Consider the following 72,089-nt stretch of genomic DNA (forward strand, 5'->3'; position numbering starts at 1 on the left):
TACGTCCTATTGAAATCCTGAAAACTCATGAAAGTCTTCACGCACAGTTCATGTACAGACCGAAGCCTGAACATGAATACACTTCGACAAAAGATAGCGGCGTTAAGATAAATGACATGAAATCCAATTTTCTTGAATGCTTTGGCCTAGTTCCACGTCAACAAACTGCTTCACCAGTCAGTGAGAATAAACCATACGCTGCTCTCGATCCTATAACGAGCATGAAAGTGTTGATGGCCTTGCAGCAGAAGAAGAAGGAAAAGCGAAGTCGACCTAAGTCCATTAAAAGAAAAAAGACCACCACCAGCGTCACCAATTGCAGCAGTAGCAACAGCCAGAATTCGGACATCAAGAGGATGGACTGCACGGAAGCAGGAGGCTGCGTGGAGCAGAGCATCCCCAAGGTGGATGAACCCAACCTGGCACCTTTAGGTACGTCCTAGTAATGCACACACTACATTTAATTTGGATGTAATTCATAATTTCACAAATTAGTTAATGTACGCATTGTTGACCATATTTGTATGCCTGCGCTGAGGAGTCTAGAGATCTGATGTGGTGCTGTTCGGATGTTGGGTTAAACCGTGAAACTCTGGGTTTCAGTCACCGAGCCATGATTAAACTGGCTTCTCATTGATGGTCTTATCCAGTTACCAAACACTTCTTCCAGCAAACACTTCTGATGTCGCGTGATGTGTAAGGAATTGCAATAACCTCCTAGTGGATAAAAAACGGTCACGAAGGGATGTCATGAGTAGTGCAATGATATCTCCTTCCACGAGCTCTTCTCTTACATGAGGTGGTTCTGTGGGGGCTACCGCCCCCCGCCATCGCTGAATTGTCGGGGCCGTTGTCCACCGACTCCCCCGGTCCATTCATACCGCTACCCCCCCGGTTGCTCTGTCAGGTCCAGACTACCGACCCCTAATGCCTCGCCCCCCTGTACCTCTGCCTGGGATGTCGACCGCGTTTGCGTAGCTTAATTAGCGGCTCGTATGCTTTGCGCTTGCGATGCGTTACCCTGTTCAACGGCGGCGTGTCGCGGTGAGCGCGCTCGCAAAGTAAAACCCCGTCCTGCACGGGAATAAACAGGTGCGGCGCGCCGCCATGGGATTCCCTCCCACCCACGCTCCACGCGGTTAAGCAAAAACAAACACGCCGCGATTACATTGCTCCGATTTAACGGGCTGTTTACACAGCTGCGTATTCGTGCACGCTAGTTGCTTAATTCGCTATCTCGCTATTAGACAATCGCGGGGGGCGCGACCGCCACCCCGCCACCCCATCACACTGGTGCGCGTGCGTTAAGCCCTACTGTAAACAATCGTACAGGTACACGAGCGCTAAACGCCACCGAAAGCAGACGCGTAGGCACGCGCACACTGAGCACTCCGCCTCGTTGTAAACAACCGCGCACGCACGCGAGCGCAAAGCTCTACTGTAGGCGATTGCGCAGGTACGAGAGCGTTGGGCACCACCGAAAATAGTCGTGTAGGCATGCGCGCGCTGAACAATACTGTAAACGATCGTACAGGTACGGACACCAAGCACGCTCTACTCCCTTATTCGCCGCAAACAGCCGCGTGTGCGCACGAACACAAAACACTCTCCACCCTCCTCTTCACCCTCCAAAGACCACACAAAACAGTTTATTCCCCTCCCAGTTATTTTATTAACCGCGAGCAACCCGTTAAGCTACGCATAATTGTGTGGGTCAGTGGATGTCAGCCTATTCCCCTTGGGATCCTAGACTGTATTTCATCTGCCTATCGCTCTGCTTTCTACCCTCGATCAAATAGCCCAAACTTACCTCTCTCTCTTACTCACGTGTACTTCCACTCTGCTGCGCTGGAAGCTGTAGGAAAGCGATCAGTAGAGGGTTGAGCCTGGCTGCGCTGAAGTTCATCACGCGGACGTCTCGAACGGCTGACTCCCCTCCTGCGTGGACCGCGATTATTTTTGAAGAAGACTGTCTTGCTACCTGAATCCCCCTCCCTTTATCCCACCTACAACAAAGGAATTTCGCCATTTCGCTCTCTTGGCCTCCCGTCCAATCAGGGGCTCGGATTTTCCCGCCCTTTCGATACCCGGATCCCAGCTCGGGTGATGTCGCCGCAGTGATCTCTCCGACGTCCGCTCTCTGTTCTCCCGCTACCAGTCCACTGACCCGTGCTTGTGCGTGCGTGGTTCCACTCGAGGTGGCACGATGGCCCTTGCCGTGACCATGCAACTTTAATATTAGGTCATGGCGCCGCAGTGCATGTCAGCTACAGGGGGAAGATCGCCCAATTTCCTGGCCGCAGGAAACCATGAAGTTCGATCCCATTAGGGACTTCTGGAAAAAAACCTATCGGCCGGGTGACCTCCCCTCCCGGCTCTACGTGGGGCGTGTGTGCGTTCGTGCGGGGGGGGGGGGGGCGAGGGTGCACCGCGTCGGCGTCGGCATCCCCCGGTGGCAGCTTCACGGTGGTGGGCACGGCCTCGGCAGAGCGGCTCTGCTGCGGCGGCCTCACGACTGTGCAGTGGGCAAAACGCGGACGTCTGAGAAGGCACCGGCCCCGGGAGAGTGGCGGGAAATCCGAGGCATCGGTGACGGCGTCGCGGCGGTGGGCACGGCTCCGCTGGAGTGGCTCCGCTGCGGCGGCACCACACCCTGCTGACTCAGACTGATTCGGGTAATAGTGGCTCGCAGACACGCCGGGAATAAATCGTTAGTGATCGATAACAGCCTCGTGTGGTTTCTACGAGTGTGGGGAAAGTGCATGGTGGTGTGTTTGCGCTCGCCGGAACGCGTGTGGTCGGTGCGCGGTGTCACGGTAGAAGAAAGGCCGTGCCCGAAGGACTCGGCGAGTGAGCGCTTGGTCCTGTGACCCCGGACTCCCGCCCTGCTGCGTGCGGGCTAACACCAATCCCGAATATCCGCCCCTCCAGCCCTTCAAATAAACTCCAATATAACCCCCCAATCGGCTACGCGTGTACGAGTGGCGTCCCTGCCCTCTGACCCCCGACCCCCCCGTCCCGCGCGTGCGATTGGTGTGTCGCTCTAAAAAAATCCCCGCCCCGCAGCCCTTTAAACAATCTCCATTGCCCGCCCTCGGCGGCAACGCGTGTGCGAAGGACGTCATTCCCTCTGACCCCTGACCCCCCGTTCAGTTCGTGTGAGTGGTGCGTGGGGTTGTGTGAGTGGAGACGTCGCGTTTGAGTGGCTGAGAAGCGACGGATTGATTCCAGGCAGCCACGTGCCAGCCCCGAGCTATGCCCCACAAACAGGACCCACGGACCCGAGGGGCTGCGGCGCGAGGAGAGGAGCTGGAGAGCGGCAGCCCTCTCACCGCGAGCGAGGAGTCGAGTAGCGGCTGCTCTCACTCGAGCGAGGAGTCCGGAGCCCGCAGCCCTCTCAAGATCAGCCCTCCCTCGGGGGGGGAGCCGGGGGCCCGCATCCCCCACAACTGACAACCTGTGTACCAACTGGCCGAGCGAGAGTTTGTGTGTATTTGAGCGCAATCGTGCCAGTGTTTAGCTGTACCAGGGAGTTTGATGCAGCAGAGTGTTTCGGTGTAGCAGGGTGTCCGGATTGTGCCGGCACACTATCCTTCTATCCATAATGTCATAGGGTGAGCTCCATTAAAATCTTCTTTGGTTCTTTCGGTAAAGTCACGTAGAATGAGAATAAAATAATAAATTGATAAAATAAAATAACACAATAATATTCTCACGACGTTTCGGCCACAACACAAGCGGCCTTCATCAGGTGAAGGGGGCGAGACTGTCTGGTAGGACAGCGCTGGAGTGAAAGAGCCACGTTCAGATCACGGCCTTTAAGCTGTGTGAGAGGAACAAAGCGCCTTGACAAAGGAATTAGCATATAATTTAGCATTGAAATGGCTGAATGATTAGCTTGTGACTGGTCACAGAAATAGCTATGTTAAAAGTTAAAGCATACACATCCGCAGAGGCACCCATTGTTAAACGAATTAGCATAGAATTTAGCATTGAAATAGCTAAGTTAAGGCATACACATCCGCAGAGGCACCCCTTGACAATGGAATTAGCATAGAATTTAGCATTGAAATAGCTGAATGATTAGCTTGTACCTGCTACAGAAATAGCTACGTTAAAGTCAGAGCATACACATTCACCGAGGCACTTAGTACAAATCAAACAGGAGAATTTAGCATTGAAATAACTAGGCGAATTTAGCATTGAAATAACTGAGTGATTAGCTAGTGACTGGTCACAGAAATGACTACACATCTGAGCTATTCACAGTACTATATAGTGAACCAATAAAAACTAAAATATAAATTACCTTCATGTTATCAATAAACTCTATATTCTCCAACCAGCTAAGCTACCAACAATAAGTCGTTATATATCACAATGCTATATGGCGAAAGAATGGGTGGATTCTTACCCTCAAATTTGCTAATCACTCAGTTATTTCAATGCTAAATTCGCCTAGTTATTTCAATGCTAAATTCTCCTGTTTGATTTGTACTAAGTGCCTCGGTGAATGTGTATGCTCTGACTTTAACGTAGCTATTTCTGTAGCAGGTACAAGCTAATCACTCAGCTATTTCAATGCTAAATTCTATGCTAATTCCATTGTCAAGGGGTGCCTCTGCGGATGTGTATGCCTTAACTTAGCTATTTCAATGCTAAATTCTATGCTAATTCGTTTAACAATGGGTGCCTCTGCGGATGTGTATGCTTTAACTTTTAACATAGCTATTTCTGTGACCAGTCACAAGCTAATCATTCAGCCATTTCAATGCTAAATTATATGCTAATTCCTTTGTCAAGGCGCTTTGTTCCTCTCACACAGCTTAAAGGCCGTGATCTGAACGTGGGTCTTTTACTCCAGCGCTGTCTTACCAGACAGTCTCGCCCCCTTCACCTGATGAAGGCCGCTTGTGTTGTGGCCGAAACGTCGTGAGAATATCATTGTGTTATTTTATTTTATCAATTTATTATTTTATTCTCATTCTACGTGACTTTACCGAAAGAACCAAAGAAGATGAATCATTGCAGTCACGAAAGCTTTAAATCGAAAGCTCCATTAAAAGTTTACTCGGACCCCAACCTGTCAAAGTGCCTCATCTCGGAACGTGGTACTCAACATCGTCCGTCACCCATGCTATGTACCTTTGAGACGTCCTGCTTTTACAAAGGTTGATGAACTGGAGGGCAAAGGTCTGGAGGACCCCACATGGAGTTTGGTTTCTCACATCCGAGCCTCCTGTGACATTTCTGGAGACTTCTCTGGGATCTTTGTCCCATTTATTGAGTGCAGATTTGGCTTACTTCTGGCTTCATCCCAAGACGTCATCCAGTTGGGAAATACCCGAAGGTTGTGGGAGTCGCCCCGTGCTTCAGTTTATTTCCAACCCTCGCAATGGCCGGATGCTCACCAGCCGGAAGTCTTTTGCTGCATACACCACGACCGAGGTGTTGAGAGCAGCCATCTCGTGGTTGGTCGGCAATGGAGATGGTATTATCGATTAGGGGAGCGTGAGTTTGTGGAGTTGGTGGTGCTGCTGTCACGGAGGCGACACGAGTTTAGGAAATTCAGTTTTGTGGGTTTCCTGTAGGGAGCACTGAAAGATCCTCCCTTCCTCTTTCTCCACCCTTTGTCTGTTGTCTCCATGTCCCCGTTCAACTCTTTCTACGCCACTTTCCTTGAATGTGCAGCCGCCTTTACGGCCTCGCCTCTCCCCTTCTCTCCACCTCCAACCCATCTCCGTCGTAATCTCCTCCCCTTTTTTCAGGCTCTTCCCTTTCTTCCTCAGTCTATGGATGGGGTTATTGTTTATCGGGCTCTTATACAAAAAATGGAGCTTATTTTAGCCTTTGAATAGGATTTTCTGTTTTCCTTCGGTAGCGTGTTGCGCACATAGGGAAAATCAAGCCACGCCACCGGTTCCCATTATCAAAATCTTTGTCAACTTGTCTCCCTCGGTAGGAATGCCTTTCCTTCTCCAGCAGGCAATTGTCTTCTCTCTCTCACCTCCGTTATTTCTTCCGATGCGCTTTCTTAATCTCGCTTGCTGTGTGTCTCGACTCTATCATTCAACAAGGGCAAATTAAAAAATTTGCTTTTTTTTCCTCCACTGCTTTACCACTATACCTCCTGAGTGGGTACTCGGAGTTTCATCTAATGTACTATTTGATGGGTCGCTTCCACACAGCACAAAGGCGGTAACTATCCGAACGGTAAATTTTTCTTTCAATTTCGATAGATTCTCGAATTATTCTTGGCCAGCAGTAGCTAGTTTTGCACATAACTTCAACATTAAAATCAACTGAGTGTCCTTGTTGGCACGTGTGCTCTGCTACTGCTGAACACGGGTGCCAACAAATAATACATTATTTAAATGCATGCCTATAAAGGGCACCATACTTCAATAGGGATTACCATTGGTACGGCTATTTTAATACACAATAGACAGGAAGGACAAGATCAAAATGCTCTCATTATGCACATGCATAATGTACGTTGACTCGGTAATCTCCCCCCCCCCCACTTTGCGCGAGAGTGTCACAAATCTGGCTGTCGCCTGATGAAGCTAGTTGTAATTACTGGCAAAACGTCGTACTCCGATTATAGATGTTGTGGCTTGGCTCTCCAAAGTACCAGTGACGAATTGGCTTGTTCTGTTTCCGTGACAACCCTTACTAGTTGGCTGTATCGAGTGGTGGTGGGTTTTAACGACACGTTTATATATGTATGCGATCTAACCCCAAAAACACCTTTATGGATAATATTGGGCCCGAAAGCCTACGTGTTAAACCAAAATAAAAAATATTTACAAAATAACAATCTTTTCTAGTTTTCCTCATTCACATCGTGATTCGTATGAAAAGACATGAGATGATTGAGACATGTTAAATCATAAACTATTTATTAATATATATACAGATAGTCCTCGACTGCAATGTCCTTGTCCACGTGCAAACAGCGTTAGGATAGCAGCCTCCTTTAAAAGTCTGAGTAGATTTATATACTGTAGAAGACAGTTGACGAATCCTCGCTGCTTGATTCCTCCTCGGATCCCTTCAGCAGTGAGTCGTCACCAGTCTTCTCTGCCTGCTCATTCTCCATGTGGCACCGCTGGGGTGGGTGCAATACGCCAGGAGACTCCTTATGCAGTGAGCAGCGAAGCAGGCCCATCTCTGCCTGCTCATCCTCAACGTGGAATTGAGGCGATGGCGGTGAGCTGGGGGCATCGGTGAGGAGGGTGTTATGGAGACGGCCCAGCTCTGCCTGCTGCAGAATCGTCTGTACGACGAAGCGCTCGCGGCGCATGCAGGCGCGCACATGGGATGGCGTGTCCGGGATGATGTATGCAATGCAGGCCTTCGTGAGTAACACCACGTGCTGCACACGTGCACACACAGGTAAAGGATTTTCAGTTTCAGGATATGCATGTAAAGGGTGCTTACTAAATATAATATGGCAGCATCTCAAAGTGCTTTACATCTCAGATCAACTATTTCGGGGACCTGCAGCCTAGGCATATTATATTGTTACGTCGTTTTTCCCAAATTAAATTAAGTCATTTGAGTAATTTTTGAACATTTGGCAAATTATACCGAGGCACTTTTTTTTAATTACTTAATGGGTTTTTTACGTTCACTATGCAGCAGGCAACATTTATGATGTGCAGTTAATGCACCCACCGTATTCACCTGGGCAGCCGCAAATTACCGCAACAATCAGCAAACACACTCGGCCATGTCACCACTACAAAGATTCCCTGTGTAGCCTTTCACAGACTGAGACAAGTGCATCTATGAAGGGTGGCACAGTGCCTGTGGGGGTGGTGTGCACCTTTATCTCGCCAGTGATGATTTTCACACACTTCATCAAGTACTCATTTTAAGACAGAATCAACTTAATGGAAGCTCAACACTGGTTCTAATATTTTCCACTGTTGTTGGCTGTGGCCAGAAATAGTACTCCGGTCACACAGGATTGGTAGCGCAGTTCACAAACAACAACGCAGCCGCTCCCCTTCCCACCCACACGCACACATGCTAATGTGTGACAAATTGCATCAACAACATGAATCGTCTGCTGCATGATGAAAGTGAGTATTGTATTACCACTATTATTTGTGATCTCAGAAATACTGTGCAATTGTGAGGTGTAATAGCATTACTGACATTATCTGTAATGACCCATTGACAATGATCACGGTTTGCTCTGCTGACCTTAACAACTGCTCACAGATGAGTCTATACGATGGTGCAGTAGTGTAAGGCTTTGCACACTAGACTTGCAATCCAGAGGTCACGGGTGTGAATTGATCTTTGGTCGTGGCAGTGTAAACAATGGTGAAAGTTTTTTTTACATTCCACTGCCTCTATCCACCTAGCAGTGTAAATGGAATACATCCAGTCAATTGGTCGGCTGAGTTTGGTGCTGTCCAGTGTGGGAACTCCCACATCTTCCCAAGACGTCTGACAAGTGTGGAAGAGCAGTTAAAATACATCTTAAGGGTCTCTCTTGAGCTCACTATAGCAGGAGCCCTTTTGCCATCAGTGACATGAGCAAGTAATTGGAGGGCTGTACCTTTATCTTTCAATGGGTTTATGAATGTGTGTGTGTGTGCATGTTGATGTGTACCTGCATGGCAATGACAAAGGCCAGCTTTGCCGTCAGTACTTGCCAGTACTGCTTGGTGACGGAGTAGGCTTGGGGATGATCCGGTGGGTAGCGATAACCAGGATACCTACACACGTACAACCACAAGCACGCATGGACTATATTGAGCAAAGTGCCTCGAAAGTAGAGTTGGCGCTAAATTGAACAAGTATGGTTGTGCACAAACGGTATATGCGTTCACAGCCCTTTAAAAAATCCGCTTCTGAAAGAGGGCCTTCCCACAACGTGCAGCTTGTGGGGGCTCTTTTGACCATGGTTCACGCTGGTCCGTGCCAGGTTGGTGAAGGCAGGGATTAAAGATAATGGGAGAGCAATATAGCACAACTGTTAATTTTGCTGAACTACCCACTGCTGACAACCTAGCTCCACAGTCGCCTACTGCACCTGCATTGTGCATGGTGATCATAAATCTAAGCACGAACAAGGCTCAAGCCTGCTTGACTTCCGGAATCTAAGATCAGCTGCATTCGTGGTGATTTGGTCATAGTCAAGGAAGGTTATATTAAATATCGATCAATATGGTTATATTGATTATAGTTGTGTATGTCAGCAATTCAAAAACGTTAGAGAAAAGGGTTGGTAGATCGCATCAATTTCTTAACTAACTGTGCTGTGAGGTGACCAGAAGATGGCTGTAGAGCAAGTGGTTTCATGTCTGTGTGGACCTTTAAGCTTCATTTCATTATCATGGGTTCTCCAGCACCTCTTATTGCATCCCACATGCATAAAACCAACTTAAACTGGAATCCCAATGCGCAGTCTTCCTGCAAAGGGATCTTGAGACTCAATTAAGCAGTCGTGGATTGATAGATAAATAAATAACATTACTCTTTAGCAAGGTAAGAATGAGCTAGAATTCATATCAATCTATTATTATACTTCTCTGAGTGGGACTTTGGTTGTGAAGCCATCCCACCCGTACCCACTGCTCCCCCCCTCCAATTCCCCCTCCCCCACCCCCTTTACTGTCCCCGCCCACCACGCACACTCCTCCCCCAACCCTTCCACAACCCCTTACTACCCAACTAAGCCAAACCCTGTGTCCAGGGTAAGGGGCAGGGCCTAAACAGAGGTGGGGCCTAGGGGAAGTGTGGGTCTTAAAAGGAAAGTCACAGAGTGAAAAGAGGAAGAGAACGAGACTAATCAGGAAGGGGCAGAGCCAGAAGGACGCCACACCCAGAAGGATGTCGCATCTACCTGGACAACACACCCAGAGATCAGTGCATCACATTCGCAGGACGGCACCCCCGATAGCTGGGCATGACACTGAATAGCACAAACCTGCAGGTTGTGTGGATTGCCGGATCAAACCAGGCTGGCAGGATGTTGGGATGATTTTGCTCCTTGAAGTCGCTGATCTTGAAAATTGAAAGGCTGTCCTCCGTGTACCCATGCATTGTAGGCGAACCTGTTCCATACTCTGCTGAGTATCCATAATAATACACCAGGCGTGGGATGATGTCCGTTGTGAACGCCAAGATGCATGACTGTGGAATAAGCATACGGAGGCACAGCGATAGCAGTCACTTAGCATGCAATGATTTTACCAAGGCTTCTGAACATCTCACCTTGACAATTACATTCATTTTCACAAATACAATTTGGGGGGTTGCTGCCAGAGTGTAATGGTTAGCATATAAGGACTTGCAATCTGGCAGTCGTCAGTTCAGTCTCCTGACACAACAGTTGAAGCAATGGATCATTTTCTTAAATCTCCCCCACCTCTGTCCAATTAGCAATATAAATGGGTTCATCACTGTTTTAGCACAGATAATTCCACATCTTACAACATGTCTGGTCATCATGGAAGAGTAGGCCAAATACCGTGTAGAGGGGTTCTCAAGAGCTACCTTTAGTTGAGACCCTTCTGCCAGCAGTGACATGAGCAAGCAATTGCAAGGCTTTAACTTTTGCGATTTTGGGAGAGAGTGGATAGGAGCGGTGGTGCAGTGATTCGTGCACTGCACTTTGAATTCAGCACACATGCAATTGACTTCCAGCTACGACTAACATCAGTGACGAGTGATACCCGAACCGCTCCTAGTTCCCCACTACAACTCTTCTCAAACCTGCCATGACCAGAATGGTGAAGTATGGTAAAAAGAACCCACACGGCTAACATGACATGTTATGTCACTCATAAGATGGGATATTGAGCGAGAAAGCGAGCGGACAATCTGGCGACTTACATTGGTGATTACGGAGAGGGTGGCAACGATACTCAGAATGTCGGCCCAGGCTCCAATTCCTCTTGCTCGCGAAACCACAGGCCTCCTCATCTTTGTTACGAGCTTCCACGCGTCGACCCGCACTTCAATGATGTTGTTGAGCAGTGCGAGCAATGGCGCAAGTGGAAATGATGCCACAAAGAGAGTGACAAACCCGAATTGGATAACTGGGGTATATTTTGAGAATGGGTAGGGGGGCAAGGATAGAATAATGAGTGAAACAGGATATAGACATAGACTCTTAATGCTGTTATGCTGTGATTACTTTAAGCAAATAAAACATGTTTTCAATGCATTGAATGTGTTTTAGTCAAAGGAGACCCCAAAATATGATCACATTTTCGTATAATTTGTTCACAAAATTATCGTGTCCATTACATTGGCCACTGAGATGCGACCAGCCACTACCATCTTTAATGCTCAGCTCTGGTTCACCTGGGTTTCTTTTGCAGCATTTTCCACCACTAGGTGGCTATAATGACAAGATCACACCCTGTATTGAGGACTCCATTAACCGTACCACACATTTTTAGGCATATGCACTGTGATTGAAATGCCAACAAATCACAGCAGTTAACCACAGTGGACATGATGCACCAGAGTTTTAAATATATATTATGGGGAGAAACGTCAACCCAAGCTGACCAATGTAGCTGCATTGGTTAGCAGACAAGAGGAGTAAATATGTGCTCCTATTGTTTCTAAAACTTAACTCCGTACATATGCACATACGCGCATGCTCAAAGACAATTGTGTTACAGTATATCCATAGATTGGTGCCTATGGCCAAATCACCCAGTATGCGTCAGATTTAATCAGATCCCAGAAGTTAAGGAGAGCTGAGCCTGGAAATTGGTTGGATGGGTGACCATGCAACAGTTGTTGTGGGGTTGTGAGCAGCAGAGGACAGTGCAGCAAATTACATTGTTGTATTGTACATCTAAGCTCTTACATCTGTGCTCCCTGCCTTCAACAACCCGAAGTGTGGGTAATTTCCCTCCCGCAACAATGTCCGACAGATACACAGGGGCCGTACACACGTGCCTATATAGTCAAATGATACCCAATTGTGTGTTTTTTTTATAATAAAGTAAAACGCGTTGACTCCGTAGTGTGATCCTCTGAGCTCATTGTACCCATCTCGAGGTATTCATCAAAGAGTCCAAGTGGGCTCTGGGGCTGTAGGTCCATGTCTTGCTCCCAGCGCGTGTAGACAGCCTCAGGCCTTAGCTTGGCCCGACGCTGGGCCCACCAATTGCTGAACCATCTGGGGAATTGTGGAGGGAGGTACGAATGTGCAGACACAGAGACACCCTTACACATGTGCATATCCATTTGTTCATCAACACTAGGTTTGCTATTTCATAGCTTTCCACTGCGTTTTCAGGTTGTATCATTTGAATATCCCAAGCACGTGGAGCGAAACGTCAAGACATGCCAAACAATATGCGGTATGACACAAAACATGTCAGAGAGCTGTACAAAACAACTGCTAAAACCTAAGTAGTAGCTGTTTTTCATTTAGCCCGTTGTCAATCCACTACACTCTTTCAGTCATGGGAGTTGCTTGTCTAATATTATGAAACTATGTACGAAGCGTCTGATCGGAATATCGCATGATACTAACGAGGTGAACTTTGTCCACTTGACTGGTGTTCACTGCTTAACCAGTGCACACTGCTAACAAGCTGTCGACCCGACTTTTCGCTGAATGCGTTTTCACACAACACATTTTCATTGTAACATGGTTCTTATATTTGGGAAAACTTTTCACACAACGTGGAACGTGTCCATTATAATGTGGAATGCACACTGTTAAAACGCCGAACGCGGCCATTATGATGCGTTCCTGAGCAGTCGACGATGAACGACTGTCTTGAGTTGCGCGGCTGAGCAGTTTGATAAAGGATGCCGAATGATACAGTAACACGGCAGCCTAGCCTGAGTTATTTATCCCACCATGGGATGACTGCAGGTTGAATTTACTGTGAAAATGTGATTAACTCAGTAATTCCTTGCTTTGCGCGTTTTTACTTCACGCGGAAATTTTCAGGAACGCATCTACCGCGTTACACGAGGAAACGCCGTAATCAGACTTCACAGCTTTCATGTGTTCATGCGATACTTACGGGATGATGACCTCCTGAAAATTGCCAACCATCTGCTTCACTACCATGATGACAGTGAGTTGAGAAGTCAGTTCAAAGAGACAGCCGTTTGGGGGACACTGGAGGGGGGATGGGGTGGAGAATAGATTCAGGTTAAACACTGAAGATATGAAATATTGGGTAATACATATATGGATACCACACATCATTTCTAATGATCCTCTCACATTCTTCTCTTCAGTCAATTGCACACTGCAAAAGTGACGGCTCCATATGTTAGAGGGGACAGTGATTAAGAATATCAATATTCTCCAGATTATAAGAAACACTTTCCCCCTCCCCCTCATGTATTTTAAATAAAGAAAATGGTGGCGCATCTGATAATGTTTTGTTTGTTGTCCTTCCCCCACACATCCGATGCAGGCTGTGTACGGTGCAAAATAAGTTCAACACACAACATGCATACTGCAGTTGGTGTTTAGTATCAGGTGAGTTTAATTCAAGAGCATCGTCTAGTAAATATAATAATCGTAAAACATTAAATTAAGTTGGTAGAAAACACAGAGGCACTTAAATAATAAGCTGTATTCTTTATCCTTTATGTGTATTGTTTTTGAGAGGATATCAATCAATGAATCGCCCTCGTAACGATTTTCTACAAATCTGCAACAGGACAAAGTAGGCACCTTAATATAACACCAAATATACTCATAATAATCATCTCATGTGTCAACAAGTCTGCCTTCAAACAGAAACATGAGCAACAGGTGCACATTTTGGGCAATGGACTTTCTTCCGAGCATAGAGTGACTGCAAATACTCAGGGTGACTCTGAATGGCAATTATGTAAATGTTAAACTACGTGTCATTAACACTGTCTTAATGACATTGATTTAACGTGTGCACAACGCAATGCTGCTTAATTCCTTACTCCAGAATTCGTTCTTGATATCATATTACGGGGCCGTTCTCTAACACAACGTGCTCCACTGCGCCACAGTGAGTCATAGGTAGTGGCTAAACATATCCTTGAGGGGGGCTGAAATACTGTACATTTTTAAGGATGATCAAATATATAATTTTAAATAAATGGCGTTTGATAAATACGGTATATAATTGAAAATGTCCAATGAGAGACCACAAGGGTACTACTTGCAAAGTATGTGATAAACTAACACCCTCAAGGTAACTGGGTTACCAATTGCATCAGTCTAACACGTGTTCTGCTCGTGGTGACCTCGTGCTCTCTCAAGTCTGGTTTCGAAAACTGTTTTACTCCGGAGACTGTGTTAATGCTAGAGCTGGTGACCAGGTGTGAAGACAATGAGGCCTTTTAGAGTTCCAAAAGAAAGAGTCCTTATTTCGACATTTCACCAACAGCACGGTGTGAAGACAATTGTTGGGAAAAATATCAACTACAAAAGTAAAACATAAAAATGTTGTACAAACAGCATAGAAAACACAGGGCCAACCTCTCAGATCTACACACCTCCTCGATTCTCCATTTTCCAAAGTAAGTGTAGCTTCCGGGGAAGCCGATGAATTTCCCCTTGAAAAATGCAATGTAGAAAGACGCCGAGTAGAAGTTGACGAACTGAAATAAGAATTTCTTGAACGTCAGCCGATACTCATATTCTCCTTGCGTCTTGGGCATCTCTGTGGGTGTGATACAAAGGCACACATGGACACAAACATCAAACAGGGCAATCAGTTTTGATGTTACTTTCATAGTTTCTGGCACACAGGCTACGAGAAGCCACTGATAATGATGCCGCATTGAGGAATAGCAACATTTCACAATGTAACGTGCTTTGATATCCATTAAAATGAATTTGAAGATCAAAAGTTAATTTCAAAGATATTGCTGGGGAATGAGTGACAGTGCACAAGTTGTTTACCAGGTGTTGTTCACCACATTCGCCCTGTGGAGTGTCCTTCAGTCTCCATTTGCAATTAAGCCATTTACACTGTCCGTATGATGTCTGAAAGCCAGTGCACTTGATTCTCAAATATCTATAAGGTGTATCTTAGTAATTATCATGGGTCACCTTTCAGAGGGGGTGCAGGCTTCAGCAGGATAAATTACTAATAAAGGGCTCAGTAGCTGGCAACATGAGCAACACAAGCAGATAGCTGACAGCTGACTAGAAGGTAGCAATGCAGCAGTGAGGGTCAGCCCACAATTACATTCAGTGATTCAATGGATCGAGAGGTGAAATCAGAGTGCTAAGTTGGCACCATTGAGATCCTGGGTTTAAATCCAGGCAGCGGCCTCTGGTAACATGTGTTCTCAAGTGCAGTGAATTGATGGCTTCAGGACGGTTACTAATGATGGCATATACATTTGTAACATACACCATTTGGTTCATCACTTAATTTGGTGAAATTCTAGTTGTGAGAATGAGCAATTTGACTGTTACGAGATTAACATTATATTCCGTAGTAGTGTGGATTGAAAAGTGCTTCCCCCTAATGTGTGAACCAGAGTTCACTTGAATGAAGGGTCTCAGAGGTAGCTCACTTCTAGGGCCATTTCATGACATTAAGGGTTGCACTGGTCTACAAGAGATCCCATTGGATACTTAATCTCAAGACACGATTCTGATAGCCCAATCGGAATGAAACTGGAGGAAAAATTTAAGAGAGTTCTGACAAAAACAGGCAGTAGTTGAACAAGTGACTGGATGATGCACTGATGCTGCTATTCATGGCCCCATGGTGCAAGGTTAAAATCATGATGACATTTTTACAGCGACATTATTTACCATGCACAACATTTATCCAAGCTTCAAATTTACATGTGTTCTCTTGTGGCGTATAATAAAATAAACATATGCAAACCGTGATGGTGATGACACCTACCCAGATCAGTGAGGACGAGGGCCAGCTTGTCATAACCTTTGTTGAGTAGTAATATGATTACGATGTTGAGGATGGAGGCCGTGATGGTGGTAACCATATCAGGTGTGAGTAGGGCACCGATCACCTTGATCTTGGTCACATGATTGGGGATACTCGAGGAGAGTATGCCAAAGATGGACAGGCGGTAAACAACCACACCCAAAATTGCAGCAAGAATCAGGAGGATCTGCCAGTAACACAATAAACACACAGGTGGGTGAGATTGACAGTCTTGTAGCTCTTTTCCACTATATAACCAGCCGTGAGTTAGCTGTGCCGAGCTAGCCTGGTGTGGCTCAGGAGGTGCCAGTTCGTTTGTCTACAGCAGAACCAAATGACTGGCAAAACGTCGTACTCAGATTGTAGATATTGTGAATTTGCTATACTAGTAACGAATTGGCATGTTCTGTTTACGTGAACAACTTTACTAATTGGCTTTGTCGGGTGGTGGTGGGTTTAATGACACATATTTACGCGATCTAATCCAAAAAAAATATTATGGATGATATTGGTCGCGAAAAGCCTACATGTTAAACAAAACCTGAGCTGTTTCGCTAACATCACACACAATGAACGTGTAATGGTAACGTCACTTGGTCAATTGTAGAAAATGATGCAAGGTTATGAAAGGAATTACTATCCCTGGCCCTGCTTGACCTCGAGCCACGTTCAGATGTGAAGTTGAGACCAAAAGCAACAGGGCCAAGGTGAGGCCAAGGCGGCAGCTTTTTAGGCCACAATCAGTGTCAAGGTCACTCAAGGTTGGGTGCGCTAGTATGAGGCCAGTGTCAAGGTCGGTACCTCTAGTAAAACTCCTCGGACTGAGGCCACACACTCAAGGCCAAGGAGCTGAGGAAATCTTTTCCATCTGGCCTTAAGGCCGAGGACTAGTCTCGAGAAACCCAAATCGAGGTTGACAGGAGCAGGTGGATAACATGATACGGCTCATGATGTATTCATTTCCTTGGGCCACCTGTAGATATTTCAGGTGATTGGATTGACAAAGGGCTGTAAGTTATATAATTATGCATGTATCTATACCCCCACTTGTAATCACTCAATGGATCACACAGGAGGAACAACATAGTTTGAGAGCGATTCTGACTGGTGGAGCAGAGTGTGGAGGTTAGGATTGGGTCAAGTAAAATATATATATGTGTATAACCCGTATATGAATCCACTGCTGGATGATGGCCTTCCCAACCCTGCGCAGATTGTCAGGGTTATTTTCCCATACTTCACCATGCACACCAGTACAGGTTGGTAAAGGATGGAAGCATGAGAATGCAGTTCTCTGTTGGCCACAAGGTAGCTCTGCAGCAGCCTGCAGTCCATTTTGTGCATGATGGTTACCCATTCGTGCAGTACCCAGGCTCAAAACCTGCTTCGCCTCCAAGATGAGGCACATAGCAGGTGACTTGGCCATAGCTCACTGGATAAGGAGAAGGGGTTCAATGTTGCTGTTGAGTTGGCGGACTCACCCAGAACAACACCATGATCCCGGAGAGGCAGTATCGGAACCTCAGTATCCTCTTAGGCATATGAGGCTCCTCCTTCTGCACTCACAATGCACGGACACAGACGGAAAAGCATTTGTATATAGATTAGTCTGTCGGAGTGACCAATGTTAGTGTGAGCCGTTAAGGTTGACTGATTAACTATTATTTGTTTTCCCCACTACTAGTTAAGCATGCGATGATATAAAGGAATGGATTTGATGGTCCTGATGTCTGAGAGTTGAGCTGGCAGCGCTGAGATTTCTTGGTTTTAATCCAGGCAGCTGCCTCCAATAAAACCAAGTAGTAAGCCGATCAGCCTGGTCACCAATATTACATTTGTTTCTTTTCTTAATTTGGACAAATTTCACCTTTCAGAATTAAAAAAGATGAGTTTGACCATCATGAACATTTCTTTGTAGCAGGGCTGATGCAAAAGGGCCACCCTCTAGTGTGTGTTCACTTAAAGGGATCTTATAAGTAATTATGTAACATCTGCTTCAGCAAACCTTTCCATAACATAGAGTTCCAAATGGACATTGTTTCATAACGATTCCGATAGTACAATCGGGATAATATTGGGAGGAAAACAAAATTGAGCAAAGGCCAACAAATATGTTAGAAGAAAAACTAGGAAAACAGTGAACAGTTACACATGCAACATTACAAAACAGAGGTGTGTGTGTGCAATGAGGTAGTCGCCGTGGTGACAGCAAAAAGCATTACCATGGTGATGATGTTACATTTCGTGGTCGTGCAGCGAGCCAGGTACTCGGGCCGGATGGGGTCTCCCTCCTGCGCCGCTGCCGTCAGGTCCCAGCGGTATGCGAGCGATGCCTGGCGACGCTTCCAAAATTCCAGGAACACCGTGGCTGTTGCGACACACCACACGGGGAGGATTTACTTTGAAAAGTAATTTGACTATCGATTGCTCAAGGGTTCAAAGGTTACCTAATGTAGTCTGTTAAATGTAATGTTCAAAGTAACTTCATTAGTATTTTTTTTGTCTTTCATAAATACCTTTATTGGCTTTTTTTGGTACATTGCCACAATTTTATCCCACTTGCACCATGAGTGGCATGGCATGAGATTGAGATTTCTTTTGGATCTATAACAGAGCAGTGCTGCTCTTCGTGTTACAAAACGTTACACAAAAGCGAATGTCACAGAGCTACCTCTGTGATCTCTGATCCACATAGTAGGGGTAGCTCTTTCCCAACTGCTTTGCCACGGAGAGGAGCGTTTGTTACGTGATAGTCAAGCTAACATTTTTATTCTCAGAGCTGGAATGTAGCCAAATTAAGTACAGAAGCAACTTCAACATTATGGATTTTTTCTATTTGTTGTGCAGATATCGGTGATTGAGTTGAGACCATCATCTCGCTATAATTGAAAAACTTGTTTAATCGCAGGTGGCCACTTTCATTTCAACACAGAATCTCAGCGGCGGCAACGCAGCACTCTGAACTCTGAGCCACCTGGCCACTTTGTATTTTTCATGGAATCGCCTTGGGGTAGCGCATTCGTTGCTTGTTGCAGAGGTTCGTGGTTCAAATTATGTGGCTGCCCTGATTAATATTGCCGGTGTATTAATTACACAAAAATACACACCATCTGCTTCACAGTGGACATTAAAGATTATCGGTTATCATTCGTAAGAGTAGGACAATGTGTACAAGTCATGGTCCAAATGTGCCCTCATTGAGCAGTGGGTTCATAATAGGACTGTCAGGATCACTGCATACGAACATTGCAAGACATGATGGTACTGTATATGGTTGTACGTATGTATGTTGAACTTCTTTAACACTGTACGTGGCCAAATGTGCTCATCATCATTGCAAACATGTTGATACTTGTCACTGTGTCTGGACAATGTGTGCCAATGCTTAGAATCACTTACCCCAAAGTCCCATGAAAACTGCGAAGAATATGGTGACCGGATTTTCATACATGTGTGAAGTCTGCAACGGCACAATCAGAGGTGTTAGTCACAATTAAACCTTAAATCTTAGCATCCACGTCTTTTCAATATCAACAGCAGGAAAGTAACGATGCATCGATTGATTTTTAAGTTAAAATAGATTAATCACTCATGAAACATCCATTAAATTGTGGAGATGACAATGCTCTACAATGTCTGATATTATAGTGCTATTCATGTATCAAACAAATCTGTATAAATGTGACAGAAAGAGCAAAATAAGCAATGGGCAGTTCCATGATTGTGGACATACATTTCTGACACTTTAAAGTGAATAATCATTATTTCGGCATGACATGTCAACTAATTAGCACTGAAATTCAGATTTCAAAATACTTTGTCCACTTGTATTGATCGTGGAGAAATACTCATGAAATACATCGTGTCGGATTTACTCAAAGTAACTTTTGCACTCCCGCTGGGATGTGACGATGCATTCATTTTCATGTATTTGTCTAACCATCGACTTAGTCCATTAAAATGCCCTATTTGCTAAAACTATAACTAACTACCTTAAAAATGATCACACGTGTATTATTAGTATAATATTTTTTTAACACCCACACGAATGGCAGCATAGTGTTTAGCATGATGTGCTGCAATCTAGTGATCATGGTTAATGTTAATGATACAATCTCAGCAACGTGAGTTGGCTTTGTGATAATGATGCACATCACCAATAACCAATAAGTATCCTTATTTAGAGGGAACATCGATGGTGTATTTGTGTGATACCTTCGCAGTCTCGCAGGTATCATTTAGCCTCCAAAAGGTGCATTTTTGGTCACACTGGGGACACATGACCAAGGATCCTCCGATGGTGTTGTTGCATATTTCTCCACTGCACACATAGACACGCACGAACATAAACACACTAATGGGCATAATACACTTGGATGAGAAATATAATTTGCCTAAAGGTCATGCCACCTTTGAATGTGTCATACCCTCCCTTTAAACAAAGTCAGACTAAATTATGGGTTCCAACGTCGAGCATTTTCCAAAGTAAAATGTATTTCCTGATGTTTAATTATAATTTTCGTTGATATCAGTGGTGTAACATCTCTATGTATTGATTTCCAGGGGTGTTTACAGCCCTTTTATCAATCCACTTCTGGCTGAGGGCCTCCCCACACCTCGTGGGTCATGAGGGCTATTTAATTCTAGTCATCCCACACTGGTCAGTACGGGTTGAATATGGGAAGCGAAGACTCCAGACACAGAGTACAGCAATGTATTTCCTGCACTTGCTCCCCGCTGTCCGTCATGCAGCTCCACAGAGTCTATGTGTGTAAGTCGTATTATAAGGATACGTTTCACATTTAAACATTTTGGATTTGAATATGTTTTGCTTTTGATTTTCGGATTATTTACAATTCGTAAGAATGTACAATATATTCATGTGAACAAGAGTGACGAAACCCGATGCCACGTGATACGTGTCGTCGTGAGTGACGTCACAATGGGCGATGTCATGTTTTCTGAGCAATCCAAAACAATGTTTAATTTTCCCTGGATTGTCCGAAATATTGTAGCTAGGCTTGATTTTTTTGATTTACTTTTAGAAACAGAGACATTTGGAACATATATACATATACAATATATTGAATGTACTATATTTGTACTGTATATGTATATAAACTGTATGAGATTGTATATATGTGCATATGTACTTTAATAGTGAAATGTTAAAGATGTGGCCCTGAAATTGCTTGCTCATGCCACTGCTGGTGGAAGGTCCTCCACTAAAGAATGCTCTAGATTGCCCATCGAGATGATATTTGGCCTACTCGTCCATGATGGCCAGACGTCTTGGACACGGTGGGAGTACCCACATTTTACCCCATCACATCTGAACTGCCAATCATCTAACTGCGGTGTCTCCGTTTATACTGCTGAGCATATGTGGGATAATTGAAGAAACCTAGCCATTATTTCAGCTGCCATGCCAGGCGATCGCACTGGAAATCTATAAACTGCAATTCTAGAAATGTAACTATTACACCATGGCAGCATCCCATGGGATTGTATATAAGTGTATATGTATGTCTATATGTACTTTACGTGTATATGTACTTGTGTATAGCCTTAGTAGGTGCTTGCTGATACTCATTGTTCAGTCTGTATTGCTATACAGGAGATCTGTGTGAGTTCTACATCTGACACATGAGTGTATGTGTGTGTGTGTTTGTATGCATTTGTCTGAATGCATGTGTTGGGCCAGTACCTAGTGATGTCACGGTCCTTGCTGAATACTCCAAAGAAAAAGGAGATCAGGCCGACGATTGCAGCGAAGATCAGCATCTTTGTGTAGAAGCCGAGCCATGCAAAATAGAGCCCCACTTGCTCCCCGAAGTATGACCTGTGCCGACAACATCACTCGCACACACAGCGCAAACATCACCAACCGCACATGGCACCAGTGGTGTAGCTATCGAATATGTAAGCAAGGACCATGGGCTGGAGGGAAATGTGAAGAGCAGGGAAGGCATGGGCAAATGCTATTCTGGAACTCCATTTCCCCAGCCATCTGTGCTATCAACTCCCAGCTAGCATTCAAGTCCAGCCTTAGGACCTTTCTGGACAGAGCACGTCCCTAAGAGGTACGATGGCCTGTGGTCGAGACTAAGAATGATGTGGCAGTCAAGAGAAGGAATGCGTCTGAGAGGATGTGCACCACAGAGATTTAAGTAATGAAATCAGCATGTGTGCAGGAGCCACATGGATCGTTGCATCAGGAGACTGGGAGAGATGGCGAAGGCTTGGGGAAGTCTTCATCCAGCAGTGGATAGGGCATGAACTTACCGCACAAGGTCAAGAGGCTGCTCCTTGAAAGAGCGCCCGGCTCTCGCCCACTCCCGTCGCAGCGTGTTGCGGTCGCCCAGCGTGTTCGGGTTTTTGGTGGGATGAACAGACTCACTCTGACATGGGGAAAGCAATTGTTAGTCACAAACACTGCATGGACATTCACAAATTACCAGCTCCACCCCCCCAAAACTCTGCCGTGGCGCTGCTGTGGTGTAATGGTGTTGCACACTTGCACACTGCACTGGACATGGGAACGACAGTTAAAACAATGACCACGTTTCTTAATCACGCTGCTTCTTCCCAGCAAGCAGTGTAAATGGGTGCACCCACAGTTAATCTATTGGTTGTTCACGTGTTGTGGGATGAAGTGTGGGTACTTCTAATTCTTCCAAAGACTTCTGTCCCACGTGAAATAGTCGGCCAAATACCCTTGAGAATGGCTCTCTAGAGTGCTCGTGGAGTCCTTTCCAATGCATGGATATTGAACTTCTTTTGCACCGTATGTAGCCAACCATGCAAATCAGAGGTGTGTTTAGTGAGCTGGGGAACCTGGACACCTATGCGGCGCATCTCTGTGGGACACTAATGTTAAGTATGTGGTAAGCTTTAGACTATGCAATAGCGTCCTAAACAGGTGTGCAATTCAGGTGTTGTACATAGGCCTCCCGTAAGGTGTCAGTGTGCCCTCCACCCCCTACCCCCCCAACAACTTACGTCATGCAGTGGATAGGCTGCAGTATAGCAGCCATTTTCAATCATTTGGTTGATATTTAATATGTTCGTGCTGTCTTGTGGCATGGGGTTTTGCAGCATGTAGTGGACCTGTGTGAGCACACATGACACACATGACAAACATTACATGCATGAAACATAGGGCTGGGTGGGTAAGCTATTATTGACTCACTCCACTCTGAAATGTTTCCCCCTCTCCAACCACCACCAGCCTACACAGTTATAATGGGCCCACAACTCTTATTGAGTCCCGACTCGGAAAGGTCCATAGAACACTCCAAAAACTGAAGCAGATATGTACCGATTTCAGCAAGTACAATATCCAGATTTCAAGGAGACATTTTATGCATGCTTCCCATGCACAAAGGCAATTTATTCAGAATACAATACTATCAAAACCCCAAATGCCCATAATATTGGCTCGACAGGATACCTGCTCACCAAGAACCATATCAACAGTAGTCTTTCATTCTTTTGTTGTGCAGGGGAGAGTGATTGAGGGGACGTGGTTATATAATGTGGGCAGGACTTACAAAGGGTGGGGCTGCTAGCTCACCATGTCTCCTGGTTAAGCATCCCAAAAATTTGGTAGCTTTCTCTACAGGGACACATATTACCACAACCCCTAAATCATAAATCCAGGCATTCTTAATAAACCATAATGATTTACACTTCTAACCACATGTCACTCAGAGATCGCAAGTTGCGATACAGAGCTGAAAACTTTAATTAAAATGATAAAAACACGACAAAACCCTATTAAATTAACTTGTTTTTGCAAAAAAACCACCTCATTCTGGCATTATTTATACAGCATTATTGATACAAACGTACGATTTGGCTGCGTACGGCCGGTGGGATGAGGACGTCATGATCCTTTATAGGATAGATGTCCTGCTGCGAACGCCGGTAGGGTGCCGTGAAATAGTCCGGTTGTTTGGGCACGGCTCCCGGCTTCAGGTGGTGAATATTTCCCAGGTAGTGAAGAGGCCCACTGTCTGAGCCTGACACCTGGGGGAGGTCGCTCTCCTTGAGTGGCACCTGTTTGATTTTAAATGTATTAAACCCTTTGCCTCGAGCACATGGAATCATCATCAGCCAAAATCAGTCCACGAATGGATGAAGGTCTCCCCAAGTTGTTGCAATCTATACAAGTCCTATAATACAACAAGTCCTTTAATACAACAAGTCCTATAATACAACAAATCCTATAATACAACAAGTCCTATAATACAACGTTCTATACAAGTCCTATAATACAACAAGTCCTATAATACAACAAGTCCTTTAATACAAGTCCTATAATACAACAATTCCTATAATACAACAAGTCCTATAATACAACAAGTCCTATAATACAAGTCCAATAATACAACAAGTCCTATAATACAACAAGTCCTATAATACAAGTCCTATAATACAACAAGTCCTATAATACAACAAGTCCTATAATACAACAAGTCCTATAATACAACATTCTATACAAGTCCAATAATACAACAAGTCCTATAATAATACAAGTCCTATAATACAACAAGTCCTATAATACAACAAGTCCTATAATACAACAAGTCCTATAATAATACAAGTCCTATAATACAACAAGTCCTATAATACAACAAGTCCTATAATACAACAAGTCCTATAATACAACAAGTCCTATAATACAACATTCTATACAAGTCCTATAATACAAGTCCTATAATACAACAAGTCCTATAATACAACAAGTCCTATAATGCAACAATTAATATGCCAAAAGCCTCCACTGCATATCCCACCCACTCTTCAAGTTGTCCCACCAATATCCCCAGTCATGAGCACACGCACATGAGCCAATCTTATCTCGCCATCTCTATGATATACATCATCTTGGGCACGTTCTCTCCTTCTGCTGCCACTCCAATGTCATTTTCGGCCAGCAGACATCATCCCTTCAAGCAACGTGCCCTTCCCGAGCCCATTCACTTTTCTAAAAAGAGTCAATATGTTGCTAATATGCATATTTTTCCAAATGTACGTTTTTCTAATCCGTTTGTATATTTACGTCTCTCGATATCTCGTAATGTCAGTGCTACGATTATTATCGTTGAACGTCATAAATTATAATCATCACAATCATCACCCTCACCATCATACCCTGTATCACATGCATGATCATCGCAATTATCATCACAACCATGATGAATCTTCACAAACATTATTGTCATCACATTCATTATCACCATCATAATCACAATCATCACCACAATCATCATCACAATCATCGGCATCATCATGATCATCATTACAATGACCATCAGAATCTTGCCTGGATGTGTAGAATCTCGGCATAGGTGGTGAGTGGGTTCCATGGCGCGTGTACTTTCACAAAGGTGGTGCGTCCGCTCACCGACTCCTAGTGGATGGCACGAAGTTCATCGTCAGACTCTAGATGAGTGCATTTAGTTGTATTTATTAGACTTTGTTTGACCAGGTGAGAGTTCAAGGGAACCGGATGGTCTCATTTGGAAGAGTGTCCACGGCCGCGTGGATTTTCGTGCTTGTGTCACGTGTTGTTAGCACCTCGTGCCGATCAACGTGTGGCACAACCCAAAAGCAAATTGCATAATGTACGTGCAGTTATCGAACACTTATTACTACAGTATAAATAGCTGGCATGCCACATTAAGGTGGAGACTGTTATACCCTCCAGTATAAATGGGTAAGCCACAATTAATCCATCTTAAGATTGTGCATGGTGGGGTAAAGTATGGGTATTCGCTATCTCTTTCAAGACGTCTGGCAAGCATAGAAGAGTAGGCCATATACCCTCCAGCGGGGATCTTTAGCGCTCCTACTCAAGGAATGTATGCCAGCAGTGATATTATGAAGCAATCACAGTCTAACACCTTTTTATTTGTATACAGTGTCTGTCATCTATAGCAGAGAGACACGCAGGAAACTTACCTCCTTGGGTCCAATCTCGAGATCTAGCCCCATCTTCATCAGGCTTGCCTGATATTCGGTCCTCTTCTTCTGTCAAACAAAATTGACCATCTGTGTTATACATTGTTCTCAGTTGTGTCACTGTGGGAGTCAAGTCAAGAGGTGAGGAAACTTCTTGAACTCTTACAGTGAGTAGAGCCTCACATGGGAATCAATCAGAAAACGGCTCTGCAAAGTAGCATCACTGAACTGCTTCAGTCGGTGTCACTTCAGCAGACCTTAATAAAATAAAAATTTGCACAGCTCTTTGTCAATCAACTGTTTGAGTTCACCTTATTTGTTACAGGGATGGTCTCACTTAGCTAGTTGCTTTGCTATTTTACAAGGGAGATAGATCCATTGTGCGTGGGTACAATAGCAACAAAATAAACAAAAACATCAATATTGCAGAGAATGCATACTGGGTACTTCAGCACTGTTGTAATAGTTTTCCATTTGGCAGTTAGAATGTGGATATTACATGTATCCTGTAAGTTATGTCTGGGTGTCGGTGTTTGCAATATGAAAGTGGTGTATTTATTTAGGAGTTGTGGATGGAGTGTGATACGTAACGATAATTGATTGTTGTTCGCCAAAGCAGTGAGGCGTATGGTTCAGGGTATGGATGTGCGAGTTGAGTGATGGGAGTCTAGCGTTCATTGACTAGCGTGGTCTGCAGTTGACGATACAGTTTGATAAAGGATGTATACTGTGGATTTAAAGACTCGTATGGAGGTGGCAGGGTGACTCAGCAGTCAGAGAGCTGAGCTGGCACCACTGCGTCAAACCTAGGTTTAGAGGCGTGTGGTGTTGCACGTGGGGAGGGGTGATAATGCTGGGTGCAGGAAGGTGGAGCATTATTTGTAGGTTCCTCGTTCTCACCTGATTGTTGATGGCGTCCTGAGAATGGACCTCATCATCGAACGCGAGGATGAAATCGATTCGACGGACTCCATCGCAAAAGTAGACAGTGTCCTACACGCAAAGGCAAGCACACACACGAATATGAGAGATGTAATAGCTTATGCATGAAATGTATATTTATTCATAAGCTCATGATACATGTATCAGGACATAAGTTAATCTGCTATTTGTATGCAAGTTGTTTATTGCTATGATGATGTACTAGTTTACCCAGGAAAACCTCAATGAGTTTACATTTTTATTTTCAAGGAGGGTCCTACCAAGTTCTGTTTTTTTGCAGTCGAGAACGAAGTTGCTTAGTTTAATTCCAATTGAATAATTTGCATGTATTTTTTCAGCATTGGTACGTTTGGCCAATACCAGTTACACTGTGTCATTTAGCTATGGGAGGAAACCAGAGACCTGGAGAAATGTGTACACAAAGCATCTAGCCCCTGTGCATTATACAAAAAACATCAGTATTTTCTAAAGTGCATTGTGGTAATGCTATCTTAAACCACCATCAAAATAAAGTTGAGCAAATGTGACAGACTAACAGCAGCAGTGATGCAGTGATATGCAACTGTGGACCGGTGTAATCCTCATTCGGACTCATCAGCACAGTATAGTCACCAAAACGCACTGCTGCAAAGGCTGCAAATCTATAAATGAGGAGCAGCCATGTCTACACTTTGGGGCCCATTAGTTGGCGAATGCAAACAACTAAATCTGTAAATACCAGGAATCTCCCATCTTTGACATTAGCCAAGTTAATTTATAGGCTGTGCAAATCCACGTTGTGCCGCATCGTACCTGGGCCAGGGTAGATTGAAATGATGACGTCGAAAAGTCTTGTGGCACCGTTGAAGGCTGAGCCTCATGCCCCTCCGCTCCCTCCTCCTCATTCATTCTCTCCACGAGCTCTGCATAGGTAATGTGGGGGTAGAGGGTTCATTGCATTAGGGACAGGGGAGGCAGGTGCAGGGATGGGAATGTCGGTAAAGAACCGCACATGGTACTCATGTGTAAAGCTTTCTCATAAATGTCGACGCTGCTCCAGTGTGAGTACACCTGTGGTATAAAGTTGTATTACCATTAGGGGACTTTTACCCCATTGAATATCGTACACTTTAACAAAGCCGTGCCCAGCATGGTCAGACACAAACCAGGGCAAAAAATATTAGTTGAAATATGCAAAGTCATTTTTGCCCTGACAGCTTGTCAGCTATACTCTTTGGTTCTTTCGGTAAAGTCACGTAGGTGGAAAAAAAAATAGAAATAGAAATAAATCACGACGTTTCGAATGCAACATAAGCACTCATCATCAGGTGTGACAACCACAGCAAGGAAACTGTTTTACTGAAGTGGGAGAGAAACCAGGGTTAGGGCAGTTAAATAAGTCAGAGAGGGGGAGAGTGGGGGGTGAATGGGGCGAGGAGTGCGAGCGCTGCAAGCGCTGCAGAGACGCTGAGAGTAAAAAAAGAGGCAACATAATTACTGCCAAGATGGAAGCTTGTCAGCTTCTGCGAGAGCTTCCCCGTGACCACACAGATCATGGTGGTTACTTGACCACATTTCAATTGAAGTGCTGTCGTCCCGACAGTTCTGTTCCTTCATCTGAAGAAGGCCACTTGTGTTGTGGCCAAAACGTCGTGATTTTTGTTGTTTTATTTTTTACCTACGTGACTTTACCCAATAGAACCAAAGAGTATGGATCCTTGCAGTCACGAAAGCTTCAAATCCACATTTCACCACTCTGGTTAATGTGGGTTGGTGAAGACGTATAGTATGTATAGTACAACCAATTTTGATGGACTGCCCTTTGCTGCCCACCATGTAGCCCGACACTACACTTTTAGACCTGTTATGCACTATCCTGGCTCAAACCCTGCTGAGCGTCCGATTAAAACACTGACGAGATCTCAATATTTAAAAGTGGCCCAAAGCCCCGTCATAGCACGAACATTACACTTTACCTATCTCAACAAATGTGGACATCATGAATCTTTGGTCTAATCTCAGATCTTGTGAGTTAGAACTCGGGGGCTCCTCATGCACAGCCAGCCAAGGATAACTCCCCGCTATAGTGACGTCACAGGAAAAGGACGTGACGTCACCTAAATATGGGCGTGGTCAAAAGCGGCCCCATCCCCCGCTCTTCCCGACCTTGCTTCCCCCCTTGCCGAGGTTACCCACATGAACAATAATAATAAATCATAGATGTACATTATGAAAGAATCAATTATTTTTCACAAAACTGCTCCTGTACGACCTTTTGCCAATCCCCTGCTGGAGAGCCTCTTGACGATCGCACGAATCGTGTTGGTTATTTGCACATACTTCACCATGCCGGTGAGTATGGGTTGGTAAAGGAAAAGGAGGAGCATTAACGTACAAACAAAAACCTATTTTACTAGAATGCCTTCTGCTTCCCATCATGTAGCCTGTAACACCTGGTATGCGCTATCCAGACTCCAACCTCCTTAACGTTAGATGGAGACATCTGGCACATCCCCAGCAGTTTTGTCTACAGGCTCAACATATAACACAAACACACCTCCCTAACACTAACGTTAAACTTTACCTATCTCGACGAAGGTAGACATCGTGAATCTTTGATTTTTTTCGAATTCAGAGTCAGAAGTCAGGAGCTCCTCGCGTGCACAGCCAGCCCACGATAAAGTCCGACCCAGAATGATGTCACCGTGACGTCAGTTAAATATGGGCGTGGCCTGAATGTGGGTGTGGCCAACAGCGGCGGCTTCCCCGCCCCCCGCTGCCCCTCCCCGCAGGTTTCTCTCAACCCTCAGTGCGCATGCGCGGGCGGCATGTCTCGGACATCGCCTTCAGCGGCCTTTGGCGACGCGGTGGTTGTGGCGGGAAAATTAATAAAAAAAACTTCTCCGAATAACCGCGACCTTTAACTACCCTCACGGATAATCCACACGGATCTCTGGACGGCAAGGCGAAGACGATCAATGGAATAATCTCCGGTGAGAGACGGAGAGAGATGGGCATGCGTGAGGGCGAGCCAGGTTCAACTTTGTTGAACGCTGAGCGCAGAGTGAATGGGGTTTATACTCTTTGGTTCTATTGGGTAAAGTCACGTAGGTGAAAATAAAATAACAATTTTCACCTACGTGACTTTACCCAATAGAACCAAAGAGTATGGATCCTAGCAGCCACGAAAGCTTTAAATCTAGAATTGAATGGGGTTTGCTTCACTCAGCACGCGGCTTGGACACTTCGGTGTGCAAAGTGTTGTCTGGTTGTGCCGTGTAAAGGAGGAGGACATTCAGTAAATGTCGTTGGTTTGTTAATGGGAGTGTGTGGCGCGGTAATGGACTGGGTACGACTTACAACACAAGTTCTGCTCACATTGCACGCTAAGGGTTAGCACGGCGATTACTACGTGTGCATTTATTAGTTATTGTTTATGTTAAAAGTAGTATTGATTGTTAAGACAATAATGTTTAGTATTTGTAGGTGAATCATTTCAATATTGTACAGTATAGCATTGTCCTGCTGTGTGGCTCTCACGTGGCGAGCATCAGTGCAGCAATATTCAGTACGTGGTTGTAATGCACTTCTATAGCCCCCTGCCACCAGTGCAGCAGTATTCAGTACGTGGTTGTAATGCACTTCTATAGCCCCCTGCCATCAGTGCAGCAATATTCAGTACGTGGTTGTAATGTACTTCTATAGCCCCCTGCCACCAGTGCAGCAGTATTCAGTACGTGGTTGTAATGCACTTCTATAGCCCCCTGCCATCAGTGCAGCAATATTCAGTACGTGGTTGTAATGTACTTCTATAGCCCCCTGCCACAAGTGCAGCAATATTCAGTACATGGTTGTAATGCACTTCTATAGCCCCCTGCCACCGGTGCAGCAATATTCAGTACGTGGTTGTAATGTACTTCTATAGCCCCCTGCCATCAGTGCAGCAATATTCAGTACGTGGTTGTAATGTACTTCTATAGCCCCCTGCCACAAGTGCAGCAATATTCAGTACATGGTTGTAATGCACTTCTATAGCCCCCTGCCACCGGTGCAGCAATATTCAGTACATGGTTGTAATGTACTTCTATAGCCCCCTGCCACCAGTGCAGCAATATTCAGTACATGGTTGTAATGCACTTCTATAGCCCCCTGCCACAAGTGCAGCAATATTCAGTACGTGGTTGTAATGTACTTCTATAGCCCCCTGCCACCAGTGCAGCAATATTCAGTACGTGGTTGTAATGAACTTCTATAGCCCCCTGCCACCGGTGCAGCAATATTCAGTACGTGGTTGTAATGCACTTCTATAGCCCCCTGCCACCAGTGCAGCAATATTCAGTACGTGGTTGTAATGTACTTCTATAGCCCCCTGCCATCAGTGCAGAAATATTCAGTATGTGGTTGTAATGCACTTCTATAGCCCCCTGCCACCAGTGCAGCAATATTCAGTACATTGTTGTAATCCACTTCTATAGCCCCCTGCCACCAGTGCAGCCATATTCAGTACGTGGTCGTAATGCACTTTTATAGCCCCCTGCCACCAGTGCAGCAATATTCAGTACATGGTTGTAATGTACTTCTATAGCCCCCTGCCACCAGTGCAGCAATATTCAGTACGTGGTTGTAATGCACTTCTATAGCCCCCTGCCATCAGTGCAGCAATATTCAGTGCATGGTTGTAATGCACTTCTATAGCCCCCTGCCATCAGTACAGCAATATTCAGTACATGGTTGTAATGTACTTCTATAGCCCCCTGCCACCAGTGCAGCAATATTCAATACGTGGTTGTAATGCACTTCTATAGCCCCCTGCCATCAGTGCAGCAATATTCAGTACATGGTTGTAATGTACTTCTATAGCCCCCTGCCACCAGTGCAGCAGTATTCAGTACGTGGTTGTAATGCACTTCTATAGCCCCCTGCCATCAGTGCAGCAATATTCAGTACGTGGTTGTAATGTACTTCTATAGCCCCCTGCCACAAGTGCAGCAATATTCAGTACATGGTTGTAATCCACTTCTATAGCCCCCTGCCACCAGTGCAGCCATATTCAGTACGTGGTTGTAATGCACTTTTATAGCCCCCTGCCACCAGTGCAGCAATATTCAGTACATGGTTGTAATGTACTTCTATAGCCCCCTGCCACCAGTGCAGCAATATTCAGTACGTGGTTGTAATGCACTTCTATAGCCCCCTGCCATCAGTGCAGCAATATTCAGTGCATGGTTGTAATGCACTTCTATAGCCCCCTGCCATCAGTACAGCAATATTCAGTACATGGTTGTAATGTACTTCTATAGCCCCCTGCCACCAGTGCAGCAATATTCAATACGTGGTTGTAATGCACTTCTATAGCCCCCTGCCATCAGTGCAGCAATATTCAGTACATGGTTGTAATGTACTTCTATAGCCCCCTGCCACCAGTGCAGCAATATTCAGTACGTGGTTGTAATGCACTTCTATAGCTCCCTGCCACCAGTTCAGCAATATTCAGTACGTGGTTGTAATGTACTTCTATAGCCCCCTGCCACCAGTGCAGCAATATTCAGTACGTGGTTGTAATGCACTTCTATAGCCCCCTGCCACCAGTTCAGCAGTATTCAGTACGTGGTTGTAATGCACTTCTATAGCCCCCTGACATTGTGCAGCAATGTACAGTACATTGTTGTAATGCACTTCTATAGCCCCCTGCCATCACCAAATTCACACTGACCAGCGTGGTGAAGTACGGTAAATAACCCCTCCCCCTGGGAGCTGCATAGCATGGGACAGCTGTCAGCCAGCAATGGATTGAAAAAGGAGCTGTACTCTGCACACGTTGTTATTCAGGGTAGGGTAAGGAACTTGGAGGTTCGGTATGCATAATGTGCTCGGAAAGTATTGTATTCTGTATGTGTGTTGAATCTCTTTCGCACCGTACCAAGCCCACCGTGCTCTTCGGAGGTGCGATAATATATAAATATAAGTAGTCATACTACTGTAATACCACTATTAATATGTAGCATTCATTTTATTAGTAGTACTGTAATTTGTTGATATGCAGGTGTACATGCCAAACGTTAACCAATGTTAAATGTTAAGCCTTCTCTTTTGAATACAGTGTGTTTTAAACATGGAGTTGTCTCCAGCTAATTCTTAAATGTATATCATTCATAATGTAGTAGTAGGCAGGTAGAGCATTTATGACACTTCAATTGTACATAGAGCTTGCAGGTGTGATGAAGGAAAGCATGGGAAAGGCTGGAATTTTTGTTGAAAAAAGGACAACAGCCACAGTAGCTTAAGAGACCTAACGCTGAAGCTGCTAACGCGAAGTGGTCGACACTGGCCCATGCGTTGTGACGTCGGACCCACTTTCCGCACACAGCAGCTCCTCATGGTGCCCCCCATACCAGGACCAGTGGTGACCTGGTAGCCACAGCGATTCCTCTCCCTGGCCCCATCCGGTTCGGGCATCCCAAATCGTACAAAATGAACTGCAACGGTGGTGAGACAAACAGCCCTTCGGGCGACAGCACGGTGTCGGACACAAGCCCTCGCGGCAGCCAGGGCAGCTCGCTGCTCCGGACCGGAAGCGGGGGCTAGCACAGCCCTGTGGTGTGCGGAGAGCAGTGCTGCTCGTAGGCGAGCGGTGCGCTGGACGCCTACATCGAGGACTTTGAGCAGAGCGGAATCTGTGCGTCACCGCCACCCAGGATACGTGCAGAGCACAGCGCCGCGCAGCATGGCGGAGCGGAGACGCGCGGAGGAGAGGAGGATGCACAGTGTGGATGAGGGTGGGTTGCGCCTCTCGCCACGCGAGGAATCGCTCCGTGGTGCTTGCGCTCGAGTGGCTATCGAGTGTGCAGGCGGTGCAATGGTATCGAAGCTATAGTAATAGGTTTTTACCCTTTTATCTGGCACAAACACTGACACCTTTATACAAGGGATCATGTTTGCAATAACCACAACACAAGTAGTCAAAATGCAAACAAAAAAGACAACTGATAATATGCACTGTCCTTGAATTTGATTGGTCCACACCCGAGACGGCTTTTCTGAGATCCCAGTCTCCACTGGTGTTGGACCAGAAGACGCCAAAAGGCGTCTTCTTATTCTTAGCGTCTTCTTGTTTGCATTTTGACTACTTGCGTTGTGGTTATCGCAAACATGATCCCTTGTATAAAAGTGTCAGTTTTTGTGCCAGATAAAAGGGTAAAAACCTATTACTATATCTTGTTACTGGCAAAGGAGGTCTCATAAGGTATCGAAGCTAGTTGACTGAATGGGGGATAATTGGAGAGGAGAACCCCATTTTTTTTGCTTGTACTGGGTGCTTGTCAATTATGCTATGCTATCATGAATGTAATGTAATTCCCCTAGAAAAAAAACCCTTAATAAGGTCTAAAGATACATTTTCGTGAGAGTCCCACACTGGGATGCTTGGCAAATTCCATTAATGAGTTCATTTTATGTCAGAGAAAACTATCCACAGTAAGCACACGCATATGAGAGGATAGCATAGGTCTGAACAGATAGGTCGGTGCATGCATTTCTTTCTCCTGTCATCTTCCAGCAACTTCACTGATTATCGAGTTTGTAAAGTTTGTGAAATCTAAGTGATCCTCCAACCTTTGTGTCAAAATTTGCAGATCCTAGACTGGACACATCTGAAGTTTAAACAATAACAGCTCATGCACTGATTTATCCCATATTCTCACAAACTCCACAAACGGATAACATCATTAGTTACTGATGGTGCAAAGTAAGGCAACATTGCAGGATTGCCATTCAGGGGTCAAGGAATCTAGGGGAGAGCAAATTCATTGTGTACCAGTAAAATGTCTGTGGGTCTTACATTGCAGGTGGCATGCTGCTTGTGGAGGACCTCATCTCGGGCACGTGCAGCCTCACTGCTGCGCTGCAGCGGTCGTGGCTCATAGCCCGACGGTCAGTCTAACCACGGACCAGCTCCTAGCGGCGCCAGTTGACGGTTCCTCCAAGTCCTTGCTCCGCTCGCCTGGCGCCCACCGAGACCTCACAGTGTCGCACAGAGGCAAGCGGTCATCTCTCGGGGTCACCGCGCACAGCCTCGGCGCATCATTGGTGAGGGGCAATAAGCCAACTAAACGGTTGAGCTCAACAGCGAGAAGCAACAAGGCCGTGATGCCATTAAATTTGTCGGCAAAGCCCGAAAATTATTTCTTTTCTAACCAGACGAATGTTTTGTTGTACTTACGGAGCAGTGAAGCAACTAGGCGTGAGCACTTGCCGAACGGCGGCTGTGCGACAAGTACCTATCTCAGGTGGTTGACAAGCCAAAAGGATAAGCTGGATGTGTCGGGGATCACGAGCATTCCTGAGCTCAGGTACCCGGCCTGGCTGCGTGACTGCGATGTGGACTCCCAGACCAGCAGCCACGAGACGGATACCAGCACAAAGAGAGCAGGTGCCGCTCAGAGCCCGCAAAGCAGACCAAAGTACCCAGAGTGGCTCAAAGTTTTGGATATCTCCGGCCTTACGAATGTAGCCAACGAGGAGCCCGTGTCAGAGGACAATAGATCCCTAGGTGTGTGTATATATATAGTCTGTATATAGCAGATGACATTTCATATGTTTTCAGGTACATATTCCGTCTTTTCTCACAGAGACGGCTGAGCGGCCACCCATGTGGTTGTGACGTGCGATGCGTGATTCTTGATGCACAGCCTCATTGGAGGAGCTGCTGAGCAGGGCGCACATGGAGTTGGACTCCCCCGGCTTGGAGGCCCCCTCCCCGGGCAGCTTCAACACGGACGTCTTTCTAGGGGCTGATCGTCCCTGGGAAAACCCATCCACGCCATTGTGAATTTATCTTTATATCCACACTCACGCACAGCATAGAGGCTGCACCGCCTCTAAGTATGATGTCAGATTTTGAATGTTATAAGCTAAGCAGGTAAGCCTGGTTATTACTTGGATGGGAGACTGTTTTGAAATAGCATATATTATAGATTTTGGCTGCTAGGTAACCAGGAGTTAGTAATACGGCAATGGAATCTTGAATCTATATCCGGAGTTTTGCATTTTACTCCCTCTGTTTTCACCGGGTTCTCCGTTTTCCTCTCACATACCACTCGCTGATGAAATTTGCAAAATATCACTGCCAAACCCTCCTGAGACTTGGTGAGATTTTTCTGGCTTCCACCTTGATAATAAGTCAACCAAGTAATTTTCTCTCAATCGTGTCTCTTCTCAGGGCCGTGTACCACCTGTCGCGTCTGAAAGAGCTGGTTGACACCATCAAGGAGAACAAGGATGGCTGACTACCCGTGATGTAGAAAGCCCGAAAGCATTTTATGGCGGTGGTCGAGGTTTCTACTCAGAAGGATACGTTCGCTTGGTCCTGCTAATTCATGGTTGTTAAACATCAATGGTACTTCAGGTGCTGTGGTGTGAATCGCAATTACTTGTGAACTTGTGGGGCCCATGGGGCACAGTAATTGCCCTGTTAATGGAAGTGCCACAACAAAGTATTGGAAAAATGTGATAAAGTTCGTTCAGGGTTGGGGTTATTGAATGGTTGCAGCAGTATTTTGCACAGCAAATCCATACAGACTCAAATGTCACTTGAAATAGAACGGATATGTGAACAATATTGTGAGCACAACTAAACTAATTTTGGTTTTAGCCATTTTGGAAGGAGACTACTTTATTGGGAACATACATGCTAGTATTTGTGTAGTTATAAACATTTGGGAAATCACTGTAAAAGTACATTTGCTTATTTAGATTGCACTATACCTGTATTGTAAAATTTCAGAACCTTTTATGTAATTTGTAATCAATAAACCAAAGTTGCATATTGTATGCAACCCATGACTTGGATTGTTTTTATCATGTCTTGTTTAGCATGGTTGGTTATGTACAGTGTGAAAGAAATTCAACATACATTAAATATTTTCTGATATTTGAATGTTTATATTGTACATGTATATTTATTTTACAATAAATCTGAGACAAAGGCTTATACACATGGAATTGAAAATATTCAGCTATGATTTGTATTTCTCAAGTATTTTAAGAAAAGTCAGCGAGTCTCGTGACATGTCTTCACATTTGGGAGTGATGATTGTGATGGATATACAGGCATTAACCTGCTTACATTCCTAGAGTATGTAAGGTGAATTTGGGCATTCTGGGTGATTGGGTTTTAGGCCAAACACAGGCAGATGGTGGGGGATAGATGTTTTCAAGCATCTATTAATTATTCATCGGCATGTACTATCTTACTATGATGTAAAGTTCAAAAACATGGTTCATGAAGGGAATGGAATAAAAACTCAACTGTGCACAAGTATGGAGGAATTAATACTTGGAATTCAATGCAAAGATCTGGCCATATGGCGTTTACTGGGCACCAGGGTTGCCAAACAACACGTGAAAGATGTGTATCAGGCACAGCCTCTGCATTATGAAAAAAATATCACTTCCTGAAGAAGTGCATTTTGCTTCTCCTGTCTTAGGTCACCATCAAAATAAATTAGAGCAAATGTGACTCGACTGACACAGGCAGCATTTATACTTGTGAAGTGTTCTCCTTCCGACGTGTGGTGTGTGTCGCACACACTGTCGGAGACGAGGTAGTTGCAGGAGACATCGTCTCTTTATTATCTTGTTCACACCAACTCCGGCCTCACTCTCTCGACCACGTTGCCATAGAGCCCGGCCTAGACACGACCCTGTCCGTGTTGCACCGACGGCGTCGACCGAGAAGGCCAACGACTGTCTGGCCACGCAATGATTGGGCGAATGCGGTGGCAACGACAGCGACGTCGAGACGAGTCCACTCCCAGAACCGGCAGCCCGGAGCTGTCGCTCTCCGCTGCTTATATTATATTCTATATTCTACTCGGTGCGGCTTGGCTCTGCCCTATCCACGCCTCCCTTCTCGAACCGACCAGAGGGTTCCAGAGGCTTCCCTATGAGGTCTTCCATGACCCTTGCCCCAATTCCTCTGCCCGGCCGGCACACCCGTATATATGCTCAACGGCGTGTGCGCAAACTTTCCACTGCAGTTGCCGCTGCTGGACAGCAGTCAGCGCTGTGTCACTACACTTGTATGAACACAAGAATTACATAATCACATCTACACTTATATGTAATGGGCTGAGATAGGCGCACACAACTTCTTGGAAGGCAACACTATTTATTAACACCAACACATTACACTTAACATAAATTTTGATTTAAAGCTTTCGTGACTGCGGGCTAACACCAATCCCGAATATCCGCCCCCACAGCCCTTTAAATAACCTCCCATACAGCCCCCCAATCGGCTACGCGTGTACGAGTGACGTCCCTGCCCTCTGACCCCCGACCCCCCCGTCCTGCGCGTGCGATTGGTGTGTCGCTCTAAAACCGACTCCAAATCCCCGCCCCGCAGCCCTTTAAACAATCTCCATTGCCCGGCATCGGCGGCAACGCGTGTGCGAAGGACGTCATTGCCCTCTGACCCCTGACCCCCCGTTTAGTTCGTGTGAGTGGTGCGCGGGGTTGTGTGAGCGGAGACGTCGCGTTTGAGTGGCTGAGAAGCGACGGATTGATTCCAGGCAGCCACGTGCCAGCCCCGAGCTATGCCCCACAAACAGGACCAGCGGACCCGAGGGGCTGCGCCGTGAGGAGAGTAGCCGGAGAGCGGCAGCCCTCTCACCGCGAGCGAGGAGTCGAGTAGCGGCTGCTCTCACTCGAGCGAGGAGTCCGGAGCCCGCAGCCCTCTCGAGATCAGCCCTCCCCCAGGGGGGGAGCCGGGGGCCCGCATCCCCCACAACTGACAACCTGTGTACCAACTGGCCGAGCGAGAGTTTGTGTGTATTTGAGCGCAATCGTGCCAGTGTTTAGCTGTACCAGGGAGTTTGATGCAGCAGATTGTTTCGGTGTAGCAGGGTGTCCGGATTGTGCCGGCACACTATCCTTCTATCTGTAATGTCGTAGGGTGAGCTCCATTAAAAGTTTACTCGGACCCCAACCTGTCAAAGCGCCTAATCTCGGAACGTGGTTCTCAACCTCGTACCTCACCCATGCTACGTACCTTTGAGACGTCCTGCTTTTACAAATGTTGATGAACTGGAGGGCAAAGGTCTGGAGGACCCCACATGGAGTCTGGTTTCTCACACCCGAGCCTCCTGTGACATTTCTGGAGGCTTCTCTGGAATCTTTGTCCCATTTATTGAGTGCAGATTTGGCTTACTTCTAGCTTCATCCCAAGACGTCATCCAGTTTGGAAATACCCGAAGGTTGTGGGAGTCGCCCCGTGCTTCAGTTTCTTTCCAACCCTCGTAATGGCCGGATGCTCACCAGCCGGAAGTCTTTTGCTGCTTACACCACGACCGAGGTGTTGAGAGCAACCATCTCGTGGCTGGTCGGCAATGGAGATGGTATTGTCGATTTGTGGAGCGTGAGTCTGTGGCGTTCGTGGTGCTGCTGTCACGGAGATGACACGAGTTTAGGAAATTCAGTTTTGTGGGTTTCCTGTAGCGAGCACTGAAAGATCCTCTCTTCCTCTTTCTCCACCCTTGTCTCTGCTGTCTCCATGTCCCCGTTCAACTCTTTCTACACCGCTTTCCTTGAATGTGCAGCTGCCTTTACGGCCTCCCCTCTCCCCTTCTCTCCACCTCCAACCCATCTCCGTCGTAATCTCCTCCCCTTTGTTCAGGCTCTTCCCTTTCTTCCTCAGTCTATGGATGGGGTTATTGTTTATCGGGCTCTTATACAAAAAATGGAGCTTATTTTAGCCTTTGAATAGGATTTTCTGTTTTCCTTCGGTAGCGTGTTGCGCACATAGGGAAGATCGAGCCACGCCACCGGTTCCCATGATCAAAATCTTTGTCAACTTGTCTCCCTCGGTAGGAATGCCTTTCCTTCTGCAGCAAGCAATTGTCTTCTCTCTCTCCTCCGGTATTTCTTCCAATGCGCTTTCTTAATCTCGCTTGCTGTGTGTATCGACTCTATCATTCAACAAGGGCAAATAAAAAAATGTTTTTTTTTCCTCCACTGTTTTACCACTATACCTCCTGAGTGGGTACTCGGAGTTTCATCTAATGTACTATTTGATGAGTCGCTTCCACACAGCACAAAGGCGGTAGCTATCCGAACTGTAAATTTTTCTTCCAATTTCGATAGATTCTCGAATTATTCTTGGGCAGTAGTAGCTAGTTTTGCACAGAACTTCAACATTAGAATCAACTGAGTGTCCTTGTTGGCACGTGTGTTCTGCTACTGCTGAACACGGGTGCCAACAAATAATACATTATTTAAATGCATGCCTATAAAGGGCAGCATACTTCAATAGGGATTACCATTGGTACGGCTATTTTAATACACAATAGACAGGAAGGACAAGATCAAAGGGCTCTCATAATGCACATGCATAATGTACGTTGACTCGGTAATCTCCCCCCCCCACTTTGCGCGAGAGTGCCACAAATCTGGCTGTCGCCTGATGAAGCTAGTTGTAATTACTGGCAAAACGTCGTACTCCAATTGTAAATGTTGTGGCTTGGCTCTCCAAAGTACCAGTGACGAATTGGCTTGTTCTGTTTCCGTGACAACCCTTACTAGTTGGCTGTGTCGAGTGGTGGCGGGTTTTAACGACACGTTTATATATGTATACGATCTAATCCAAAAAACACCTCTATGGATGATATTGGGCGCGAAAGCCTACATGTTAAACCAAAATTTAAAATATATACAAAATAACAATAATTTCTAGTTTTCCTCATTCACATCGTGATTCGTATGAACAGACATGAGATGATTGAGACATGTTAAATCATTAACGTATTTATTAATATATATATACAGATAGTCCTCGACTGCAATGTCCTTGTCCACGTGCAAACAGAGTTAGGATAGCAGCCTCCTTTAAAAGCCAGAGTAGATTTATACGCTGTAGAAGACAGTTGACGAATCCTCGTTGCTTGATTCCTCCTCGGATCCCTTCAGCAGTGAGTCGTCACCAGTCTTCTCTGCCTGCTCATTCTCCATGTGGCACGGCTGGGGTGGGTGCAATACGCCAGGAGACTCCTTATGCAGCGAGCAGCGAAGCAGGCCCATCTCTGCCTGCTCATCCTCAACGTGGAATTGAGGAGATGGCGGTGAGCTGGGGGCATCGGTGAGGAGGGTGTTACGGAGACGGCCCAGCTCTGCCTGCTGCAGAATCGTCTGTACGACGAAGCGCTCGCGGCGCCTGCAGGCGCGCACATGGGATGGCGTGTCCGGGATGATGTATGCAATGCAGGCCTTCGTGAGTAACACCACGTGCTGCACACGTCCACACACAGGTAAAGGATTTTCAGTTTCAGGATTTGCATGTAAAGGGTGCTTACTAAATATAATATGGCAGCATCTTAAAGTGCTTTACATCTCAGGTCAACTATTCCGGGGACCTGAAGCCCAGGGATATTATATTGTTACGTCGTTTTTCCCAATTAAATTAAGTCATTTGAGTAATTTTTGAACATTTGGCAAATTATACCGAGACACTTTTTTTGAATTACTTAATGGGTTTTTTACATTCACTATGCAGCAGGCAACATTTATGATGTGCAGTTAATGCACCCACAGTATTCACCTGGGCAGCCGCAAATTACCGCAACAATCAGCAAACACTTACACTCGGCCATGTCACCACTACAAAGATTCCCTGTGTAGCCTTTCACAGACTGAGACAAGTGCATCTATGAAGGGTGGCACAGTGCCTGTGGGGGTGGTGTGCACCTTTATCTCGCCAGTGATGATTTTCACACACTTCATCAAGTACTCATTTTAAGACAGAATCAACTTAAGGGAAGCTCAACACTGGTTCTAATATTTTCCACTGTTGTTGGCTGTGGCCAGAAATAGTACTCCGGTCACACAGGATTGGTAGCGCAGTTCACAAACAACTACGCAGCCGCTCCCCTTCCCACACGCACACATGCTTACGTGTGACAAATTGCATCAACAACATGAATCGTCTGCTGCATGATGAAAGTGAGTATTGTATTACCACTATTATTTGTGATCTCAGAAATACTGTGCAATTGTGAGGTGTAATAGCATTACTGGCATTATCTGTAATGACCCATTGACAATGATCACGGTTTGCTCTGCTGACCTTAACAACTGCTCACAGATGAGTCTATACGATGGTGCAGTAGTGTAAGGCTTTGCACACTAGACTTGCAATCCAGAGGTCACGGGTGTGAATTGATCTTTGATCGTGGGAGTGTAAACAACGGTGAAAGGTTTTTTTTTACATTCCACTGCCTCTATCCACCAAGCAGTGTAAGTGGAATACATCCAGTCAATTGGTCGGCTGAGTTTGGTGCTGTTCAGTGCGGGAACTCCCAGCTCTTCCCAAGACGTCTGTCCAGTGTGGAAGAGCAGTTAAAATACATCTTAAGGGTCTCTCTTGAGCTCCCTATAGCAGGAGCCCTTTTGCCATCAGTGACATGAGCAAGTAATTGGAGGGCTGTACCTTTATCTTTCAATGGGTTTATGAATGTGTGTGTGTGTGCATGTTGATGTGTACCTGCATGGCAATGACGAAGGCCAGCTTTGCCGTCAGTACTTTCCAGTACTGCTTGGTGACGGAGTAGGTTTGGGGATGATCCGGCGGGTAGCGATGACCTGGATACCTACACACATACAACCACAAGCACGCATGGACTATATTGAGCAAAGTGCCTCGAAAGTAGAGTTGGCGCTAAATTGAACAAGTATGGTTGTGCACAAACGGTATATGCGTTCACAGCCCTTTAAAAAATCTGCTTCTGAAAGAGGGCCTTCCCACAACGTGCAGCTTGTGGGGGCTCTATTGACCATGGTTCACGCTGGTCCGTACCAGGTTGGTGAAGGTAGGGAGTACAGATAATGGGAGAACAATATAGCACAACTATTAATTTTTCTGATCTACCCACTGCTGACAACCTAGCTCCAAAGTCGCCTACTGCACCTGCATTGTGCATGGTGTTCATCAATCTAAGCACGAACAAGGCTCAAGCCTGCTTGACTTCCGGAATCTAAGATTAGCTGTATTCGTGGTGATTTGGTCATAGTCAAGTAAGGTTATATTAAATATCGATCAATATGGTTATATTGATTATAGTTGTGTATGCCAGCAATTCAAAAACGTTACAGAAAAGGGTTGGTAGATCGCATCAATTTCCCAACTAACTGTGCTGTGAGGTGACCAGAAGATGGCTGTAGAGCAAGTGGTTTCATGTCTGTGTGGACCTTTAAGCTTCATTTCATTATCATGGGTTCTCCAGGACCTCTTATTGCATCCCACATGCATAAGACCACCTTAAATTGGAATCCCAATGCACGGTCTTCCTGAAAAGGGATCTTGAGACTCAATTAAGCAGTCGTGGATCGATAGATAAATAAATAACATTACTCTTTAGCAAGGTAACAATGAGCTGTAATTTATATCAATCTATTATTATATTTCTATAAGTGGGACTTTGGTTGTGAAGCCATCCCACCCGTACCCACTGCTCCCCCCCTCCAATTCCCCCCCCACCCCCTTTACTGTCCCCACCCACCATGCACACTCTTCCCCCAACCCTACCCCAACCCCTTACTACCCAACTAAGCCAAACCCTGTGTCCACGGTAAGGGGCAGGGCATAAACAGAGGTGGGGCCTAGGGGAAGTGTGGGTCTTAAAAGGAAAGTCACGGAGTGAAAAGAGGAAGAAAACGAGCATAATCAGGAAGGGGCGGAGCCAGGAGGACGCCACACCCAGAAGGATGTCGCATCTACCTGGACAACACACCCAGACATCAGTGCATCACATTCGCAGGGACGGCACCCCCGATAGCTGGGCATGACACTGAATGGCACAAACCTGCAGGTTGTGTGGATTGCCGGATCAAACCAGGCTGGCAGGATGTTGGGATAATTTTGCTCCTTGAAGTTGCTGATCTTGAAAATTGAAAAGCTGTCCTCCGTGTACCCATGCATTGTAGGCGAACCTGTGCCATACTCTGCTGAGTATCCATAATAATACACCAGGCGTGGGATGATGTCCGTTGTGAATGCCAAGATGCATGACTGTGGAATTAGCATACGGAGGCACAGCGATAGCGGTCACTTAGCATGCAATGATTTGACCAAGGCTTCTGAACATCTTACCTTGGCAATTACATTAATTTTCACAAATACAATTTGGGGGGTTGCTGCCAGAGTGAAATGGTTACCATATAAGGACTTGCAATCTGGCAGTCGTCAGTTCATTCTCCTGACACAACAGTTGAAGCAATGGATCATTTTCTTAAATCTCCCCCACCTCTGTCCAATTAGCAATATAAATGGGTTCATCACTGTTTTAGCGCAGGTAATTCCACATCTTACAACATGTCTGGTCATCATGGAAGAGTAGGCCAAATACCGTGTAGAGGGGTTCTCTAGAGCTACCTTTAGTTGAGGCCCTTCTGCCAGCAGTGACATGAGCAAGCAATGGCAAGGCTTTACCTTTTGCGATTTTGGGAGAGAGTGGATAGGAGCGGTGGTGCAGTGATTCGTGCACTGCACTTTGAATTCAGCACACATGCAATTGATTTCCAGCTACGACTAACATCAGTGACGAGTGATACCCGAACCGCTCCTGGTCCCCCACTACACCTCTTCTCAAACCTGCCAGGACCAGAATGGTGAAGTATGGTAAAAAGAACCCACACGGCTAACATGACATGTTATGTCACTCATAAGATGGGATATTGAGCGAGAAAGCGAGCGGACAATCTGGCGACTTACATTGGTGATTACAGAGAGGGTGGCAACGATACTCAGAATGTCGGCCCAGGCTCCAATTCCTCTTGCTCGTGAAACCACAGGCCTCCTCATCTTTGTTACGAGCTTCCACGCGTCGACCCGCACTTCGATGATGTTGTTGAGCAGTGCGAGCAATGGCGCAAGTGGAAATGATGCCACGAAGAGAGTGACAAACCCGAATTGGATAACTGGGGTATATTTTGAGAATGGGTAGGGGGGCAAGGATAGGATAATGAGTGAAACAGGATATAGACATACACTCTTAATGCTGTTATGTTGTGATTACTTTAAGCAAACAAAACATGTTTTCAATGCATTGAATGTGTTTTAGTCAAAGGAGACCCCAAAATATGGTCACATTTTCGTGTCATTTGTTCACAAAATTATCGTGTCCATTACATTGGCCACTGAGATGCGACCAGCCACTACCATCTTTAATGCTAAGCTCTGGTTCACCTGGGTTTCTTTTGCACCATTTTCCACCACTAGGTGGCTATAATAACTAGATCACATCCTGTATTGAGGACTCCATTAACCGTACCACACATTTTTAGGCATATGCACTGTGGCTGAAATGCCAACAAATCACAGCAGTTAACCACAGTGGACATGATGCACAAGAGTTTTAAATAAATAGTAAGGGGGAAAAACGTTAATCCAAGCTGACCAATGTAGCTGCATTGGTTAGCAGACAAGAGGAGCAAATATGTGCTCCTATTGTTTCTAAAACTTAACTCCGTACATATGCACATACGCGCATGCTCAAAGACAATTGTGTTACAGTATATCCATAGATTGGTGCCTATGGCCAAATCACCCAGTATGCGTCAGATTTAATCAGATCCCAGAAGTTAAGGAGAGCTGAGCCTGAAAATTGGTTGGATGGGTGACCATGCAATAGTTATTGTGGGGTTGTGAGCAGCAGAGGACAGTGCAGCAAATTACATTGTTGTATTGTACATCTAAGCTCTTACATCTGTGCTCCCTGCCTTCAACAACCCGAAGTGTGGGTAATTTCCCTCCCACAACAATGTCCGACAGATACACAGGGGCCGTACACACGTGCCTATATAGTCAAATGATACCCAATTGTGTGTTTTTGTTATAATAAAGTAAAACGCGTTGACTCCGTAGTGTGATCCTCTGAGCTCATTGTACCCATCTCGAGGTATTCATCAAAGAGTCCAAGTGGGCTCTGGGGCTGTAGTTCCAAGTGTTTGCTGGAAGAAGTGTTTGGTAACTGGATAAGACCATCAATGAGAAGCCAGTTTAATCATGGTTCGGTGACAGAAAACCCAGAGTTTCACGGTTTAACCCAACATCCGAGCAGCACCACATCAGATCTCTAGACTCCTCAGCTCAGGCATACAGATATGGTCAACATATGCGTACATTAACTAATTTGTGAAATTATGAATTACATCCAAATTAAATGTAGTGTGTGCATTACTAGGACGTACCTAAAGGTGCCAGGTTGGGTTCATCCACCTTGGGGATGCTCTGCTCCACGCAGCCTCCTGCTTCCGTGCAGTCCATCCTCTTGATGTCCGAATTCTGGCTGTTGTTACTGCTGCAATTGGTGACACTGGTGGTGGTCTTCTTTCTTTTAATGGACTTAGGTCTACTTCGCTTTTCCTTCTTCTTCTGCTGCAAGGTCATCAACACTTTCATGCTCGTAATAGGATCGAGAGCAGCGTATGGTTTATTCTCACTGACTGGTGAAGCAGTTTGTTGACGTGGAACTAGGCCAAAGCATTCAAGAAATTTGGATTTCATGTCATTTATCTTAACGCCGCTATCTTTTGTCGAAGTGTAATCATGTTCAGGCTTCGGTCTGTACAAAAACTGTGCGTGAAGACTTTCATGAGTTTTCAGGATTTCAATAGGACTTAAAAATCCGCAGACTGAGCACATCTCATAGGGCGATGGTGGATTCAACACCGCATTGGCAAAACTGCCGTTATTCACCAAACCTGGTGCACCCTTTATCATATAATCCTTTTCATGGGTCTTCATGTGCCTTTTTAATTTTCCTGGCTGATTAAACCTTTGTCCACATATGCCGCTCCATTGCTCACGGGTCTCCTTATGCGTTCTTACGTGGGCTTCTAGGCACCATGCCAGTTGGAATTTTTTCCCACAGACGTCACAAGTGAAAAGTTTTTTCGCTCTTGTAACTCTACCGGATTGAGGTGGGGTTGAGACGGGTGCTGGTGAAGTGCCATCGATGGTGAAGGCAATTCTCCCAGCACCACCATGACTCGCAGCGGAGTTGCTCTCGCACATCTGAAACAAAAGACAAAGGTCACGCGCATGACACCCGTGTCACGAGTGTACTCACAAAGGCATACTTAAGGTGACATAAGATTCATATATACTACAACTCATTATACCAGAACTCCACAATATTGCAGTTCCTATCATGTACGATTTTACCCTCTTATCCACCCAAGTAATATTTTGTTTCTAAACAACAATGACTAACTACCTCCATTTTCTAATGTTACCCACCAAATAGGTCTTTCTGTATATACACACCAACAATATAATGATTGCCCCACACGTTCACTCCACTATTCACAACACTCTGACTCGCAATCTCCATGTAAGATTGTAATATCATTTCTGTATGAGGGCCCGTTAAGAAGTTTTGGGAATGGACACTTTTTTACAAACAACTACGTAAAATAGTCTTCATTAAAAGTACAGGATAGTACTACTAATGGCACTTATAAGGGAACGTCATTATCTCTCATGCTAATTATTACAATGTTAACTAGTTACCCAGGAAAGCTTAATTGCGTCTAAGTACTGCATTTTCAGAAAGGTCCCATTGCATTGAGATGTTTGCGTGAGTGGAACCCAGAGAGACCCCACCTTGCATATTGGGAAATAACACAACTCCACACAGATGGATTCAACCCACAAGCTCAAAGCATTCCCTGTTCAACAAAGTACTCAGTGTAATGTTTAATATAATTTATTTGGTAATATACAGTATCGTAATTGTATAGTGAATCTACAGCAGTGAGGTATACAGTAGGGTTGGTAAAATAATACATAGTGTAATATTACAAGTCTAATATTATTATAATCTAACGTATAGGGTAGTGTATAGTAACGCAGTGTATAATTCAATGTTGGGGTCTGTCTATGGCAGTTTATAATAAAAAATATTATTTGGAGGCATATCATAATATTTTTTGCGACATAGAAGTGTAATGTATAATAACTTATTGTTAGTAGCTCAGCTTAGTGGAGAATATATTGAGTACATTGATTATATTGATGTAGTTTATATTTAGTTCTTTCACATCGGTTTATTGTATGATAGTTGGGTAGTTGCAGTTCTTTAGCGTCAATATACTAAATGCCTCTGTTGATATGTAAACTCTGACTTTAACATAGCTACTTCTGTCACCAGTTACATGCTAATTCCTCACATTAACATCATGCTAATCTCACAGTTACATGCTAATTTCTGACTTTAACATCCTGCTAATCTATCACATTAACACAGCTACTTCAATGCTAAATTCTTCTGTTGATATGTAAACTCCTTTGTCAAGGAGCTCTGCTCCTCCCACCCAGCTTAAAATATGCTGCCAAGCTTAGCAGTGTTCATTGGAGCGCTGTCTTTCCGACAGTTCTGTTTCTTCACCTGAGGAAGGCTACTTGTGTTGTGGCCGAAACGTCGTGAGAATTTTATTAATTAATTTTAATTATTTTATTATTTCCCTTCTACGTGACTTTACCGAAAGAACCAAGAAGATGAATCCCTGCAGTCACGAAAGCTTTAAATCGAAATTTATTCAAATCAAGTTGTTTTATTTTTACCACAGTACTTTATGGAATCCTCAAGAATGAATGCATTTTTATAAGTATTAAACTATACTTGAAAATGTGTGAGAATGTAATTCTGCAGATGCAAGCACAGGCTAACTCGTATCTGCATATACAAGTTTCTGGGCCTCCTCACTTCACCAAACCCGCATTGACCGGCATGGTGAAGTATGGTTAAACAACTCCCACGAACGACATGGTGTGGGGGAGGCCTCTATCAAAACGCTGGATCGACAAAGGGCTGATACATGTCACGACATTGTTCGTTAAGATCGTTCTCTAGTCAGCACAAGCCGTCTATGTGGACAATAGAGGGCACGACACACGTGTACACGATGTTTGTGTGCGTATATTCAGCGTGTGTATCACGCAATAATTATATAAGGTCGCGATTATGCTCAAAACGAAACAAATGTATAACATCACGAATAACTTTGGAGGTCTCCAGAGCCTGAACAATATTTGAAGTAGACACTGACCCTTGTCACGAGTTCTTATGAACTATAAACTAAACTATAAACTATTTCTATTTTACCAGGTAAGGCCCACTGAGCTATATAACTCTTATCAGAAGCGACCTGGACACAAATGATAGCTCAACAAAAGTGGCTTATCATGTGGACATTTATAGCAGCCAAGTACTCTCAACTCACGTTTCTAAATGTGGAGGGGAAAACCGAAGGACCAGGAGAAGAATCTACGTGACCACAGGGGAAAAAAATAAACAAATACAGAGCAGGCGTCAGGGTCTGGATGGAACCTCCACGCTGCTGTAGGCCTGGCGAGGTAGTTAACATCTCGACACCGCGGCGCCCCTTATTAAAAGCTTAGCCATGTCTAGCAAGGTTATTGACTCATTTCACTCGACTCACGGCACCACAAGTAATGTATTAAACAAATAAAACAATAATAAAGTAGAGAGGCGCTACTTACATTTAACAATGTTGTTGTTAACTTTAAAAGGAGCGCGCTTCTCTCTGGCTTGCAGTCCGGCGATCGCGGTCTCCTTTGCGATTGGTCAGCGCAGGCGTCACCCAGGGTGACACTCCACGTCCCCTTTGTTATTGCACGCCCCCACGTAGGCTCGAGACTCCTCCTCCCACTTCCTGGATAAGCCACGCCTGTCGCGGCTGTGCCCCGCCCACTGTTGTGCAAGCCACGCCCCCGCGGATCGGGCCAAGCTCACCCCACGGTGAAAGCCCCACATCCACAATCGGAATCTTTATTTACAGGCAGTCCTCGACTTACGAACGCCCAAATTACAAACAGCCGCACTTCAGAACCAACTGGCATGAAATATAAATTATTTTATATCGCCTGAAAACGCGAACTCGCGCTTGTGAGTGAGTCCGCATGCGTGAGTGTGAGGAGGGGGCACAGGTGGTGCATCAGCCAGTCATCTCAGTCATCTCAGTCAGTCGACCAGTGGCACCCTTGGGTCTGCCCCGTGACCTCATGCCAGCGGGCGTTCGACACTTGACGTGGCCTCAAGGTGCACATGGCCTGGCACAAGCGTTGTGGTGACGTCACCGACACTTAGTGGCGAATGGCGGTTGTTGTTGTGAGACAGTGAGAGAGTGTGAGGTCGACTCAGCCTCAGATGAGTTCCTGGTGCGGTGTGGAGTGAACATCGCTACTGGGGGAGACAAAGGCGACCGTGGAGGCGAATCCTCCAGGTGCTCACTGACACACTCACTATGCAACTCACCAACATCACCAACCCAATCACCTCTCAAATCACACCTGGCAGCATCTGCACGCCACGTTGATGGCCAGCAGGTGGCAGCATCTACACGCCGTATTGTTGGTTACATTGGTAAAGTCACGTCGATAGAAAATACAAATAATTAAATAAAATTGAAAATAATAAAAGCTTTTATTATTATTTTCAAAATAATAAAAGCTTTTATTATTTTCAATTTATCATTTGTATTTTTAAATGTAAAATAATAAAAAAAATTTTTTTTATTAAATTCGATTATTTTATTTTCAAATCTACGTGACTTTACCGAAAGAACCGAGAATATTTTTCGATTTAAACCTTTCGTGACTGCAAGGATTCATCTTCTTTGGTTCTTTCGGTAAAGTCACGTAGAATGAGAATAAAATAATAAATTGATAAAATAAAATAACAATAAAATTCTCACGACGTTTCGGCCACAACACAAGCGCCTTCATCAGGTGAAGGGACGAGACTGTCTAGAGAACAGCGCTGGAGCGAACAAAGCCAAGCTCAGATCGCGACCTTTAAGCTGTGTGAGAAGAAACAGAGCGCCTTGACAAAGGAATTATCATAGAATTTAGCATTGAAATAGCTGAGTGATTAGCTTGTGACTGGTCACAGAAATGGCTATGTTAAAGTCAAAGCCTACACATCTGAGCTATTAACAGTAACTGGGTAAACACTACACTAAATAATGAATACTATATACAACATGGAGTATAACAGCGCCTCGCAGCTGTCTCTCTACCCCTCCTCTGTTCCGACCATGGATGAACTCGTCCGTCTGAACGGGGCTCGTAGCTGTCCGTGGTGCTAAAGTTAAGGGTAAGAATCCACCAATTTTTTCGCCATATAGCATTGTGATATATAACGACTTATTGTGTGGTAGCTTAGCTGATTGGAGAATATATATAGTTTATTGATAACATTGAGGTAATTTATATTTTAGTTTTTTATTGGTTTACTATGTAGTATTCATTATGTAGTGTAGTATATACCCAGTTACTGTGAATAGCTCAGATGTGTAGGCTTTGACTTTAACATAGCCATTTCTGTGACCAGTCACAAGCTAATCACTCAGCTATTTCAATGCTAAATTCTATGATAATTCCTTTGTCAAGGTGCTCTGTTTCTTCTCACACAGTTTAAAGGTCGCGATCTGAGCTTGGCTTTGTTTGCTCCAGCGCTGTCCTCCAGACAGTCTCGTCCCTTCACCTGATGAAGGCCGCTTGTGTTGTGGCCGAAACGTCGTGATAATTTTATTGTGTCATTTTATTTTATCAATTTATTATTTTATTCTCATTCTACGTGACTTTACCGAAAGAACCAAGATTATGGCGTGTAGATGCTGCCATCTGCCGGCCACCAACGTGGCGTGTAGATTCTGCCAATTGAAAAATGAAAATAATAAATTGAAAATAATAAGCAAAAATCCAGATTCATATTCTTGGTTCTTTCGGTAAAGTCATGTAGATTTAAAAATAATCAAATAAATTTAAAACAAAATAAATCGAAATAATAAAAACTTTTATTATTTTCAATTTATTACTTTTATTTGTAATTTTTAAATTGGCATAATCTACACGCCATATTCTTGGTTCTTTCGGTAAAGTCACGTAGATTTGAAACTAAAAATAAAATAATTAAATGAAAAATCATAAATTGTTATTATTAAATTTAGATTTAAAGCTTTCGTGACTGCAGGGATTCATATTATTGGTTCTTTCAGTAAAGTCACGTAGAAGGGAAACAATAAAATAATTAAAAAGATTTTAAAAAATATTGTAAAAAATTGTACTTTTCTTTTATTATTTATATTTTCTATCTACGTGACTTTACCCAAAGAACCAAGAAAATGGCGTGTAGATTCTGCCAATTCAAAAATACAAAAAAATAAATGGAAAATAATAAAAGCTTTTATTATTGTCAATTTATTATTTTAAAATCAAAATTTTGTTTCATTTTTTTATCTCTGTGACTTTACCGAAAGAACCAAGAATATGAATGTGGGTTTTTTGCTTTTATTATTTTCAATTTCACACTTTTGATTTGATTTGATTTTTTTTTCTATCAACGTGACTTTACCGATAGAACCAAGAATATGGCGTGTAGATGCTGCCAATTTAAAAATTAGAATAGATTGAAAATAATAATCAAAAATCCAGATTCATATTCTTGGTTCTTTCGGTAAAGCCATGTAGGTTGGAAATAAAAATAATAAAATTAAATAAAAAATACACAAAAAAATGGAAAATAATGAAAGCTTTTATTATTTTCAATTTATTTTAATTTGTATTTTTTTTTTTAATTGGCAGAATATACACGCCATATTCTTGGTTCTTTTGGTAAAGTAACGTAGATTTGAAAATTAAAATAATAGAATTAAATGAAAAAATACTAAATCATGAATTGTTAGTTTTTTACTTTTCTATATTATTTATATTTTACCCAAAGAACCAAGAATATGGCGTGTAGATGCTGCCACCTGCCAACGTTTGTGGCCACCAGATGGCAGCATCTACACGCCAGATTATTGCTTCCTTCGGTAAAGTTATAATAAAATTAAAATAATAAATTGAAAATAATAAAAGCTTTTCTTATTTTCAATTTATTATAAAATAATAAAAGCTTTTATTATTTTAAATTTATTATTTGTATTTTATTTTTTATGTTTTAAAATTTCAAGTAATAAATTGAAAATAATAAAAGCTTTTATTAGTTTCAATATATAATTTATATTTTTCAATTGAATTGAATTATTTTTATTTTCAAATCTACGTGACTTTACCTGAAGAACCAAGAATATGGCGTGTAGATTCTGCCAATTTAAAAACTTAAATAATAAATTGAAAATAATAAAAGCTTTCATTATTTAAAATTTATTTTTTGTATTTTTAATTTAAAAAAATAAATTGTATGTTATTATTTTAGGTTCATTTCTATCTACGTGACTTTACCGAAGCAACCAAGAATATGAATCTGGGTTTTTGCTTATTATTTTCAATTTCTTATTTTTATTAGTAACTTTTTAATTTGGCAGAATCTACACGCCACGTTGGTGGCCGGCAGGTGGCAGCAAAATAAAAATAATAAAATAATAAATTGTAAATAATCAAAGCTTTTATTATTTTCAATTTATTATTGTATTTCTTTTCATAACAAATTGAAATTTTATTATAATGAAAGCTTTAAGTATAGCTTTTATTATAATATTAATATAATATTACAATCAAAGTTTTTATTATAATAAAAGCTTTTATTATTTTAGGATTCTCCTCCACGGCGGCCTTTGTCTCCCCCAGTAGCGATGTTTACGACACACCGCACCAGGTACTCATCTGAGGCTGAGTCGACCTCACACTCTCTTACTGTCTCAAAACAACCGCCATTCGCCACTAAGTGGTGGTGACGTCACCACGACGCTTGTGCCAGGCCATGTGCACCTTGAGGCCACGTGAAGTGTCGATCGCCGGCTGGCAGGAGGTCACGGGGCAGACCCAGGTGCCAATGGTCGACTGACTGACATGACTGAGATGACTGGCTGATGCACCACCTGTGCCCCCTACTGTGCCAACTTGCTGAGCTTTAGCCACCCGACGCTCCGCTCGTTTTTCTGAGCGTCGCTCCTCCGCCCTCCGTTGTTGTTGGAGGGCGACTGCCTCCAACTGCCCAGTAGCGTCCTTCACAAGCCTCCTCCACAGAGGCTGATCTTGACACCGCTGGTACCAGTCATCGGCAAGTCCACTCAGCTCCACATCCTCCTGTACCACATCACTCCATCTCTTCTCAAGTCCGTGCCACGCCCGTTTAGCTCCATCAATCCGGCCGAACAAAAGCTGTTTGGGCATGCGGTGATTGGGCATGCGGGCTACATGCCCAGCCAACACAGCCTTGCCTGCTGGAGGAGCTCGCCGATGGGACTTTGTCCAGATCTTTCGAGAATTTGTGAGCTCCTCACACAATCCAGCCTGGTTAAACCTAGGATTGATCGTAGGCAGGCCAGCCTAAATGTTTCTAACCGGTGAAGATGCTGCATTAGGGGGGTCCACGTTTCGCAAGCGTAGAGAAGGGAGGGAATGACTGTGGCCGAGAAGACCCGAAGCTTCATGCGGAGCGACAGACCAGGTAGCTTCCACACGTTACACAACCGATGAAAAGATAATGCCGCTCGACTAATTCGGAGTGAGACCTCTGTTGTTAAACCGGAACCGATCATGAGCACACTGCCCAGGTATGGGAAACTCTCCACTCTCTTCCCAACTGCCCCATCACCGATTGGGAGTTGTGGGGGTGGAGTGCCCGATGGCACAAAATACCCAGGCAGGTGCTTCTTTTGGTGGGGCTGATGGTAAGGCCCCACCTCTTAGTGGCACACTCCAGTTTCAGCAGCAGCGCCTCCAACTCTTCCTCTGAATGAGCAGCAATTACCAGGTCGTCGGAATACATAATGTGGTTGACCAATAGGGAGCCATCCCTTGACCGCACCCGGGCATCGATCAGCCTCCCATTATATCTGTACCAGACGTAAATTGCTCTGGTACAGCTACTGAAGGCTTCACGAACTATGTGGTCGAAATAGATGTTAAATAATGTTGGAGCCAGAGGACATCCCTGTCGCAGGGAATGGCTCTGACTCCCGGCTACGTAGTTTTACCCGGGCCTGCTCACCATCATGAAGGTACTTAATGAGTGTGAGCAGAGGGTCAGGGACTCTGAAAGCACGAAGAAAAACCCAGAGCCCAGGCCTACTGATGGTATCATAGGCCTTGACCAGGTCAATAAAGCAGAGATGTAGGTCTTGTTGGAATTCCCTCCACCTCTGCTGTAGCAGACGGACAGAAAATATGACATCTGTGCAGGACCGCCCTTTCCTGAAACCGCATTGGGGCTCCGCAAGCCTCTGCTCAGCGTACCTAGCAAGGCGATGTTGAATAATCCTTACCAGGACCTTTCCCGGCACACTGAGTGAGATGCCCCTGTAGTTGTTACAGTCTGTGCGGTCCCCCTTCATAAAGAGGGGGACCACCAGGGCATCCTTCCAATCCTGCGGAACCCATCCAGTGGCCCAGACTGTTGTTATGATGTCATGTAGGGCAGTCTACGCACAAACGCAACCCTCCCTCAGCATTTCGCTTGGGAGATCATCTCTGCTCGGTGCCTTTCCTGGTCTCAGACTCTGGATCGCCCTCAGTACTTCCTCAATGGATGGTACCTCAGCCAGCCACTCACAGGGGGTGACTTCCTCCTCTAATATTTGAGGCACCGCATCCTCAGCAGAGTCATCCCCACTTTGTCCCATGATGTTTTCCAGGCTGAGGGATTCCCCCTCCCCCAGGACCTCACAGAAATGCTCAGCAAATCTGCAAACCTGTCCCTGGGGGTCGGAGATTGGATCACCCTTCGTTTCCCTAATGGTGGTGTAGTGGGTATAAATTGACGAATACACTTCTGATGAGGCAACACGATATTTATTGTCTTCCTTACAAGTCTCTAACACAAAGGGTATATCGGTCCCTTTACCCGATACCTGGGGAGGTATGGCCTCCGGATTATGCGGGCCCTATCACTAGGTACCCCGTTACCCTTCGTCCTCCGGCTGGGACCCTAGGAGAGGCTATTTGACCTGACCGTACCCGGTCCGTGGGTCCTGACCACTGGCCTCACTGAGCTCCGGCCCTTAGAAGGACAACGGAGCTTGGGGTCCAGAGTCCTATCTTCAGCCCAGGTCTTCGTTCTTCAGCTTGCAGATGACTGAGCCAAACCTCTGAGAGGTCCGGCTTATGGTTCGTGGCTTGCTCCGCCCTAGCCACGCTTCCCTTCTAGAACGTTCTGGAAGGTGACATCATCCCCCGGTTCCCCCCTCCCGGGGCCCCGGGGAATGTGTCCCAGGATCCGTTTGCTAGGGTTTGTCGTTGGCCCCTTTTTGGGCCATGGACATTAGCCCTGGCGTGATAGCGCTTCCGCCCCCTATTGACGATAAGGGGAAGCTACCAGCCCACAGAGTGGTGAGTGACGATTACCCCTACAATGGTAATAGGTGTGGCGCTGTAGGTTACTTTTTTAATGGAGTTAAATAGGGATTTGTGATCGCGGGCCACTGAGGCAGACTCCATCTCCTCAGCAACCCGCGACCACCACCCATCCTTGCAGCGCCTCACGGCTCTCCGAACCTCCGAGCGAAGGCTGCGGTAAGCCTCCTCATTCTCTGACGTGGGATGCTGTAGACGATTAGAGTGGGCCTGTCGCTTTTTCTCAACCATCCTGAACACCTCCTCTGTCAGCCAGGGTCTCTGGGGAGGTCTGGACCGCGTACACAAAGCAGTCATTGCAGCTGCATGAGTCACAGACCTAAACCTCGCCCATTTACCCTCGACATCAGGAGGAGTGGGGGACAATGCTGTCTCACTCACACTCACTCACAGCGCGAGGCCGACTCATTACATCTCGCGGAGGATCGCGCTGCTGAACAAAAAAAGTTCCGCGGTTTCAGTTTGCACGTGCGAGTTCGCGTTTTAAGGCGATGGGGCCGTCCATAAATGACGTCACGCACCTGGGGAGGGGGGGTCAGACATTTGTGACGATGTGTGACGAGGAGGGGGGGGGTTTAAGAAATGTGACGTCACATCAAAATGTGCAACTTTAAATAAATATAGACAACACGTTCTACTTAGGTAAATAGACTTTTTAATGTTTTCTCCGACAACAACTGAGTGCAGCACCACATTAAATACGCACTACAATGACAATAGTCTAAAGCGATTTGAGTCATGTTTAATTTTCAAAATGTAAATATCATTTTGGGGGGGGGGCAAAGCTTTGTGACGTCATATTTGAGGGGGGGGGTCTGACTTTTTGTGACGCCGTGTGACGAGGGGGGGGGGGTCAAAAATCGTCCAAAATCGCGTGACGTCATTTATGGACGACCCCATATAAAATAATTAATATTTATGGGAGTTGGTTCTGAAGTGCGACTGTTTGTAATTTGGGCGCTCGTAAGTCGAGGACTGTCTGTAAATAAAAATTCCAATTGTGGATGTGGGACTTGCTGGTAACAGCTTCTCTTCACAAGGCAGCAGACATCGCGGCTGTCGCGATTTTCACCTGAAGACGATGGCTTGTGTTGCTATCGAAACGTCGTGATTTATTTTGTTTTATTTCTACCAAAGTGACTTTACCGAAAGAACCAAAGAGTATGGATTCCTGCAGTCACAAAAGCTTCAAACCAAGATCGGTTTGAATTATTTATCGAGTGTGGGTAGAATCTGTGCAGAGTTGTGCTGTTTCCCCATGTGCAAGGTGGGGGTCTCTCTGGGTTCTACTCACACAGAGCCAAACGCTCATTAATGTAATTGCCAAATATCTCATTGCAATGGGAAACTTCTGAAAAAAAATCAGTCTTTAGACTCAATGAGGCTTTCCTGGGTAAATAGTTAATATTGTAATAATTAGCATGAGCAATAATGAAGTTCACTTATGAGTGCCACGAATAGTACTATACTAGACTTTTAATTAAGAATATTTTACGTAGTTTTTTTGAAAAAAAGTGTCCATTCTCAACACTTTTTGACGGGCCCTCATGCAGAAATTATATTGCAATCTTACATGGGGATTGGGAGTCAAGTGTGTCATGGATAGGGACTGAATGTATGGTGCTATAATTAGCTTTCTGTTGTGTATATGCAGATAGGATCTCTGGTGGGTAACATTGGGAAAATGGAGATAATTAGTAATTGTTGTTCATATACAAAATCTTATTTTGGTGGTGATTTGAAGCTTTCGTGACTGCAGAAATCCATACCCTTTTGTTCTTTCGGTAAAGTCACGTAAGTAGAAAAATAAAATAAAAAATAATATAGTACGTTTCGATCGCAACACAAGCGGTCGTCCTCAGGCGGAAAAAATAATCCGCTGCATCTCCGACCAGCGCCACCTAGCCAGTGAACTGGAGCACATATGTGGGTAAATAATCGGTGGCGAACTTCTTGTGAGGCAACACGATATTTATTAACACTCTATTTTACAGGGTCCCTAACACAAAGGGGTAGCGGCCCCTTCACCCGATACCTGGGGAGGTATGGCCTCCGGACTACACGGGCCCTAACACTGGGAACCCGTTAATTCCCCGTCCTCCGGCTGGGGGCCCTAGGGGAGGCTCTGCTGACCCGACCGTGCCAGGGTCTTCGGGTCCTGACCACTGGCCTCACTGAGCTCCGGCCCGTGGAAGGACGACGGAGTTTGGGGTCCAGGGTCCTATCCCCAAGCACCTATCTTCCCTTGACCACTGGCCTCACTGAGCTCTGGCCCTTTGAAGGACGACGGAGCTTGGGGTCCAGGGTCCTAACTTCAGCCCAGGGGCCAGTGACGTGTGAGCCGGTCCCAATGTGCACCGGCAAACATTTACCGCCAGGTGGCCCCAGTGTTCATTGCCGTCCACACGTGGATACCTGAAGCCCATGTCAATCCACTGCTGGATGAGTCCCGCAATGAAGATACAATCAGTACATCCACTTTGCTTTTGGACTCCACCTGTTCCATTGGCGGCCGAATGCGAATCTAAATGTGCATACGTTAGAGACTGGTTAATGCGCATAGAAATCAAACCAATTGACCTGCGACATTTGCCACATCAACTTTTGTAGAATTTTAGATGTGCATTACAGCTACTTTAGCCGGATGGTTGTGGTGGCTATGTATGCCTGTAATCAACGACTACGTGGAGGTGAGGGTTGGTGGATCACAAAAATGTTGCGACAACTCCCACCCCTTGGTCGTCTAGGAGGTAGAGAAGGCGGTGTCGAATAATGTGGACTCCGCCTGTTCCATGTGTAGATTTGTGATAGAGCGTTGGCCCCTCATTTGCTTGGATTTCTCCAGGTGCTCCGATTTCCTCCCACATGTAAACACTCATTAATCTTGATTTGAAGCTGTCGTGACTGCAGGAATCCTTACTCTTTGGTTCTTTCGGTAAAGTCACGTTGGTAGAAAAAACTAAAAAAAAATTCGTCGATTGCTTGTGTGGCGATCGAAACGTCGTGATCCATTATTTGTTCTACCTACGCGACTTTACCTAAACAACCAAAGAGTACAAACTCTCATTAATTGGCCGATAACATCTTTATATAAAGAGGACAACAGAGCATGGGCAGGAGTGGAAGGGGGGGGATTTGTTGCCAGCTGCTCACCATTTGACTGCTGTTGTCCCTCGTCTGTAGTTCCTCGTGCCAAAGTGAAGGGATACTGTGTGCCAGTTACAATTATCACTTGAACGTAACTTGATGTTTCAATGTAAACAGCCACAGATTTAATCCTGAAAATCGTTATTTTTCACATGCAGTGAAACAATGTTGTTAATAGGCTGTTTCCCTGGGAAAACCTCACTGAGTCTCAAGACTCTTTTTCAGGAGGGGCCTGACAACTTTTCGCAGGAGTAATTTGGATGTTTGGCTAGTACCAGTTACATTGTATGTTGTTGTTTTGCTATAGGAGTAAACCCATGCAGAGAAAGGGACCAGAATGAGGAAAGCGAAGCCAGGCAGTCCTTCAGAAGATGTCATGCACGGGCGTGACCACTGCACCACCCTGCCGCCCAAACAAAAGTAATTTAAATAATGTACAATACTGGCAAATAAACCCTATTAGTATCAACTGAATTTCTGGCCAATATGGCACGTGTATAGCTGCATCGGTGTTTCTAAAAGTCGTGTTCACATTGCCTGAAATTAATAATATAAAGAACAGGTTTCCCACCTCTGGTTTCATTTGGATTACCGGTTGTCCTCATTATGTGTGTCACAGATAATATGGAAAGGAAAATATTACGCAGCACGAGTTGTAGGATTAGGGCAATTATGGTGACACACGTGACCCCCTCTACACAAGAAACAGCTAAGATTCATATTCTTGGTTCTTTCGGGAAAGTCACGTCGAAGGGAAACAATAAAATAATACAAATATAAAACAATAAAATTCTCACGACCTTTTGACTGCAACACAAGCAATCATCATCAGGTGTGAAAACCACAACAAGAAAATTTGAAAGAACCAAGAATATGAATCTCTGCAGTCACTAAAGCTTTAAATCAAAATTTAACAGCTGAGAGTCAATGCTGGGATGTTGTGCGATTGGTGCAAGCGACCCATCATTGTGTTTTGATGTTGAGCTGTTAAAATTGCACTGTTGTGGGGTGAGGTCAAGGCCGATGACTGCTTCCAGCGGTGTCAAGATCAGCATTTTGAAGAGGCTCGCGGAGGATGATACTGGGCACTGGGGTGCAGTCTCCCTCCATGAACAACAGAGGGCAGAGGAGCGACGCTCACAACAACAATTGGCGGAGCACCGGGCGTATAAAACACAAAGTTGGAAGAAAGTTTATCTCGGGGAGTTAACCCAGAACACCTGGGTCTGTCCCGCGTGTTCACACGATAACGCGTTTTCACTACAACGCGTTTTCTCCGTCACAACGCGCTTTCTGAGCGGACTACTTTCTTGAGCTGCGCGGTTGAGCGAGATGAGACGGTAACGCGGCGGCGGCGGCGTCCCCTCAAGTTATTTGGACCCCCATCTTACCGTGCGTGGACATTATTAATATTTACGGGAGGAAAATAGTTTCCGCTTAACGCGGCACTTTTCAGGAACGCATCTACCGCGTTAAACGAGGACTCACCGCGTACAGGTGCCGCGCACGCTGTATCGACCCTGGAGAAATCCGAAGCGCTATGAAGCTCTTGTTCACAGACGTCCAGTAAGGGGCGGGTGGTGTTGGTGGTGTGGGCGTCACCACGTGACACACAGCTTGTCCGTGGAGTCGATCGTGAGGGTGCCGACGTCGCCTAGGCAACGCCGCCCCCCCTCTGGCTCTGCTGCTGCTGCTGCCTCGCTCTGTGCACGCGAGGCGCCAATCCGTGACGCGAGCACTGTACGCGTTGCGTCACCGTTCACCGTGGGGGGGGGCGGGGCCTCAGCGACGTCACGTCGTGTACAGTGGCACATTAATATTGACACTTTTACTTGTATTCTTAGTTTTTTCGGTAAAGTCACGTTGAAGAGAAACAACAAAATAACAAAATATATATAAAACAATAAAAATTCTCACGACGTTTCGACCATAACTCAAACGGTCATCATCAGGTGTGTCGGTTTGCATAAATTTATTTTGAAAACGGCATATTTATTTATTTATATAAATAACGTTTGCGTCACGCGCAACGATTGGCTGTTTGCCAGGACTAGTCCATCTATTTTTTGAAAAGAGGAGGGGGGAGACGAAATTTGTTTTTATGTATGCTGTCTGAAAGCCACTGTAAGTGTGAACAATCAATCAAGAACTGAAATGATTTATCAAATCTTTCCAATGATTGCTAAGATAGAATCCATCTTCTCGGTTGAAATTGTCTCTGTGTTTGTATATGTGGATAGCCTCATGAACGAATCTCTCATGGAAGCCAGATGGCTTACAAAGAACCTCCGTCTTGGAAAAGTCAATGGCATGTGAGCCTACTGAATTAGAACAATGATCTGCTACGGCCGAGGTGTTGGTCCTACCGTGTTTAAGGTCTGCTTTATGTTCACGAATGCGGTCCGAGATATGGCGTTTGGTTTCTCCAATGTAACTACTACCACAGAGGCAACTTAGTTTGTAGACACCAGGGTATTGTATGTCCGGAATCACATCTTTTACAGACGGAACCAGATCACGGATTTTATGTAATGTGTTGAAACGGACCTGGATCTTGTGTTTATTCAAGATTTTGGAGATCTTTTTTGTGATCCCAGCAATGTAGGGTAAAGTGATGGTTTTGAAAGGCTCCTCAAGAGGGTTCTTCTTCATGGTTTGAGTGATAGCTTTGCGGATTGTATAGTCGGAGTAACCATTAGCCTTAAGAGCTTGGTGTACGTGCTTGAGTTCACTGCTTATGTGTTCCTGGTCGGATATGCATTGGGCTCTATGATAGAGTCTTGATGAGAGAATTCTTCTGTGATGGATGGTGGTGGGAATCCGGTTTCAGATAAGCATCCGTATGGGTAGCTTTCCTGTAGACAGAGTGGCTCATTGAACCATCAGGTCGCTTTTTAATTAGGACATCCAAAAAAGGTATCTTGCCATCTATTTCGACTTCCATGGTAAATCTGATGGCTGGGTGTATGGAATTGATGTGGTCGAAGAATTGGTCTAGAGCAGGCCGGCCATGTGGCCAGATGACAAAAGTGTCATCCACGTACCTCTTCCATAAGGTTGGGCGCAGAGTGGCAGTCTGGATGGCGTCAGTCTCAAATTTCTCCATGAAAATGTTAGCTATAACTGGAGAAAGGGGGGAGCCCATTGGGGTGCCCTCAGTTTGTTTGTAGAAAGTTCCATTCCAAGTGAAGTATGTATTGGTTAAACAGTGTCTCACCAGGGGGGGTACCTCAGTGTTTAGTCCTTGATGAACCAAGTCTTCAATGATTGCAATGGTGTCAGGTACAGGAACCTTGGTGAATAAGGAAACTACATCAAAACTGACAAGCAGGTCGTCTGGGGACAGGGAAATACCCTTGATTGTTGATACCAGGTGAGTAGAATTTTGTACCGCAGAGGTGGTCTTTCCAGTGAAAGGACGTAGGATTTCAGACAAAAAACGAGCTAGTTTGTAGGTGGGGGAGCTGATAGTAGAGACTATGGGACGAAGAGGTGTATCAACTTTATGTATTTTTGGTAAGCCGTATAATCTTGGTGGCCTGGCAGCAGAAGGTTTCAACGAAAACTGTTTAGATTGATCAATTAATGCGGTTGAATCAGAAATTATTTTGTTGGTTTGTGTGACGAGGCTGTTGGTGGGATCTCTTTTTATTTTTGTATAACTACCATCGTCGAGTAATTCTTTAATTTTGTTGTTGTATTCTATTTTATCCATGATGACAGTAGCATTGCCTTTGTCAGCTGAGAGAACTACAATATCATTCCTCTTTTTTAATTTATATAATTCAAAACGCTCATCTTTGCTGAGGTTGCTAGCTGGCATCTTAGCGTTTTTGAGGGTTGCAGCGATTTCAGATCTTGCTACGTCTGCAGCGATGTGACCCAGGCCCCTGAGAGCAACGTCTACTTGGGCAATTATATCATTAACTGGTATGTGTTTAGGTGTGACTGCAAAGTTTAGACCTTTAGCTAAAACGGATTTCAGACCATCGGAAATAGAACTGTTACTGCGATTAATTACGACTTTATTAACGTCTAACTTTTTGGTGTGTGGGTCCGGTCTTTTGTTAAAGAGGAGGTTAAATTTGGAAATCAGGTTTTCCTTACATTTGGTCGACATAGTAGCAGCTGAAGAGGCAGTCATATTGTCTACATGTTCCCAATCCGATGTGGACATTATTGCCGTCAATGATAAGTGTGATTTGTAGAGTGTCTTGTCTAACTGATCTAGTTCTGTGCGTATAAGTCATATCTCGGACCGCATTCGTGAACATAAAGCAGACCTTAAACACGGTAGGACCAACACCTCGGCCGTAGCAGATCATTGTTCTAATTCAGTAGGCTCACATGCCATTGACTTTTCCAAGACGGAGGTTCTTTGTAAGCCATCTGGCTTCCATGAGAGATTCGTTCATGAGGCTATCCACATATACAAACACAGAGACAATTTCAACCGAGAAGATGGATTCTATCTTAGCAATCATTGGAAAGATTTGATAAATCATTTCAGTTCTTGATTGATTGTTCACACTTACAGTGGCTTTCAGACAGCATACATAAAAACAAATTTCGTCTCCCCCCTCCTCTTTTCAAAAAATAGATGGACTAGTCCTGGCAAACAGCCAATCGTTGCGCGTGACGCAAACGTTACTTATATATATAAATAAATATGCCGTTTTCGAAATAAATTTATGCAAACCGACACACCTGATGATGACCGTTTGAGTTATGGTCGAAACGTCGTGAGAATTTTTATTGTTTTATATATTTTGTTGTTTCTCTTCAACGTGACTTTACCGAAAAAACTAAGAATATGAATTACTGCAGTCACGAAAGCTTTAAATCAAAACTTTTACTTGTGTTTATGTGCCTCGTTATTAAAGGTGAGTTTAATAATAATCATGCTGCTGCTGCTGCTACACAATGTGTGCATTGATATATACGTACAGTTTATGTGTTTAAACGCGATTGTAGTTTATGGGCCCTTGAGGGATTTTTCGCCTCGTGTGAGGTTTTTATGCGCAACCTTAATTATTGCGCTTTTGTTAATCGTTAACATTTGGTCAGGAATAATGTACTTAAGATAAATGTTCTGGCGACGATATTTTGCAAAACAGACGATGGCAAAATTTCGATTTAAAGCTTTCGTGACTGCAAGGATTCATCTTCTTTGGTTCTCTCGGTAAAGTCACGTAGAATGAGAATAAAATAATAAATTGATCAAATAAAATAACGCAATAATATTCTCACGACGTTTCGGCCACAACACAAGCGGCCTTCATCAGGTGAAGGGGACGAGACTGTCTGATGAAGGCCACTTGTGTTGTGGCCGAAACGTCGTGAGAATATTATTATTTTATTTTATCAATTTATTATTTTATCTTATTCTACGTGACTTTACCGAAAGAACCAAAGAAGATGGCAAAATTGTGTATATATTGTGCGATATGTGCCACTGAAACGGCAAGAAGTCAATAACAATGACTCGTGTTGAGTGTTTAATATGCAAGCAATGGGCCCACCACAGGTTCGTTAATGTTATAATGGAAGCAGTGAAATTAATGAAAATCTTTTGCTCTGCCAATTTCATTTTAAATTACGACTCTTCAATGAGCTTTGGTTGTAGTAAGCAATATTTGAATTTGTTTAAACGACCTGTATTCTCTTACAACATGTTTTATATTCCTAGGCATTAAATGTGTACTAAAGATTCAGACTAATTGTAAATCTAATGGGACCACTTTAATCGATGTCCGTTAATATATGTAGGCGTGGTAAGGTTTCGAGACGCACTCGGCGATGTGTGAAACGCAGTCCGTGTCCTTCCTCGTCCATTTGTCTTCATTCCAACGTCAACTTTGTTCTGCCGGTCTCTCTCATTAAGGCCACATGGCCACACAGTGTCTCTTAGTTCTTGCAAGCTAAGCTGGAGTGAGTCTCTCGCATTAAGGCCACATGGCCACACTGTGTCTCTTAGTTCTTGCAAGCTGAGCTGGAGTTAGTCTCTCTCATTAAGGCCACATGGCCACACTGTGTCTCTTAGTTCTTGCCATCAAAGCTGGAGTTAGTCTCTCTCATTAAGGCCACATGGCCACACTGTATCTCTTAGTTCTTGCAAGCTAAGCTGGAGCCAGTCTGTCTCATTAAGGCCACATGGCCACACTGTGTCTCTTAGTTCTTGCAAGCTAAGCTGGAGTCAGTCTCTCTCATTAAGGCCACATGGCCACACTGTGTCTCTTAGTTTTTGCAAGCTAAGCTGGAGTCATTCTCTTTTCGACATATGTCCCACCAAATTCTGTAATAATAATGTTCCAGTTTCTCTGTTTTTTAAATATAGATTTAAATAAATCTACATTTTGAAATCCACAAATCTGGCTGCCTCCTGATGATGCTGGTTGTAATTACTGGCGAAACGTCGTACTCAGATTATTAATGTTGTGGCTTTGCTCTCTAACACACAACCGGTGTGCTGTACTAGTAACGAATTGGCATGTTCTGTTTAAGTGACAAACCTTACTATTTGGCTGTGTCGGGTGGTGGTGGGTTTACCGACACATTTTATATTTACGCGATCTTACCCAAAAAAACCTGTATTATGTAAAAATACATTTATTTTCCCCCTTTCTTTTTGGACAGTTTCAAATCTCTAACGTCTTTCAAATTGTTCTGATGTACAGTGCTACATTTCAAATTACCGTCATATTTGCAACGGGTTGTTTAAAATATATTTAAATGGTGTAGATTCACGTTTAAACTCGCTTCCAAACCGCATTCAGCATTTTCTTCTTTAGCAATCATCCGTAACCACAATTGGTACATCGGTGCATTACCCATTTGACTATGGTTTGTTGATCTTAATTTACCAATTAAAATGTTATTGAGTGTGCCAAATCCTAAAGAGTGGCGTTTGAGTCGACCTTATTTATTGCATATTCACATCTGAAACGCCTGTGCACATGAATGTTATCCAGTTACACACTCTCCTACTTGTTCATCAACTCTCTTCGTGGTGTAGATTTGATGGCTTGTATAGCAACCATAAACAAACACAACAAGTCCGGGTGACTCATGATCCATAGCATTGCGTCTCCGCAGTTGGATGACCTGAATCGTTCTGCCTCTCAAGTCGGAAAGCCACCAGAAACAGAACCTGTTCCCTGACATGCACCCGTCCCTGCTGCTCTTCCTGCACCGGCTGCGGATCATCACCATAGTCAACAAGGTGACACCACGCTATTCCCACGATGCAGCGGGTTCCGTAGCACGGGGACCGTGCCACTTGATGCTTTGTTATCCTCTCGCTCAACCACCCAGATCCGATTCACCCACGCCAACCACTGCTGGCCAGGTTAACTATTACCTGCCACTCGCGACTCGCTTCTGGGTGTCTCTCACGCATTGTTAGAGGACGCGTCTTGTCTCGCACACACACACAAACTGAATGCACACCATCCCATTCCTCTGCACCTCACGAAACACAAGCCATCTCTCCATATAAACTAAAATTTTTTTTATTTTACCAGGTAAGGCCTAATGAGCTATGTAGCTCTTTTTCAGAAGCGACCTGGCCACAAATGATAGCTCAACAAAGTGGCTCATCACGTGGACATTTATAGAAGCAAAATACTACGAACGCTTGTTTATACATTGTGGAGGGAAAAACTGGAAAACCCGGAGAAAAATCCACGCCACCACGCTGTGAACATGCAAACTCCAAACATAAACCACATTCCCACACCACCATGCCAGAACAGATAGACCACTCGCCCAGTCAAACGGCGTCAACAATCAAGAGCCTACAATGCACAGTTGAGTTGATGGATCGCTTGTCTGTTGCGTTTAAATTGTGCCAAGTATTCGCTTGTTTGCTGGGTCATGAATCTTTCCTTTTGGGTCAGGCGTCATGTTGGTATAATGACAACATTTTAAACTATTTCCCTCGACGGAGATAATCAAATGAAGTTGTCATGTAGGCAAGCGTTTGCCAATTCACTTCGTTTTTGAGCAAACCGGGGGAATGTTAAAAAGTGAGTACAATTTGACTATTCACATTTCTGCCTTGTAGCCCTATTATACAGGCTGTTTTCAAAGTAAAATGACATGCTTTAAAAAAAATATAACACGCAATTCCTCTCGATGAAGGGTGTGCTGTCGCTGTAGTGTATTCACACAATGGTGCATGGTTCTGAACTCCCCCCCACGCCCCTCTGTGCTCGCCCGCTGCAGGTCGATGGCAGCGTGCAATTCATGCAGCAGAGGGAGCTCGGGGATGGCGTGGTGGAGATCGAGCACTCGACGAGTTGCGGCAGATGGCTGCTCATCAAATAAACGCTCAACGCCGCCAAGGTGCCGTCTACGCTCCCCACTCGCGTCCCGTTCGCGTACTCCGCGCCAATGTATATGTGTATATGTTGAACTTCTTTCGCACTGTACGTCGCCAACCGTGCTAATCGGAGGTGTGGGGGAAGGACAAAAACAAGCTCTGGAAGCGGCGCAAGACCTACGGTTACACTGACACCCTGTTGCCTTGGCGCTTTCTGACGAAACGCTTTTGTCCGCGCGGGCGTGTGTCAGTCATTGCGCCGTGCTGGCCTTAGGTGCTCGCTAACAGCACTTGTGTGAAATATCAGCGTGGAGGAGACAAAGGTGACCATGCGTGGTGCCGGCATCCCACCACCTCGTGTGCCATGGCGGCTTTTAATGAGTGCTCGCGAACAGCACTTGCCCCAACAGTCGGTTATAGGCTATACGGGTAATCTTTTGCTTTAGTTGCACGCGTGCTCCGTCAGATGAAGGAGAACGTGGAAGCCACGGAGCTGGCGTTGGCGTTCCCTCTGGAGCAGGCGGAACCGGGCGAGCGCTCGGGGGGATTGCCTTCACTCCTGGACAAGCAGCCCGTGTTCGCCTTCCTGCCGCTCCGCAGCTACGGTTTCCGCTTCATCATTCAGGGTGCGTTGCCCGGCTACGCTCTCCCTGCATCCACCTCGCCAAAAAGAAGATGGACAAACACATTCGTAGCACCTCCTCCTATCATCCGAACCATTTCATCATTCGTCTCCTCTCAACTCTTGTTCATTTGCTCCTCCATTTACCTGCTGATGCTTGAAGCCAATGCTTAAAAACCCCCTGGAATCGAATTCCAGGGCTCTGGGTTTGTAGAGCAGTGCACTTCCCACTGCACCATCACTCCGGCATTATGCACACGTACGCTGCAGCACACAAACAAGATCAGCCCACACGGGACGTCGGTGGTTGTGAGCGTTCTTGCTTCTTCAAATGTTTCAATCTCAGCTGGCCCCTATGTGATTCTGCCATTTTGTTTTTATTCAAATGTAGAGACGAGACGTGGCTTAAATCGGTCGCTTCGAATGCATTGGTCTCTGGGAAGCCAGCCTACTTGTGCCTCCTTACGTAAAAGTGGCGAGGCTTAAAATCCCAGCAATTGTTGACCCAATTTTTGGATTAAAGCTATACAAGCTTTTAACGAAGAATACAAAAAAATTAGGTAAGAAACAAGCTTTTAAATGCACAGTTTTATCTGTAATCAAAATTTGAAAATACATTATTTTGATCCTAAAATTCATCAAATTTGATGTGCTCAATAAAAAAGGGTGGCTTTCTTTCAAATATATTCTTTGGTCTTTCGGTAAAGTCACGTAGATAGGTTCAAAGAAAATAACAAAAAATAACAAAAAACTATGACGTTTTGATCGCAACACAAGCAATCGTCATCAGTAGGAAAAAATTTAGGGGAAAGCTGCTGAGGCAGGCTGTTTTAAAGGTTTGAAATGGGTGTAGCCCAAGGGTCATAAACGAAGTGGGCGGGGCTAGTGATGTTAAAGTGAGACTAACATTGGAAGGTAGGATGGAAACATCAGCCAGTTATGACTTGAATTGGTTAATAACATCCTTCCAATGATTTCTCAGTTTGTGCCCATCTTCTCTGTTGAAATTGTGTCTGTGTCTATAAATATGGATGGCTTCATGAACAAACCTTTGTTGATAGCCATTGGGTTTGCAAAGTACCTTCGTCTTGGAGAAATCAATTTCGTGTGAGCCCACCGCATTAAAACAATGATCAGCCACGGCCGAGGAATTGGTCCTCCCGTGTTTCAGATCTGCGTTATGTTCACGAACACGGTCCGAGACATGTCGCTTAGTTTCCCCAATGTAACTACTGCCACAGACACAGCTTAGTTTGTAGACGCCTAGGTATTGCATGTCAGGGATCACATCCTTCACAGATGGGATCAGATCACAAATTTTATGTACTGTGTTTAATCGAACCTGGATCTTCTGTTTGCTCATGATTTTGGAGATATTTTTGGTGACTCCTGCTATGTATGGCAAGGTGATGGTTTTGATTGGGTCCTCAGATGGTTCTTTCCCAACGGTTGGGGTGATAGCTTTACGGATTGCGTAGTCTGAATATCCAATCATCTTGAGAGCTTGGTGTGTGTGTTGCAGTTCACTGGCTGGGTGATGATGGTCGGAAATACATCGAGCTCTATGGTGTAGAGTTTTGATGAGGGAATTCTTCTGGGCAGGATGGTGGTGGGAGTCAGGTTTTAGATATGCATCCGTATGGGTGGCTTTCCTGTAGACAGTGTCCCATTGAGTCATCTGGTCTCCTTTTGATTAAAACATCCAAGAATGGTAACTTGCCATCCTTTTATATCTCCATGGTGAATTTGATAGCTGGGTTTATGGAATTGATGTGGTTGAGGAATTGGTTCAGAGCTGGTCGGCCATGTGGCCAGATGACGAACGTGTCTTCTACGTACCTCTTCCATAAGGAAGGACGTAGCGTGGATGCCTGGATGGCATCTGTTTCAAATTTTTCCATGAAAACATTGGCTACAACTGGAGATAAGGGAGAACCTTCAACTTGTTTGCAGAATGTTCCATTCCAGGTGAAGTGAGTGTTGGTGAGGCAGTGTCTCACCAGGGCCATGACATCAACATTCAGTCCTTGTTGGACCAAATCTTCAATGATTGCAATGGTGTCAGGCACAGGAACTTTGGTAAACAAAGAGACCACATCGAAACTAACGAGCAATTCACCTGGAGATAGTTAGATGTCCTTAATTAACGATACCAGGTGAGCTAAGTTAAGTACAGCTGAGGTGGTCTTACCAGTGAATGGTTGTAATGTCTCAGACAGCAATCGGGCCAGTTTGTATGTGGGTGAGTCAATGGTGGAGACGATAGGACGAAGGGGTGTCCCTTATTTGTGGATTTTGAGACCTCTAATTTGCAATCTTTGGAAGAACGTTATCAACCAGGTGGGGTGTTGACTGTTGTGTTAGCCGACTCTCTGTGTTGTATTGCATTATATTTGTAAGTTTACTATGCTTTCTCATGAATTCTTACCTGATAATGGTTGCTTGTGTTGCAATCAAAACGTCGTATTCCATTATTATTTTATTTTATATTCTACGTGACTTTACCGAAAGAATCAAAGAGTAATTCCTGCAGTCACGAAAGCTTCTAATCTAAAATTATTCATTTTCTACTTTTCAGTGGAGATTAAAGTGTGCATTGAAAATCTTGTCTTTTACCTCATGTTTTGTTTGTACTTGTTGCTCTCACGCTAAGGAAGAGGGAAGCACAACGGCCTCTCCGGCGCCATGACGAGCGGCGATATAAGCATTCCTTTCATTGGTCATAGGCTGGCCAGCAAAAGCTGCTACGATTGGACAAGACGTTTGCCTTCGTAGGTCGGCACCACCGTTAGTGATTTCAAAAAGGGTTGGTAGAATTTGGTAGTATCAATTATTTAAATTTCGTTAAAAACGCGAATCTGACCATGATGGGTGGCACCTGGACCGGTCTTTGAAATGAAATTTTGAATTATCACGCAAGACAAGTCTGTGTAGAAAATTTCAGCTCGTTCAGCTTCATACATCCGAAGAGATTAAGTTCAATAAAAGTGTGTAAAAAAAGTATCTGTTAATTCTGTAACCCTTTTCAACCTGCGCTTGAAATATTTAATTAGCAAGAGGGAACAATACGTTCCGAGCCATCGTTCGACATGTGATGCAGTGGGTTGACATCGCGCATACACGGCGTCATCCTTGGAGCGCTGGTGTTGGATCCGTTTCGGGCAACCCTTTCATCAATGCAGCCCATTTACCCTCGGGCAACACAACTTTACATGAGCAATGAAATCACATTCAATCATCTTTACGAGACAGTCGGTGTGCCCCCAGTACAGGCACAAAGAGGTACGGACAGAACTAATGCATAAATGCTTTCAACATAAGTTGGAGAGAGTTGAGCCTTTCAAGGAATTCGGCAATGCTTTCCCACCTGTGACTACTCCTGATGTACGACTCGAGAGAATGTAGGTTTTGCTTGCAGGCCACACACACACACACATGAATGATGTGTTTGGTATTATCTCATGGAAAAAAACAATTGCACAAGGGCTAGGGTCATGCCCCATTCATTCTGAACGATTAAACCAAACTGACCCACGTTCACACACGAGAGCAGAGAGGTTGGCTGCAGGGTGACGCACACGAAGAACGGGTCACTGTGAAAGAGTTTGAAGGTTCCCCTTCGTACCTTCTTACTCTCCCTCCCACCCCCCTCCTTCCGGTCAGGTGATTTTGAAGTGTCGTCACGCGAGGACGTGGACCGAGACAGCGCGTGGAACCAGTGGCTGCGCTCCGAGATCCCGGGGCTCTTCCTGCTGGCCCTGCACACATTTACCGTGAGTCGGCGCAGATGTGGCCTCGCGACTGGGGCTGCCACCTGTCCGCGTTTGACCC

The 72,089-nt window shown here is 44.8% G+C and overlaps 1 protein-coding gene and 1 long non-coding RNA gene across 3 annotated transcripts in view; both read left to right on the plus strand.

The window, feature by feature from the left end:
• The first annotated feature begins 29,572 nt into the window (after positions 1-29,572).
• LOC142924615 (uncharacterized) lies at positions 29,573-36,641 on the plus strand. 2 transcript variants are annotated; one of them, XR_012941719.1, is made up of 5 exons: positions 29,573-29,788; positions 33,408-33,571; positions 34,640-34,880; positions 35,483-35,618; positions 36,013-36,641. It is a non-coding gene; the product is annotated as an uncharacterized LOC142924615 (long non-coding RNA). The 2 variants fall into 2 exon arrangements; XR_012941720.1 differs by having other exon boundaries at positions 29,576-29,788; positions 33,491-33,571.
• A 27,382-nt stretch (positions 36,642-64,023) lies between these two features.
• LOC142924607 (uncharacterized) overlaps positions 64,024-72,089 on the plus strand; it is an 18,187-nt gene continuing 10,121 nt past the window's right edge. Inside the window, exons 1-5 of the mRNA XM_076067147.1 lie at positions 64,024-64,196; positions 66,409-66,535; positions 67,540-67,659; positions 68,103-68,262; positions 71,922-72,031. Of these exons, the coding sequence (XP_075923262.1) occupies positions 68,103-68,262; positions 71,922-72,031 (270 nt within the window). The 5' untranslated portion in view covers positions 64,024-64,196; positions 66,409-66,535; positions 67,540-67,659. The remainder of the gene's footprint in view (positions 64,197-66,408; positions 66,536-67,539; positions 67,660-68,102; positions 68,263-71,921; positions 72,032-72,089) is intronic.

Source organism: Petromyzon marinus, chromosome 15 (genome assembly GCF_048934315.1).
Source record: "Petromyzon marinus isolate PM22_M1 ecotype Great Lakes invasive population chromosome 15, UKy_Petmar_22M1.pri1.0, whole genome shotgun sequence".
Lineage (NCBI taxonomy): Eukaryota > Metazoa > Chordata > Hyperoartia > Petromyzontiformes > Petromyzontidae > Petromyzon > Petromyzon marinus.